The sequence below is a fragment of the Coptis chinensis genome, chromosome 8 (assembly GCF_015680905.1).
Source record: "Coptis chinensis isolate HL-2020 chromosome 8, ASM1568090v1, whole genome shotgun sequence".
In the NCBI taxonomy this organism is placed as follows: domain Eukaryota; kingdom Viridiplantae; phylum Streptophyta; class Magnoliopsida; order Ranunculales; family Ranunculaceae; genus Coptis; species Coptis chinensis.
The window spans coordinates 89,219,503-89,290,270 of record NC_141463.1 but is presented as its reverse complement, the minus strand read 5'-3'; the positions used below and the strand labels follow the sequence as shown (position 1 = coordinate 89,290,270).

Below are 70,768 nucleotides of genomic sequence, written 5' to 3'. Positions count from 1 at the left end.
CTACATACCTTGATTCATAGCTCATATTTTTCTTATATAAAACGTGACCGTCCTTAACGCGTGTACGAGACAATCAACTAAGGCTCTTTCCTAATTAACCAACTCACTTCTCGACAAAAACTCAGCTCTTATTATCCATGGGTTGCAGCCACGGGTTGGAACCTTATCAAGTTGCTAGGGTTCAACAAAAGGGTGTTATTGTTGGTATACGGTTACCCACAGTTACCAAATTCATATTGGTTTTGGTTTTGGTTTCCTATTCTAAATAGGATTCTAATTTGATACCCACCTTTATAAATACAAGACCAGTTGGTGGGATTTGTAAGGCTAAAAATTTGTGAGAGATTGTACTCTATTTGTTTATCTCTTGATTAGTAAAATTCTTCTCTTTTGCTTGGTGGATTAGGCTAACGCCAAACCACGTAAATCTCGTCTCCACTTCTATTGGTTATTCGCTTTGCATTGGTAAGTGTTTTAATTGATTTGTTTTTTTTTTTGTCGATTTCTATCACTACATTCAATCTTCTTTGTCCAATTGTCACGCTTCCGCATTCGTTTACGTAACAAATTGGTATCGGAGCCAAGGTTCTACCTAGGGCTTCTTTTGTTGGTTTATTGATTGTTTTGTGGTATATGAAAATTTGAGAAAGTATGGCGACGGATCCTCCATCGGGTACTACTTCTACGACGTCTAAGAAGAAATCACCTCCTACGACTTTGAATATTAACCATGCAAGGATTGATGTGGAGAAATTCGATGGATCTAACAATTTTAGTATGTGGCGTTGTGAAGTTATAGATGCACTATACCAACAAGACTTGGATGATGTGTTAGACGAAAAACCATCGGATATAGAGGAGAGTGTTTGGGTTAAGAAAAATAGGCGAGCTTGTGGTATCATAAGATCGTGTTTGGCTAGGGATATGAAGTACCTTGTTCTCAATGAGACTTCGGCCAAGGAAATCTGGAGAATCCTTGAAGAGAAGTACTTAGATAAGACAATAGAAGGTCGTGTCTTTATGAAATCAAAGTTGTATGATATGAGAAAGAAAGAAGGTATTTCATTGTCCCAGCATATGAACGAGTTTAACAAGTTACTTACCGACTTGTTGAACATTGAAGAAGAAACGAAGGATGAAGACAAAGCTAGCTTTCCATTTGTTGAGATCTCTTCCCAAGGAGGAGTATGGGCATATAAAAACCACCATTATGTTCGGGAAGAAAGCTTTGAACTATTAGAGGTGCGATCTGCGTTGACAAGTTGGGATATGATGAACAACAATGAAAAGGAGTCAAGAGAGTCGCCGAAAGAACCGCTTTTGTGGTAAGAGGGAGGTCTAATGACCGCCCAAACTCTGGTGGTGGAAGAAGTAAATCTCGTTCCAAGTCGAGAGGGCGAAATCTAGCCCGTGATGAGTGTGCTTTTTGTCATGAGGTTGGACATTGGAAGAAGGACTGCAAGAAGTTGAAACACAAGCAGAAAGATACTGAGCAGAAACAGTCTAATGTCAACATTGCTCAAGGAGGTAATGATTCTGATAGTTCAAATTTCTCTTTTCCTGTTACATCGAGTATTTGTTTCATTGATTCCAATCATTGGATTTTGGATACGGGTGCTACCTATCATGTTTGTCCCATAAGGGAGTGGTTTACAAGTTTCAAAGGAGCTTGAAAGTGGTGATGTGTTGATGGGGAATGATCAACCCCAATCGCATTATGAGGATGGGGTAATATTAGATCTCAAGATGTATGATGAAACGGTTAAGGAAATCAAGGATGTTAAGCTATGTTCCCGCTTTGAAGAAGAATCTTATCTCTGTTGGTACTTTAGAAGCTAAGGGCTACAAGGTAGTCATTGACGGTGGTGTTCTAAAGATAGTTTAAGGAGCAATGGTTATCATGAAAGGCATCGTCGTCGAATAACTTGTACTATTTGAAGGGTGGTACAGTTAGTGTGGAGAAGTAGTCAAGCATTCGAGCATTCGAGAGACAGGTTGCTAAGGAGGCCACCGAGATTATGGCATATCGTCTTGCACATGCGGTGAGAAGTCCATGCAAACGTTAATAAAGCAAGGATTGTTGAAAGGTGCTAAGACCTGTAAGTTGGATTTTTGTGAGCATTGTGTTCGGGCAAAGCGGATAAAGGGTAAAGTTTGGCACCGCTATCCACCGTCTGACGTGGAACCCTTGATTATGTTCATTCGGATGTTTGGGGTCCTTCTAGGAATGCATCTCTTAGAGGGAACAAACATTATTATGTGACCTTTGTTGATGATTACTCTAGGCGTTTGTGGGTATATACCATGAGAAACAAGGATGAAGTCCTAGATATCTTTGTGAAGTGGAAGAAGTTGATTGAAACTCGACCGGCGAAAAGATCAAAAGACTCGAACCGATAATGGTGGTGAATATCACAGTGATCCATTCTTGCAAGTATGTCGAATGAGGGAATAGAGAGGCACTTCACTGCAATGAAAGGCACGCAGCAACGTAATGGGGTAGCCGAGCGTATGAATCGTACTCTAATGGAGAAAGTCGCGGTGTATGTTGTCCAATCTTTGGATTGGGCAAAGCGTTTTGGCCGAGGTTTGTGAGTTATGCATGCTACCTTGTTAACAGGTTGCCTTCGGCCGCAATTGGAGGTAAAACTCCTATGGAGGTTTGGTCCAGTAAACCCGCCGGGATTATGATTCCCTTCGTGTGTTTGGGTGTCCTGCTTACTTTCATGTCAAAGATGGTAAGTTGGATCCTAGAGCAAAGAAAGCTATCTTTGTGGGTCTGAAAAGTGGAGTTAAAGGTTATAAGCTATGGGATCCGAAAGATAAGAAATTCATTTTGAAAGCGAGAGATGACATTTTGATGAGGCTTCTATGTTGAAGTCTGGCGACTCTCGCCCAGTGGAGAGTATGGCCAAAGAGGTATTGCAGCAGGTGGAGATTGATGCGTCTTCACCTAGTCCAGATAGTTCTGTATCTAGTAGATTGGCAACCATGGATAGTCAGTCAGTTGATGTTCCATTTGAAGACACAGAAATAGTGATTACAGGTGATGGAACAAATGATGATGCAGAGGATATGGCTCCATTAGAGGAGCATATGAATGTTGGTCCTTTGGCTCCGATTCATGAGCCTATTGCAACTGGTAAATCTAATGTAAATGTTCCCCATTGTATTGGCTAAACGATTCGTTACCTATGCACTTCCTGTTATTGAAAGTCTTGATGAAGATGCTCCTTCCTCATATTATGGAGCAATTCGATTAACTCCAAGTCGAAAAGGTGGAAGACAGCTATGGATGAGGAGATGCAATCTCTTCATAAGAATGATACACAGGTGCTTGTAAAGTTACCTAAGGGCAAGAAGGCGACATGGAAATGGGTGTTTGCATTGAAAGAAGGATCTCTAAGTAATGAGTTACGTTACAAGGCAAGATGGGTAGCTAAAGGCTACGCTCAGAGGGAGGGGATTGACTATAATGAGGTGTTTTCTCCGGTTGTAAAGCACTCCTCCATACGCATCCTTTTGGCCTTGGTAGCTCAGTATGATTTGGAGCTAGCCCAGCTCGATGTAAAAACTGCTTTTTTACATGGTGATTTAGAAGAGGAGATCTATATGACTCAGCCAAGTGGGTTTAAAGTTGCAAGCAAAGAGGATTTGGTGTGTAAACTGAAAAAATCGCTATATGGTTTGAAACAGTCTCCCAGGCAGTGGTACAAGCGGTTTGATCGGTTTATGCTAGGGCTCAAGTACACAAGAAGTCACTATGATCATTGTGTCTATTTTCGCAAACTACATGATGGTTCTTTCATCTACTTGCTCTTGTATGTTGATGACATGCTTATAGCCTCAAGAAGCAAGACTGTGATTGATAAGCTTAAACGACTTTTCCCTCGAATTTGAGATGAAGGACTTGGGTGAAGCTAAGAAGATTCTTGGCATGGAGATTCAGAGAGATAGAGCAAAAGGCATAGTTTGTTTGTCTCAAAAGACATATTTGAAGAAGGTACTACAGAAGTTTGGTATTGATGGGAACACTAAGTCTGTAAGTACACCTCTTGCCCCTCATTTTAAACTTAGTGCTACTATGTCTCCGAGTTCCAATGAGGAGCGTGAGTACATGACTCATGTTCCATATGCAAGTGTTGTTGGTAGTTTGATGTATGCGATGGTGTGTACTAGGCCAGACATTTCACAGGCTGTTAGTAGATATATGCATAACCCTGGGAAGAAACATTGGCAAGCTATGAAATGGATTCTACGGTACATTCTTGGTACTGTAGATGTTGGTTTGATGTTTGAAAGGGATACTAGTAAGCTTTGTGTGGGTTATGTGGACTCTGACTATGCAGGTGATTTGGATAAGCGTCGGTCCACTACTGGGTATGTATTTACTTTAACTGGTGCTCCGGTAAGTTGGAGGTCTATTTTGCAGTCTACAGTTGCATTGTCTATGACAGAGGCAGAATATATGGCGGTGACTGAGGCTATGAAAGAGGCTATTTGGTTGCAGGGTTTGTTAGATGACTTGGGTATTGTGCAGGGTCAGCTTGAGATTCACTGTGATAGCATGAGTGCTATATATTTGGCCAAGAACCAAGTTCATCATGCCCATACGAAGCACATTGATGTGCGTTTTCACTTTGTCAGAGAAATTTTAGAGGAGGGTGATATCTTACTCACTAAGATAGACACCAAGGAGAACCCAGCTGATATGTTAACCAAAGTGGTTTCTGGAATCAAGTTTCAACATTGTTTGAATTTGATTCATATCCTTCATTTGAGATGATTTGGCTGTTAAGGGCATTGGTGAACTACGGTTGAAGCGATCCTTTAATAAGGGCACGAGGCGCCTACTATGTGCTACTGATCGTGTTTTGTCCTCCCGACATTTTGTTATTTGTTTGGTCCTTCTGGACATTTGTGCTTTGAAGAGGGATTTGCTATTCGTTGATCGGCTCAGATTTGGATAAATCTTCACCGAGGTGGAGAATTGTCGGTATACGGTTACCCACAGTTACCAAATTCATATTGGTTTTGGTTTTGGTTTCCTATTCTAAATAGGATTCTAATTTGATATCCACCTCTATAAATACAAGACCAGTTGGTGGGATTTGTAAGGCTAAAAATTTGTGAGAGATTGTACTCTATTTGTTTATCTCTTGATTAGTAAAATTCTTCTCTTTTGCTTGGTGGATTAGGCTAACGCCAAACCACGTAAATCTCGTCTCCACTTCTATTGGTTATTCGCTTTGCATTGGTAAGTGTTTTAATTGATTTTTTTTTTTTTTTTTTTTCGATTTCTATCACTACATTCAATCTTCTTTGTCCAATTGTCACGCTTCCGCATTCGTTTACGTAACAGTTATTAGGTTGGCTTTGAGGTGTGGCTTGTGTCAAGAACAGTGAGCATTTGTGTTGAGACGTTTAGCCCAACATGGCACTACTACAGTACTACATAAATTAAAATAAAGCGCGCAAGAATAATTGGGATCACACTTTATTTAGAATGGTGATCTATCTGATAAATATATTTTGCTGACCCTGAACTTATATTGAAATTTAGCATTTAAACCATACCACACCACTTTTGTAAGTGTGTTTCATTCAACAATAAACCACACCCTTCTTTTAAAATGTAGTCCATTATATTAAGCAAATTCAAACCTAAAATTAGAAAAGAGAATACACCACTAATTTCTAGCCTTTTTGTTAAAAATGTGGTCCATTAATATAAAAATGTGTTATGTAGATTCAGCCCGTTTTTCTGAAAACCATAGAGCACATTTTCTATTAGAAACTGTGAACTAAATCTAAAATATCCCAGGTTCGAACCTCACGGACAGCCCCAAAATGTTTATTTTCCTTTGTTTTTTTTTTGATCTCTAACTCAATATGTAACCAGTTTTTGGATGAATGTGATATCTGCTAGTTCACATATGTTGTAGTCACACTATATAGTGACATCGAACACTCCTTATAGCGCAAGACATTACAATACAAGCTCCAATATATGATCAGAGAATGATCTGTACTAGAAATATACTTTATATTCTCCTTTGAAAGAGTGGATGAAATAATAGTGTTTCTAAATAATTCAACACGAATTGGGCTATATGTCTATATGCTTAACAAATGTCGTGCGACGTGGACAAATATTTGGAGTTACTCACTCAATATCTAAATCGGCTCACTAGTTTTGAATGTATATCTGTTTTGCATGAGTGTGCCATCCACGACATGCGAAGGTGGTTATATAATTATATATATGTTACTCACTAAATTGCGTATGTTGAAGTTAGCTGTGGTTTTTTTTATCCTAGCTAATTTGATTATTTGATTCTTATTAGTGGACTATATATGATACAAATTTTATGCTTTGAGTTTGATACAAAATGAAAATAATGCCAATTAGTTCAATATGGTTTGAGTATACACTTGGGCATGTTGATGCTAACTTAGAGATGGTATCATAGTATTCTGTGCTGGATTCTTGTTGATGCAGAATCAGTAAATTAGCCAACATATGTAACTTAGCTAGTGGTAATTCCACTAGCTAAACAATAATATATTTATAATAGTTTTCACTTACATTCCACTAGAACAGATATGAGATAAGTTAAACCATAGTCAACTAATAATAAGAGATGAGGCAGTGCAAGCCTACCCATCAATTAGATCTGTAGTTGTAGTTCTCGAGACCTTTCTTTGCTAATTACTTGGCCATTTTTTTACGTTTGAGCATTTTCTTTAATTAATATTTATGCTAGCTGATTTGAATATGCTCTGTTTTGCAGGAATTTTGAATGTACTATCAACAATTATTGCAGTCTAAAGTCTCATTAGAAGAAGCAGTTGAAAGTAAATTTCTTTAGATAATTATAAGAGTGAAACTTACATGCGTGAACTATGTAAAGATTCATTACTTGGAAATAGATATTAGGATTGTCAAATGATATCCCATTGTTACTATCTAAAATTTTATGGATTTGCATGAAGTAGGGATTACTTGGCTTTTCACTGAGGTGTTTATTTAAGCTAAATTTCTTGCTTGTTCACATGCTTCTTAATTTCAGCAACAGATGCCAGAAACCAGTGCATTCTGGTTTGGACATGTAAGTAACTCCACAGTTTCTAGGCACTTTGATGTATAGTGTACGGAATTATTAGTGTCTAAAGGGTTTATAAAAACACTACTGTGCTTATAAACACTAATGGCTCCTCAATTCATTACTTTGTGCCTAGCTAGTACCAATTTTTGTTTAGACTGCTAGGTGTGTATCCTGCTGATTGATAAATTGTTTTTGCAGTTGGTAAGCTAATTCTTCCAGCACCAAAGCTAGGACTTGCAATAACTTATAATTCATTTCTAGGAGCAAATTCCTTGTGTTTAAAACTGGCACTTGGTGAGAATTTCTATCTGTTGGAGCAATTTTTAGTCTATTATTATGTTTTTAATTAATTATAGGATTCTGTTGTTGTTTATTATGTTGGACAATGTCTTCAATTGGCCACAATTCCTTCTAATTAAAGAGGCTTTTGTTTTGGCAGGGTGAAGGTAAGGAGCAGGACTTTACACAGATGGCAGATGACATTGTTTTGGATTTATAGTGCATAGATGGTCTCATTTTGTTCCGTTTCTTTTCCCCAATATGTAAACTCGTTTAGACTGTTAGTTGACAACTTAACATGTAATTTCTTTTTAATAAGTTCAAAAAAAAAAAAAAAATCCTTGTGTTGCAATTTGGATGATGTTCAAAAAAATGTTAGCATGTTTCATTCAATTTTTAAATAGGAAAAGCTAGTAGTAGCTAGTATTAATAATAATTTTTTTTTAAAAAAAAAGAAAAGGAAAAGCGCACGATTTTAAGAATGAGGTACAAGGAGAAGATCACATTTCTTAATAGAAACTATGAACTATCTATCAAAGAGATAGACCGCCTTTTTCACTACCAATTGAAATAGAGCACAATTTTTCTACAAAATCATGGTCTAATCATTGTCTAATGGCTTAATAGAGCACGATTTTTAAGTACTAAAAACGTGTTCTTATGCCTCAAGTAAAAGACCACGCCATGGTAGAACACAGTCCTAAACTGACTTCAAAAGTGTGTTCTATTACATTTGATCACAGTTAAAAAATGTGATCTATTGGCTTTAATGTGGTAGTGGGGATATGTTAAGCCTTGCATTAAAATATATAAGTTCGTGGTGTTGACATATATGAGTGTTCCTGAGCCTCTTTTAATATATTAATAGAATTTACCCTCTACATAAGTTCGAAGTTATTGAGAAATTAACAATTTAATATGGTATCAAAGCCTCTGGTGGGTATTTCTCTATGGAGGAATATTGACATATATGAGTCTCTAATATATTTAAGGCAAATGATAAAGAGAGATCATTCTCTCTAAATTTTGGAGAGATCAAGGCAAATAGCTGTTGGATGGAGAAATTTCTTCTCAAGATCGAAGTTGTTGCATGGCCCACAACTGACAAACCATACCAAACCGTATGATCATATCATCCAACGGCCGATATGAAGTGCACACTAAATTTAGAGAGAATGATCTCTCCTTATCGGATCTCTATATTTAATAGAATTGACCTTTCACATAAATTCAGTTTATGGAGAAATTGACAATTTAACACTTGGGGTCTCTCCACTTATCACCAATTGGTATGGAGAAATTGACAATTTAACACTTGTGGTCTCTCCACTTATCACCGATTAGTTTTAAGTTAGGAAGCTTATATTCAATAATATTCTTGTTCCAGACCTCACTTGTATTTTGGCATGGCGCACGTAGCACCAGCGAGTATTTTGAAATAACAAACATATAATCTGGTAGAGTAACACTGTGAATACTCGACAGTTATGTTATTTCTGTAGAGATTGCACACTGAATACTCCTAGTACGAGAGTGAGTCAGATTTGCACATTAGAAACATCATCTTACATTATTGATTGTTGTGATCTTGTCCACCAAATTAGCTGATCCTAGAACCATTTACCATTTTATAGTTGTTTATCTGTTTGCTCTAACAACTGAGATCGTTAGGGGACGTAAGGCCTTGGAAGATCGGAGAACTATTTGTTCCGAAAACAGTAAAAACATAGATAAAAAAAAAAAAAAATATAATTATATCATTTTAGCTGTTTCTCATTTACAACCTACAATTAGTTCAACGAACAATAAATACACAATATTTAAACGTATCCATATCATCCCTTTATCCTATTTTGAACAACTCGCATCGCCTTGCATCTACCAAATCTGAATGTTTAATCTCCTGAGCCATATAGAATGCAATATCATGTGAAACACATCGAACCTCTTTGGTGGTTGGTTCAAAACAAAATGTCTCTTAACTGCCTTCCCTCCGTCCTTCAACATCATATACTCTTCTTCTGGTATTGCCTTCAATATCTGTTTCAAATTCGGTATGTCGGATACCTTGACCTGAACCGAAAATGTTTCCCACTTTAGGACATCACTAAATGGTAGAACATAGTGTTCTGATATAACAACTGGTACACACTCAGCGTAGATGGCCTCAACTATTCTTGGGCTAGCTACTTCATATCCACTTGGACATAAGCAAAATTTTGATTTGAGCATTATGGAATAGTAATTCATGTCCTTTGGGAGGTACTCGTATACGCGAAGATCTGGGTCCCGGTTCTTCCAATGTTGAAACAGGATGGGTCTTATTGGACCATGAAGGCCACCGGCAAAAAATCCAAGATGTGGTCGTGGAACATCATCCGAAGGGATTGAAATGAGGTCAGGCGACATGTTACCATCGTAGAGGTAGATTTCAGGTAGTGTCACATCTTTTCTTGGGTTAAACCCTTCAGAAGTGTTGGCATTGCATAACACCCTGATTGAGTTGTTGTAGAGCAAAGTGTTTCCTGCAGAGGCCTCCGGACCCTGTGGTAACATTCAGGATCAATTGGTTATGTAACTAGCTAAGACCCAGACTATAATTTAAATAACATTTTGAGGAAAAACATTCACATTTAAACCATGGACAAATGACAATCAGTAAACTACTCATACTTGGGTCCTTTCCTACACTATATAGGGTCCGAGTAGACTAGGCCCATATGAATCAAGAATATAACTAGCTTAGCCATGCCATTTGTGGTGAATTGCATACATACCACAGCACTAGAGGACACAAAATTTATGTGTCTCATTTATAACTATTTAAGGTACGGTGAAACTTATGCAACTCATCTCTGGCTTGATTTAGCAAGCAATACTTCATTAAGGCGTAACGAAAGTTATATGGGAGAGAGGGGGGCAAGAAAACTCACCCAATCATGGCAAGAGAGCATGAAGTGATCAGCACCTTGTGTTCTATTCCAGAAGGGGTACTTCGTAGAAATAACTCTAACATAATCAGAAACAAATTGTAGCAAAGAAGATTTATCCATGGAGTTAGGTTGGTACATGAACTGGACCATCATAGAAACACTGAATGGCATGAAATGAACGTGTGCACGCCGTGCATCTTTTGTTGTAAACCTAGTGTTTCTCAACTCCATTTCATGTATGAACCTTCCTTCTGATGTGTAGATATCCTTGCATGGTCCACCGTGAACAATGGGCCTGTTCCCTTCTTCGTACACATACACTTTAAATCGCTTCTCCATCTCCAAATAACTCCTGCAAGGAGAGATTCAACATTATAGTTTATCCAATTTAAGCATTGGGTTAAACACACAGACCCACAATTACACTGCACTGGACGAGTTTTATTAACAATGCTTAATTGATCAGAAATAACTTATTTAACTCAACAACCTTTTATCTGTTCCAAGTTAGCACCAATTACAGATGGTCCCTAATTAATTGACCACTCCAGAAATGTTAGGTGGTGCACACCGGTTTTTTGTAATAATAAGATTGATAGAGAAAGGCTTGTGCTGATCGGTTCTATAATCGAGTGCCCACTTCATACATGAGCACAAATATTGGAGATGTTACATGTGATCATGATACTATATGGCAACGAATGATGGTGAACAGAGGCATATTGTGGCTTAGAAGCCAAGAATAGAAGCCTAAAAGTTGCACAAGATAAAAGAACACATTCTCTTTATCTTTTTCTTGTGGAACTTTCTCCTATTTTACATATTCCGACTTACCTCCCTTGCCGAACAGTTTTATTCTTTACCCCCTCAATGATTTATAAATTTCTCATTTTCGATATGCTTGGTCTAAAGCAAAAAAATTCAGTCACTCGATGCTAGACAAAGGCCTAATCATCTTTGATCCTAACATCAGTTGTCCCAGTTCCCATCCTTATTTTTGACATGGACATTATTAAGTCAAACACAATAATGTGAGCAAGTTAATTTAGCTGTGTAATGATGAAAGCTAGGCTCATACCATACAACCATTATTAAGGCAACCAAAATGCTGTGAGCCAGTCTAGCTTGCTGCGGGCAAAGGCTATAAATTCATGGGATGCAGAGTATTTCAGGATCAAAGCCTCCAAAGCACTAGTCATCTAAAGGAGGCGTATTAAGTATGCTCTCATTATTTAGGGAGGCGAGTCACAAAATGGAAAGCCACATAACCGTGACCTATATAGGTCACAATTGCCGACTTTACTGTACACTAGAATTGATTATGGAACTAATTATTTGGAGGTTCCCATCGATAATGCAGCTCAATGTATAGCCAATGGTATGTACAGTCGCCCTTAACAAAATAAATTACATACCGAATAAATGATATACCAATGTTTACCTGGAAATTAAATCGAACCCGGAACTTTTGGCAGCAACCACAGGGAGGTCTGACCAGCTAAACTGCTGGCGGAACACCCTCAACGTGGCTGCCACCAAGGGGCAAATATAGATTATGATGAAAATCAGTATTTACGTACATTGATATCAGTTATCTTAACTTCTACTATATCGGCATGTTGTTGTTATTTTCAGAAACTAGAAGGCATATTTTCTGCTATTGCTGTCATAGTCGAAATTAAGTTCAGCAAGAGTTTATCCTTGTATGCGTTTTAGATTAAAGAACTTACTGATAAAAAGCGCCAGGGTTACGGTACACAGCGCCACTTGGTGCATCTTTATCAACTGAATCCGAAACATTGAGTTTCATTGCATGTCTAATTGCAACTCTGGCTCGAACAAGTCCAAATTCAAGCTTTTCTACTTCACTGAGATTCCCAACCGATCTTCTCTGTAAAGAACAAACAAAAAACAACTTCATGAGAATTTAAAGAATATATACCAATTGTTCATTACATTCAGAAAAACAAAGCAATGTATAACTTACAATGAGAGTAGAACTTCTAGACCGATTCACAACTGGCGAGACATCATCAGAACTTGTAACAAACTGAGTTTGCAACAACTCGGACTTGGAAATTCTGAGTTTGCTAAAAGAGAATACTGAGAAGGGATAGTAACAGAAGAGTGAGATAGACAAAAATAAGAACAAGAAGAGAGCAAAAACTCTCATTGCATGACTACTACACATCTCCGTGACTTCTCAATGCAAGTTCCGTTCGTTGGTTATAGTGCAAATAATTGTAAGGATGTAAGAGCATAGATTATAGAAGTGAGACCGAAAGGCTAAAACGGAAAAGGTTTGGAAACGTACATATGCAGCGAGAATGTAGTCGTTTCCAGTTTTAGACCAATGCAATCACTTCAGTTTCTACGCGTACTTTATGGAAAGGTGGTGGCCGTGTATAGAAAGTTGCATATTTATGTAGTGAACAAAATATTTGGTTTGGTTGCAGTACGTCATATATATACTTAGCAATTTCTTTCTATTTTTTCATTAAAAAAGAATTACAAAAATGTGTGTTTGTTGTGAAGGAAAACCTTTTTGACATGCTGACAATCCTGACATGCCCTACTATGTGCATCTCAAGGTGTATCGTGTGTGTTGTATCTGTTTTTTGAAGGAGAATATTATGATTTTAGAAAGTAGAAGTTGATTTGGAAGATTTCTTATTTAGGTGAAGAGTGGTTCTTAAGAATTCCAATTAACTTTTCAGTTTTAAACCTGCTCAACATAGAAATACGTGTATTATAATTAAGGAAGGTCGCATGTAGTGCCAATCATAATCCCTTCATTCCATATGCATGATTAGAGTACTAGTAATAATCAGAGTACTAGTAAGATGTTGGGAAATCAATTAGCTAACTTTGAAAATAATCCTATATTAAGCTTTACGAACCCAACGCCTTCAACCGTTCAACCACACGAAATGGTTGTCGTGGTCATAGTATAAAATATCGGGATATGGGTATTTATCGATACTCAATTTCTTGATATGTATTGTAGATATATCTTCTTTTTTAGAAATATTTTATATTGTTTTATATGCAAATATTGTAGATATATCTAAAATATCGACAAATATCGTAGATATTGTGGATATTTATTGATATATCATTTATATTTATTTGAAATATAATGATAAATATTAAATAAAATTGTTACATACACAAAATATAGCTAAATATTCTCATCGCTATATATATTCAAATATCGTAAATATCGTTGAAATATCACCAATATTTATAATCTTATATATTTCTAAATATATCGTGATATTTATATATAATTTACTGGAATCTCAATATTTATCGCAATATATCGCGATATTTTTGTACTATGGTTGTGGTCTTGTGGACAGTTGACATGTTTGTCATAGGGATGTAAATGGGGCGGGTTTGTCATCCCCATCTTCATCCCTGGCTTCGATTTTATTCCCCATACCCGCCCAATCTCCACTTGAGAGTAGTCGGGGATTTTCCATCCCTACTCAGTATGGGTACCGGGTCCCATACCCACCCCATTCCCCATTAACCAACTTTGAAACAAACAAAAAATATCATAGCTTTTACTCATCATACTGACTTAACTAACTAAGTGTATTCAAAACTTTTAATAAAAATTAATAAGACTTCACAGTAGTCTAGGTAGTAAATTAAATTTGCAAATACAAAAACTATAGTCTAGCTCAATAATATCTAAGTCTAAGTATCTAACAAATAATATCCTTCATATAGTATAAAGTGGCTTCGTTCTAGTGGTTTGAGGGTTACCTTTTCATGAGGGGTCTTGTGTTTGACTTGTATACAAGTGAAAAATCTTTAAAAGAAATAAATAAATAAAATTACATACATACATAATTGTGCCCCATACCCATTTAGTGCCCTCCGTACCCACACCCATACCCATTTAGTGCCCCCATACCCACCCCATGGAGCCTCGTACCCATAGGTAATATGTACATCAGTACATCCCTAGTTTGTCATGTTCATAGGTAAAAGAGCACACTAAAAAAAAGTAAACAAATTCTTGGTCCACAATATATCGATGTAAGGAACCAGATTCAGCCATTCAGGGGATCTAGCCATCTATGGTTTAGGGGTGTATCAAATGGGCCGGGCCGTCCTAGCCCAGTCCTCAAGTTCTTGTTTCGGTTGGTAAGGTTTGGGAAGAAATGATCGACCTTCTCATGCTGTCCATAATCTATTGTTTTTTTTTTTGATGACACCATAATCCATTATTTGTCTTTTCCAAGTCTCCTATCTTTTTGAACCACAATTAATGGAAGATTGTAATGCTAAGTCTAATTGTGTGGCAAAACACCATACCAAATCAGGAATTTGTAATCCAATAGTACGTCAAAACGCTAATCGGTATAAGTTTACATATCTATATTCTATACCGCCAGTTTTAACGATATAGCGTATGATATGCATGCTAATAGGAACGATGCCTAGAAAGAAAATTTGTTTGACCAAATTTATTTTCAAAATCTTTAGTTTTGATGAATTACTTTTGTATCCCTATTATTTTGTATTTGTACAATAAAGAAAAAGGGTAAAATGGGAAATAAATAAAAAATTATTTCCCATACACTTTTGGGAGTAGACTAGGACTAGGGAGTTGTGATTTTTATTTATTTATTTATTTTATTTTTACACCATGGTCAAAAACAGCTGGGGAGTTGTCATTACGTACAAAAAACCATTAGGTCTTCAAACACTATCCCACTAAACCTTATATGCTATTCTATTGTGGCATCGCACCAAACCATTGAACTTAGCCTAACCCCTTCTATGCAGTTGAAAATTCTAGTCTCGGAAAAGCTTGTCACAAAGAAAATAGGTAAGTGTGTGGTTTAGAGTTTAGACAAATTTGTAAACAAGAGTGTTGTAGCATACATACAATAAGAAATTGGTCTCAAGGCGCATTTCCGAGTGAAAATAACTCTCACAACCAGTGTTTTTTTTAATCACTCTCAAGAACAATATTCAGGTGAAAATAACCCTAAAACCAATTTTCAAGTGAAAATAACCTATAAGAACAAATAACCTGGATTTAAAATAAATATTTTTCGATTTTACTCTTTCTGTCATTTTACTATGAACAACAAGTGTTCATACTTTATGTTGATGTATAAACAATAATTGTTCATATCCAAATAGGTGAACGTGCCTCAGACAATATATATATTAATGTATGAACAATGATTGTTCATAACTCATGTTGAGGTATAAACAATGATTGTTTATATTCCAATTGGTGTTCTTACTAATCATACATTAATATTGAGGTATGAACATTGATTGTTTATATGAACAATAATTGTTCATAGCTCATGTTGAGGTATAAACAGTGTTCATACCCCAAATAGGTATGAATAATGATTGTTCCATATAAACAATGAGTGTTTATAGCTCATGTTAAGGTATGAACAACCCAAATAGATATGAACAATGATTGTTCATACTCCAATAAATATTATTATTGATCATATATATATTGAGGTATGAATATTGATTGTTCATACGAACAATGATTGTTCATAGCTTATGTTTAGGTATGAATAATGATTTGGGTACACTAGGTCGTTTTGGTTGGGTCAGGCCGTTTATTATTTCGCTCTAGGAGTATATTTGATTTTTCATCTACCCGAGCCATTTTTAATTTGGGACAACTACTTAATGAATAATGAAGTTATATGTATGCACATTAGTACATACATCTTATACTAGTATGCCTCCAACACATTTTCTTTGGTTAATAGGTCCACGGAAATTTTTGTTGTATAATCTTTGAAATTTGTTTGGACTGTGGATCATAACAAAATGAAGGGAGCAAATGCAGATTCGATTCTCATTGGGAGTTCTAGGCTGGTAATTGAGTGTAGTTACTCGAGCTCGGCGCAGGCTCCCACCTTTTATGCTCCATGGAAAATTAGCGTCTATCTATCATTGGCATGATCTACTAACCTAGGTCTGCTTGATCCTTACAAAACATCAGTCACCATGATACATATTGAATTGCATAACCTGATACGACTCTGTCGTCAAAAGCATGTTTACTCTCCAATGTGTACTAGCTTCGTGAAGAAAAAAACAAGAGAAAAAAATAAAAGACTAAGAATAATAAATCCGAAAAAGGTTCTTGTTTATTGAATCAAATTCGATTGCATATTAATAGAACAATAGGATTTGTTCCAGACCCACTTGATACATAAAGTCACATTTCTTCAGCAAGGCTATTACACTTATCCATGAAGTTGATAGTTGAGATAATTGGCCTATCTAATCCATATGTCCTGCCCAACCCAATGGATCTTCGGCGCTACTGCACTGAAATAATCAGAGAGTAGTACTCATATCTAGTCAACCCAGGAGTTCCGCAGAGTAGCTAGCACTGAATATTCCATTTTCAATAGAAAGAGCCCCATATTTGCTTATACTTGGATATCTATGGGCCATCTATACATCTCTTCTTCCGGAACTGGAATGGTGAAGGTCAGTAAGCCATTGGCAGAGTCATAATTGAAGTCTGTCATAGTTCCCCCAACAGTACATTTTAGAGGTGGCTGGGATGAATAGGCACCAAATCGGCCACATCCACGGACTTCTAGGAATATGGTTGCAGTTGGTGACCGACTCTTGCCGAGGGAACCTGTTAATTCTGATGAAACTTCGCCATCAAAGACTTCAGGCTTCTCCAAAGCAAGTTGGATGTCAAACCGCTCCACTGCACCGCTGGTGTTGAACATATCAAGCAGACCTATTGGTGCAAACGAGATATTGGATGCTATCTCCTGGAGCATAAGAAAAAGAAAAGTTAGCTCAAGTGCTCAACATGAAATATGACAATAGTTGGTGAATTATTTCCTTCCCTTTTGTGTGGCATGTGTGTGTGTGGTGAAGGTTGGGGGAAGAATCACTCTGGCAAATTGCAGACATTTAAGAAACAAATACTGAATTTTGGAGTTGCCAAAAAAATAAAAATAAAAAATATATGTACAATATAAGTCTATAAGTGCATAGCATTCAGGGTCTGCCCTGATAAACTGGCAATAAATTCCTAGTTAGGATTCCGCATCGTCTACATGTTGAACACTTCGTAATTTTCTTTAACAAAATATACTACACATGTTAAGGTCTCACCTTGAGAGGACAAAAGTGGAAAAGTTCGTACTGCAAAACTTTAAGGGTGATTGGCAGCGAAGCGCCCTTTGGTAGCCGAATAACCTCTCCTGCAAATTTCAAGTAGTGAGAAACCTAATGACAGGTTTGAACCTTCAAACTACAAGGTTCTCTTTTACGAGAAACTACCAAACCAAATTAGCAAGCTCACCTGATCTATGGGCATAAACGACAACTTCACCATTCCAGTCAGCTCCAGCAACTTGATCCATAAGATCAACATCAGTTGCACGGACGGAACCAGTAAGGGTGCCTGGCAAGGTATCATGTATTAGTGTCTTCTTGGCGACCTTGCACCACCCAGCACCTTGGCAGTTAAATACGCCCACCACACCAGAACATCTATTCGTATTCCATACTTTGAGCAAGCTGCACATTCGAAATATATTTGGCTTTAGTTAACTGCTATCAGGAAGAAATCTTCATAGATGTCTTGGAGCAGAATTAATCACTAGAAAGTAGAAGCTAAATGCCTAGACCGGAAAAATGAGTAAACGAACCTGGTTCCATCTCTAGCAGGATCAGCAAAGAGGCAATCACGTGTAGGTCTGCCAGGAAGTTTAGCACGGAGCACTGAACCGTCAGGAAGGACCAATTTCTTCAAGAGCTCAAAATTGTGGTTACCTGGCTTGTCACTAACAAAAGCAAAGAGATTGTGACTATTAATCACAAGGCATAAACATAAACAATACAAAATCCAATAAAAAATAAATACTTTGGCCCTTAAATGTTGCAATACCTGACATAAATAGGACATCCACCGACAGCTCGAGCGGCAGCATGATAATCAGCGGCTGGGTGTAGGCTCTACACAATAAACATTTTTCCATCAATATGTGATCTTCTAACAGTTTAAGGAAGACTATATTCTAACAGTTTACTGGATATAGAGTCTATATTCTTTTTGTTTTACGATAAATATCATCTGATGTATCGAAGAATACTTAAGCCATCTTGTTAGCTAGTACTACTTACGTGGAACATATCCCAGTCAGGTTGCATGAATTCACCAAGGAAAAGGGTGTTGTATGCCACAGACGATATGTGGATCGTATGTGAAGCTGGGTCACGAGGGTAGAAATCATCTGATGCTCTCACCACAGCAGTCTGCTTAGCACTGTACATTCCGTCTGTGTTGTGGCACATGCAGGCAATGCAACCATTGTCCGGGAAATTGCGAGAGATGGAGGCTTCAAGGGCCTGGTGGTAGCTCCGCGTAAGGGCGACGCGCCCACCATGGCCTTCACCAAGGGTCTCAATGATGTTCTGTACATCAACTTTTACCCCATCTACGCCACAAGAGGAGAGGTATGCATGGAGTTCGTTGTAGAAGTCAAATACTTTCTTAGGATGCACCAAACCAAGACCATGAACTGAAAGGCTGTCCATAACAATGTCTGGTTGGTTTCCCTTCACACCTGGTGACTGAACTGGGTACGCCAGTGCACTGTCGTAATGTTCCATGCCAGTAGCTGCGGGCTTTACACCTCCCCAATAACCGGCAAGAGCATGCCATACGTAAACAAACCTGCATCATGTATTGAAGATTATAACGCACTTCAAACAGTTCACTAGCACTTTCTCTCCCCTTGCAATAAGATCATAACACACTCCACTACCCTAAATTCTTGCAGAAGTACTACTATGTGGTAAGTAAATGTATATGATAACTTTCACTGTTGGGACGTAAGGCATCCCAGATCTTATAGAGCTCAACTCCAAATACAAGTTAATGACCGTTCAAATTTCCATTATACAGATTATCACCAACATTGAATTTCCAAATTTAACAGATTATCAAGGCTGTTTAGTTGCATCAGTTATTATTCTCACATCCCAGACTAAAAAAGGGAATTTTGAGGCGGTCAACAGCATTGTTAATTTGGCATTGCACCAGCTCACACCACTCAAATTCAGCAACAAAGGATATCTTGTGGATCTAATGTCTCATACAGCAGGTTGTTTCACACGCACACCATTCATGTGAAACCACCTATGGGAAAATTTTGTGAAAGGAAACAAAGAGAACTGAGAAGGTTGATGTATGATGACACCACTAATACTTACTTGACGTTATGATTCTGCTTGGCTTCTTCCACAACATGCTTTAACCCTGGGGCCTGATCATTATTCTTGCCATTCTTTTGGAACTTCTCATTTTCTCTTATTCCTGTAAGTCTGCTAGCGAATCTGGCGATAGATTACCAAAAAGATGCCATGTAAGTCCCAATAAAAAATTTTAAAAAAAAAAAAAGGGCCTCTCAATGGGATTCTAACAGGAACACATTGGGGAGGAAAGAGGGAACACTTATGTGCAATCAGTATTATATTCATGAATATTTAGTTCAGAGAAAGAATGGGCTTACTGTGCTCCTTCTTGAACAAGGCATTCCTCAGGCTCCTTGTTAGCTTCAACACCAATTTGTTGCCACCCATCATCAATGATCAAGAAGCGTGGTGGAGTGCCTCCCTCTGACAAGCTGGATCACCAGCAGACATATGTTTAGCTTAGAAAAATTACTATCCAGTATGTTTTGCTCTGACTACCAATATAAACTGTAGATCAAAAAATCCCCCCCCAAGTGAAACTTTTACCCACATCAGTAAATGCTCAAACTATTAAAAACTAAGTGTCAGGCCTACTTGCCTATTCTCACCTTTGGAGGCCTTCATCAACACCCTCGGCCGTGACGTCAGTATAAAAAGCATCCCATGTACACCAACCAAACCAGTCGAGAAATTGAGGCAACTGTAATTGAAATTGGAAGAACAACTTTCAGTAGAGTTTCTCAAAAGTAGGTAAGATTTTAGTTTATTTCCTTAAATGTAAAGAAAAAAGATGAGGCCTTTTACTCACTTTTTTCTTCTCCCGATGGTGGAATGTCTTCATGTGTTTTTCTACCCCCCTGTTTCACATGAAACAAATTTTATATCAATCTTCTTCATTACACTGTCTTGTCCTGAATTTAATTTAACAAAGAGTAAGCTACTGGAAAATAGTAGTATGGGAAATCATACTTCACAGCCTGGTTAATGACTTCAAAAGGATTGGTGCCAGCATGCATGTAGACCAGGTGAAGCCCTTGGTTGGTCTCAACAGCATTGTCGCCTGCAAAATAAATGAGCAAGACACACAAACACCAGTCATTTATATTTTTGCCAACTTGATGGCTTTTATATCATAAACTACATACATTTGATTTCACACCTCCAAATTCGAGATACTGTTTACAGAATAACAGTAATAAATTTCTCTTCCCAAGTTTGGCAGTTCGCCATTTGGGTGGAGCAATGTCTAGCTGTAAACAGCACAGGATTGAGGAGGTTTCATGGCAGTCGTGTGAATACAATTACTCACCGCTCTCAAGACATATCTCAACTTCATTCTTATTGTTTCCTTGAAGAACAGCACGAAACTGTCCCTCAAGGAGAGGAAGGAAGACGGTATAGATGGTTGAATCTTCTTCAGAACTATCATCTTTGCTCTCTACAAGCATAAATTGAGTCTCCAATGGAATGTCTTTCCCATACATCCCCATCCTTTGTGTCATCCACCACAACTTGAAGCGGAAGCAGCACATGAACCGCAAACCACTGTAACAAACCAAAATTTAGACCAGTCAAGAATTCAAGATCTCAACATTCCTTATCAAACGGATTAAAAAATACATGTATTTCAAATAAATACTTCCTATAAACTTCAAGAAGGTTCTAGGGATGCTATCATAGTAAACTAAGTCCATAACAGTTTGACATCAAATGTTCCTTAGTCAAACAATGTAGCAGCAGTTCCGTCTCTAAAAAGCAATCAAGTACTGTTAAGATATCAGCATATATTTAGTTTAAATCTTTTTCATCATTGCATAAATGTTGCATCAACATCTTGTAAATCACTTTCAAAAACAATCAATGTCATTGACACGCAATATAAATCTAAATTTTTATTTTCGATAAACAATTCTATTATAATTTGTTGCATAAAGTGCATTAAAAAATACTATGCTCTTAATAGGTGAAACAAAAGAACAAAAAGAAGAGTAACTTACTCCAGGGTGCCCACAGGAAATACATGGAGACTCTTGCTATCAGATGCTGTAGCACCAATGAACGCGCCAGCGTCAAGTCCTACTCCAGATCCCGGAGTCAAAACAATATTGTCAGGTACACCAGTCAATATAGTCTTCCCATGAACCACAAGATTTCCCTCATTAATCGAGATTTTTGGAGTAACTGTCATCTTTGATTCCTTCTACTGCCCTGCATAGAGTTCAGTTTAAGTCTCATTTTTAACATAAACATTTGTCACAAACAAATAACTCCATTCATACACTTCTATCATATATCATGGTTCATCATCAAAAGACAGTTTTTTTTTTCAAATTTTTTCTTTGTCCTGAGTCCTGAGTCCTTGCTTATTATGTTCAACTATATATATTCAGTAATTGAGGTCCTTAACAATTTCAAACCTTCAATAATATCAAGATCTCCATTTTTTAACATTTTTTCTTCCTGATCCACCAAATAATCAACATCAATCACATAACAAGGTGAAAAAAAACTCACATTTTCACAACAAGATATAATAACCTTCAAATTCTTGCAAAGACCAAACATTTTAACAAATTTCAAAAGAAATTTTACCTTTAAACTCTGAAAATGAAGCTCTGTATCACAAGAAAAAAAAAATAAAGAAAAATGAGGACACGACTAGACAAGAGACACAGTTTTCACTTGAGACTTTATTTAGTACAATAGCGCGGGACCAAAGGTTTATATACTACGTAACTCGTTAAAGGTCGAACAACTTTTGTTGAAAATCTAATTAGATGTTGACACGTGTGATTGAATTATTTCTTAGTCCATGTGGTCATAGTCACTATTGTCGTTAACTTCCAAAGTGTCATTTTTGTTTTTTTATGCAAAGTTACCTTGATCTGCTCTCCATTTTGTTAAAACTTTAAACAACTCTGTACACCTGTTTTTTTTTTTTTTTTTTTTTTTTTGAGTTTCGTGTACACGAGGATATCCTCGTAGAGACGAGATCTGAAACTGTTGGGTGTGTGTAATCCAACGGTTTGAAAATCAAAAACAAAAAAATATGAGAGAATATGATCGAGTTTGTTTTTGATTTTTAGACCGTTGGATCATATATCCAATAGTTTCGGATCTCGTCTATATGAGGATATTCTCAGAGTAGACAAACTCCAACCAAACTCACATTATATGTGATTGCTTTTATGTTTATCACATAAATCATGTGTATGACTGTAGAAGTACAAGAGTTGGCTTGAAACTATTTGTTTATGGCAAAAAAATCATTTTCATTTCGTGTAAGGAATAAAACTTTGATAAATAAATTGGGTTCATTTTGCGGCTCTGACGCAGCTACTCTCATAATTAACTGCCCAATTTAAGCATTGAATGACAAACACTGAAGACTCTGGCAAGAAAACCAGGGAGCAAAAACTCTTCCTGGTACCTTTAGAGCACAGGGTCTTCTGTTTGAAGTCTTCAATTTCAGCGGTTTAGCAAGTAATTTAGAGTTTAGACCCAAGTAAGAACTTAAGAAGTACCCTACGAGCATAAGATATGGACCTTGGTTGAGGCTTAATTACCACGTAAGTTGGTATGCATGCAACTTTCTACTCAATGATATCTCTTTGTTATACGTTTTAATCAAAACTTAATTTTAATAAATCTTTTGTTGTACATGAATTTCTGAAGAGCTCTCTTTAAACTTTTGGTGTCTGACGTATGCTCAAAAAGAGCACCATATTAAATGAAAATGAAATCGTATTCAAATTGATGATGTTATGTAACTTAGTGATATCCTATAATATTAAAAAAATATTATATATCACCATTGTATGAAATTTGATAATACGACTAGTCACTTAGAGATTATCGGAAAAAACAAAGATAATACGACTAGAGCTGACTGTAGTACACGTAGATGTCTCGACTCCCAACACCTTTCTCTATCAAGGTTCCCATAATTGAAGTTCAATTATAAGTATTTACCAAAAAAACAATACTTCAATCATGAGTAGATATTTTGGTTGCCTATTTTGGTTAACAGGTCATCATTTATCAGATTTACATCAGAAGGCAATCAGTTTCGTGACATTGATGATCATCTTTTGAGTGCTTACACAGGACACGGTGTATTGTAAGTGAATTTAGAGGGTTTCCCACCACCCATTGGGTATATATTATAGCATCGTCAAAGCGTTGGTATAATTTTTTGTGACACGTTAGAGCAACGCGTTGTTATAATTTTTTGTGACACGTTAGTTTTTTTTCGTTGATCAAAATTGTTAAAAAAATGTGTCAAGTACCAATGCATTTATATAAAATTTTGGGTTTCTATTTTGGATGGGAATAGTTGTCCCATTTCAATTTGGGTGAACTAGTGTTACCCTCCTATTAGATTAGCCAATTAGGATTTTCCCCCACTAGATGGGAAATTAGGGTCTCCCCCCTAAACACACGGTCAATTTGGTTTGACCATTAATTTTCAAGTCAAACAACTGAAAATGACATAAATGTCTCCACCTAATTAAAATTGAATATTTTCTTTTTGAAAACAATGAGGACATTTGTGTAATTTTTAATTATTTGACTTAAAAATTAATAGTCAAACTAAGTTAACCGTATGTTTAGGGGGGAGACCCTAATTTCCCATCTAGTGGGGGGAAAATCCTAATTAGCTCATCTAGTTGGGGGTAATACTAGTTAACCCTTCTTATTTTAGCGAGCCGTTTTAATTTGTTATTTTAATTTTTTATTAAAAAAAATTAAAAAAGTTTTGATGACAAAAATTGTCCCGTTTTCAATTTATTGGGCCCCACATCCAGAATCGAGTTGTCTTAATTTTTCAATAAAAAAAAAAAAAAAAAATACTGGACTGCAAAACTTGTCCCATCTCACTTTTGGACGGGACAACTTGTTCCGTGCGAGTCATTTCTATATTTCTGACAAATTTAGTTTCGGATTTGACAATTGTTAAATTAAAAACGATGTTTTGACAACACGTTGGTGACGAAAATTGCCAAATAAATTATCAACTATCACATTAGAAATCGATTATTGGACGGGACAACTTGTTCCGTGCGAGTCATTTCTATATTTCTGACGAATTTGGTTTGAGATTTGACAATTGTTAAATTAAAAACGATGTTTTGACAACACGTTGGTGACGAAAATTGCCAAATAAATTATCAACTATCACATTAGAAATCAATTATAGCAGCGTTGATGCTATTATTGTAGTCGAAATCAAATCTGATTTTAACAAAGTCACTTACAATACGAAGACATTGTGTTTTGTATGCTAGACCAGATCACTAGACTAGAAAGTTATCCACGTACTTCGTGAATTTACTAGTGAATTCTCACACTGGTAAGCGTATTAGATTGACTGCGCCATTTGTAAGTATGGGTAACTATCAGTGATTCAGAGATAGATAGAGGACCGTATAGAGTTATTTGACCAAGTTTCCTAGAATTCTAACACTGATGTCACTCTAAACGTAGTCATACTTGATCATGTGGCTTAGGAGATAAAGACCAAAAAATATCCAATACATATATAACCCTATTGGCCATGGAGGTGCTACTGGAACCATAAAATCAGGTTTCAACTTGGACTGATCAGACTCCAAATGATGGTGCACTGATTTTGTTCAAGATTGCTTTGTTTAGGTCAACAAAGTCGGATTCCACATGAACAAAAGGTTTACCATAAAAAAAAACACGTGAACAAAAGGTTGTGCGCAACTTTTAATGTGTAAGTTACACATTAAAACAGTGTAAGGCAACTTTTTATGTGTAGAAAACAGTTCGGCGCAAACTACATTAGTGATCCAGAAGGATTTGGTATGTTTGAACTTATTATTATGTGATAATAATCACGTGGTTATATCAATGTTATCTCGGTGGATAAAATATCATCATCAATTAGAATAGGACCATTAACAAGTGATTCGGACCTCTGCTATCCACCGACACTCTTTACGTGGGTATTTGAGAAACTTTTGTCTCTAACTTTTGATTTGGTGCCTAAATTTTCCTTTAGTTCTTTTTCTTAAAAAACAAAGAAATGCTTAAATAGCATCTGCTGCAAGCATCAAGTGTCATATTTGAGGCAACTATATGCAAACCATGACCAATTATAGATGGATGCAAAACGTATAGGAAATTTATTTTAAAAATATATTTATTGTTAATTAAATAATAAATCAAATTGATATATATTATAATAAAATAAAATGAGTAGACAAAGAGTGGTCGAGATTGTGTGGGATCTGAATTAGATGTGTGTAGGAATTTGCATAAAGAAGAGTTTTTAAATACAAATTCAATATATATATTAGATGCCTAATGTAATCAATATTTCAATTAATTAAAAATAATTTGTGTTCAATGCATACATTAAATTCCTAACCGTAATTAATAAAAATTTAATATAGAAAAAATATTTTGTGTTCAATTCATAGTTTCATACATTGAATGTTTTTTGACACCTATGGGATAATGTGGACATTTGAAAGGTCTCCTAAATAACATTTAAAGTATTTACTTAACATATTAAATACACTTTTGACAAGTCTTCATCTATATTATATATGATTTTGAAATATATCAAATTCCGATATGTAAATTTGAAATACACTCGAGTATTAACCAATTTAAGATTGGCAGTTTGTAACCATAGTGTGTAAAGTCTACTAAATTAGACTGCTGCCAATCTAATTTGTAAAGTCTACTAATATGAATTTTTATTTAAGAGATTCTAAGGTAACCACTACAACTTTATTACACATGTTCACATGATGTTCATATGAATTCTACTTAATCATTCTTTGTAATACGCATCAACAGGGTACTCACATCTACGTAATGCTGCTTAAACCGAAATTGAAAATAAAAACTAGGGCCTTACATCTCCCTCAACCCCAAAGGCCTTCCACCTTCATCTCTTTAGTTAAATTTATGCATAACAACCAGGGGCGGAACTAAGATCTTGTATAAGGGGGGCTACTTTGAAGTTAAACTTCAAGGATTTTTTTTTCTTTTAAAAAAAACCAAGCAATATTTATTGCACACAAACAAACAAGATGTTTTTTTTTTTAAGTTTTAATTTTTTTAATTTCCATTTTTGATATTTGAGAATGAATTTGGAGAATAAGAGAGTAAAAGAGATACTGGACTGTTAAATATATATTTACCGTGTGAGAATGTTATTCTTTTTTTTCCACTCTTGGAAAAAGTCAAGTTAGGAAAAATGAGACATACTAGCATATAAAGGTTTTTTGGTTTTTTCACTAGAAAACTGCCCATGTATTTTATTAGTACATACTACATAGGATATAGTATATATATTTCACAAACCCGAGGGGGCTGTTGGGCTATGGAAACACAAGAGGGCGGATGCACGTTGGGTTTGGCGCGCATATCTGTGCTGTACTTCAGTGGATGCGCGTCGGGAGCGCCAAAGGCGTATGTATTTGTGCCATACGGGGGGATGCCCCCGAAAGCGCACATATTTGTGCGGTAGGGGGGTGGATGCGTTTGGGGGCACCGAAGGCGCGCATATATGTGTGGGCAAATACTAGTATCTAGATAAATCAAAGTTAGAAACATTTAACTAGATATAACCAAGTACAGTAAACATTTTGATCCCAAATAGTTTCTTAGAAAAATGGGCAATATGAAGCGATTCTAGAATTTACAACTATATAACAACAACCTTCCATATTAAGCTCTCTGACCTGCTCTCTTCTGACCTCTCTTGTTATGGAAGTGCTATGTATGTATATAATCCATTCAACAGACACATTTGGTCCGTAATACAATCTTAAACTAGATCCTGACGGAAGATTGTGGGGAAGAAAAAAGAAGGAAAGAATTTTGTAAAACACAACAAAAGTAAGGGATTTTCTTCATATTCTAATTTCTTGATTTTTAGCGTTTCATCTTCCCTCATTGTTTAGCGTCAAAGATCCATCCTTCATCAATTTTAAACTGAGATTATTAAACCGGTCTCTTGAATACTGCCTTGATGCTTTTCTCCAATCTGTTCCTGCCTTCATCATTATGGTGAACTCCTCATAGCTTATTCGTCCATCCTGCAAGTTATGAAAATGGAGTCACTTTTACAAGGGTTTCAGTGGCTTTTGTCTGTTTTTCTTTTTACTTTGTTTTTTTTTCCTCTTCTTTTCGTCTTTTAATTACTAAAAGTGTATTTAGTTGATATCATGCTAGATGCTAGAACTGCAGACCAAGTTATTCCTCATCTATCCAAATATCACCTGTAACTAACTCGTTCCAACATTACTAAATACTAATAGTTAATTAGGCTGCTGCAGAGTTGATGTGAACTATGCATTTGGTTAGCAATGTGGAAAGGGCCAACAACAGGGGGTCCTCAAAGTGACGATGATTTCATTTAGTGAGTAAGCACGTCTTACTATCAGTGCATGCAATATAGAACACTAACCTTGTCGGTATCCACATCGTGAAGAATGGCATTAATAACTTCCTCATTGGTGGGCTCCACCTCATCATGCAAAGCATCACGTAACTCTTCAATTTCTATGTAACCACTCTTGTTCTTATCAAAATATGCGAAAGGCCTTGCGCAGATGCTCATCATTGCCCATTTTCCTAAGATGAACTGCAACTGCCACAAACTCTCCGTAGTCCAGAGTCCCATTACCGTCAACATCAGCCTGATAAAAATGTAAATTAGTATTTGATCCATGATAATTATACAAATAATTTAGTTAGAATAACATACCAAATAGTTATTAAAAGATTATATAGAAGTTACTTAAAAAGAGTGTCTAGGAATAAAAAGGCAATTAGTTTTAATAAATCTACCCATACATAATAGAAAATCATTCTAATCTAGTATCTAGATAGTCCCTCCCGTGGTCCAAACCTTGGATGTGGGATTGGCTCTATCTCCAAATCTCAAGTAACCAGCCAAATGCTCTCCTCGAAAGCCTGAGCTGTCAAGGAGCTAAATGCTACATTACTTGATCTAGATCTAGATCCTAATACAATGACAGGCTTGGCTAATGTATAAAGGAAGGGACTTGGTTGATATGTTCAAACATTTTTTTTAAAAAAAACAAACAGATAAACAGATATCTAAGGTCGTAAAAGAGCATCAAACATATACCTAATGCAGTCTTCAATGGGTTTTTTGTCCTGTCAAACACACAAACAAACACATGCAAAAAAACAGAGATTGCAACTTACAGCTTCCATTAGCATCTGGACGTCTGCATCAGCAATCTGCTGACCAATCTTATGAAGTCCAACTTTGAGCTCTGCAAGAGTAATTTTTCCATTGTTATTGATGTCCATCATCTGAAATGTATCCTTTATGCCAGCTACTTCCTCCACAGACAAATGGTCAGCCATCACCTGTTTAAAATTACATAACACAACCAGTTTAGTTGATTCTGCCGAAGGGGAACAAATTGTAATACATAATTCACAACGAACAGAACCATCGGGTTCTTTTATATTGACCATAACTAACAAGAAGTCCATATATTAAATTGCACATAATGCTTAGCATATACCCTCAAAGCTCTCTTTTTTAACTTGTTCATCACAGAGAACTGTTTGAGCCTTGCTTTCACAGTTTCACCAAGAGAAACATTTGGAGCTTTCTTAGCATTCTGTAACCAAGGATGATCTACATTGAAACAGTTAAAAAAATGGTCAGGATCTTTTGCTTTACTTCTCTTATAAGTTGTTTTTGATTGAATATAAATGTTTCATTCGCACTTTTGGTTGTGGATATGGTATTCAAATATTTCAGCTTTAGGGTTGAGCCCAGGCCCAGTTGGTCTGGTTCTCAGATTCTTGGCACATAGCCACTTCTCATTTGGCATCCTACTTGCTAAACACATTTTGTACCATAAAAACGCACCTAAAAGGTGGCAAACTGGCAACCAGTACAACTAAACAAAAATCACCAATTAAATAAATACAAACAAATATTACCAATGACTTCCTGAGCCGTCAGCCGCCTTTTTGGGTCTGGATCAAGCATCCTCCTTACAAGATCCTTGGCATTATCAGAAACTTTTGGCCACGGGTCTCTCTTAAAATCTATTATTGACCGAATAATTGCCTGTGCCACTCCTTGTTCAGTTTCTGCATTGAATATTACAGGATCAATTAATAAAAATAAACAAATAATAAAAAATGGAGGACATGCAGTCATCCAGAACATAAAACAACTCCGTCATGCACTTCTATCATTCTCAGTGAATATCTCTCAGAAAACAAGCAATGAACACCAGGTTCCCTTTGCAAATTCTACCGAAGGAAATTCTGAGCATTGTCAAATCCTCCTTTGGATTCTCCAAAAGCCCCAAAAGAGATTAGGTGGCACCATTATCTAGATCACATGCACAATAGAAAATTCTGAAATATAAGGCCAACAATAGTATAACAGCCAACCTGCCCAAAATGGTGGAACCCCACATAGAAGGATGTACAGAATGACCCCAGCACTCCAGACGTCAACCTCTGGGCCATAATTTCGTTTTAGCACTTCAGGAGCCATGTAGTAAGGACTCCCAACTATCTCAGTAAACCTCTCATCTGTACAAAAAGCCAAACCTTAAGATAGATACAAGAATAAAATGAAGATTATAAGTCAACGTAATTATAGTGACTTCTTGGAACACATGATAACAAAATTGGTAAAAAACAAATTGCACCAGGCATTACCAGGTTTGAAGAACACGGACAATCCAAAATCGATTGCTTTAAGGGGGGCTGTTTCCTTCTTGTTTGCAAACAAGAAATTCTCTGGTTTGAGGTCCCGATGCATAACCCCATGCTTGTGACACACCTGAAATGCAATAATATCAGGTTTAAATTTTTTTTGAACCATACGTCCAGCATGTACATGCAGATAGACAGTTGGCAGAAATAAGTACACGATTTTAGACTCAGGGTTAAGCAGTGGAAACTCAAAATACCCTTAATAGAAACTAACAAACTTCACTTGAGAATTGTGAGGATAGCCTTCTCACTATTTTACAAAGGATTAAGCGATATCACTTGGTAACTTTACAAGCTCTGATACTGCTCAAAACAGAAATAGAAATAACCAGATCTAGTGACTAGACCAAAAACTATGATAGCACACAGAAGTGACGCCCAAAAAACCTCTCAAAAGTATGTTGACAGACAGAGAAAAGGGAAGACATATTCTAAATCTTACACCGCCAATCAAGGATAATAAGGGAATATTAAATTACTAAAAATATAACACCAGATTACTAAAACTACAATACTATTACTACATGATATACAACAGATATTCTATGATAACTAATCATGCAGAATAGAAATTGATGTCTAGCGTGCATACACACTAGACTCGGAGTGTATCATCTGACACACTCTCCTATATGAGACAATAAACAGTAGATCTAACAATACTAGTGGATGCCCTGGTGGCTTCCACTTGAAAAAGATTTTGGTGGCTTCTGGCTCCTTGAGAGCTGTCCAAATCTTGGATAGAAAGGATAAACCTCCATGGTCCTGCCTAATTATCTCAATAGAGATAGCTAGTACCTTCACTTTTGTACGTTTTATACATGTCTATAGCGAATGTAACAAGGCAGCTGACTACTTGGCTAGTATAGACATGGATAACTATTTTGTACCTTCTCATGATGAGAAACTTAAGAAGATTGTAGAGAAGGACAAAGATGGTAAAGTTTATCTAAGGATCTAAGATACGTCGGGGTCTCTTTAAAAAAAATCCTTCTTTCTGAAAATAAATTACCAACGATAAAATTTCATCTCAAGTTCTCAAACCAGTAAGGCAATATTTATCAAATCCTCACCAAAAGTTCGAAGTAACTTTCTGGACTCAATAGTAACCAACCTTCATCTTAACATTTTAATTTTCCATCTAGGTTTTCAGTGCGCCTTAGCTTTTATCAAACAAATTGGACTGCAGTGAGATTATTAGAACAAGACCAACATCGGATATAATGCATGGACATAATTATTACAACTAGTTAGAGATTCTTTAGGTCATATTTCTTTTTATTTAGAGATAGAAGAAGACGGACTGCAGTGAGATCATTAGAACAAAACCAACATCGGTTATAATGCATGGACATACTTATTACAACTAGTTACAAATTCTTTAGGTCATAGTATCTAATCTGAATAGGATCCCATGATAATTTTATTTTTGTCTTCCCCATCTCAACTAGTATTATAATGCCTTAATGGTAATCAGACTACGACGCAGTTATTCCTAGCTATATTTCTGTCGTAATTTTCAAGTATGATGATGATAATGGGTATTTATTAGCAACACCTCAAAAGATATCCAGTTTATGTAACTACACTTCTGGTCGATACACATTTACATGCATTTCCGTAACAATAATAAATTGGTCAACAAACACTCAAGTATCTCTGCCCATTCACTACTATATTTATACTTTGTGATATGTCAAATACGAAAACAATAATACACAACACTTGCATGAGTCGAAAACCTTGAAAAGGATGCATTTGATTCATAAGCTAAAGGCCATCAAGATTCCAAGTTTATTACTCAATAACAAAGAAACATGATAATTTACGTAGGCATTTGATATGTGTGAGAAAGTAAAATTTCATTCGGCACACCAGGAAAGTAAGTTTTATATACTAGAAGGTGATGACATTTAAAATAAACAACTAAATAAATAGATATTAAAGGATCACATAATATTACTCAAAAAACAATATAGTTGGCAATTAAACTAAATCATCAAGATCCAAAATAACCTTATCAAGCAACAAATTAGCCAAACTTCAATTCAAAATCAATTAATATAGAAATGATCACATTCAATATTACGATTCAAGGCATTGACTAGTTATCCATTTAATGCAATAAGGGATCAAGTTATAACCTGAACAACATCGACAATAGTACGAGTAACAAACGCAGCAGCACGTTCCGTATAATGCCCCCTCGCAACAATCCGATCAAATAACTCACCACCTTCACACAATTCCATTACCAAATGAACAGCATTGTCATCTTCATAAGTATCTTTCAAGCTAACAATGTTTGGATGTTTAGGCATATGTCTCATTATAGCTACTTCTCTCCTTACATCTTCAATATCAATAGAAGTCCTTAATTTCTTCTTCGAAATCGACTTACAAGCAAAATTATCACCTGTTGATTTATCAATACACAAATATGTAACACCAAATTCTCCTCTACCTAATTCACGACCCAGCTCATAAGCAATCTCAATGTCGGTCCCAGTGGGATCGTTTAAGACCCTTAGCTTATAATTGCTTCCACCTGATCCTTGATTCACAGCATAATCAATTGAAAATGGGTTTGGTTTCTTTTTACCTCTTTTCTTCTCCACAGGTGACCCTGGTGGCCTTGCACAACAATTCCCCATACCTTAAACACCTTCAATTTGGATAAAAAACCAATCTTTTTGCAATATTTAAACGGTCAAATTCTTCAAAGTTACGAATCTTTTTATAAAATGAAGAAAAGGTGTGTTAGAATTGAGGTTAAATAATAAGAAAAGTGAATCAAAATATAAAATTTGTGAAGATTACAGAATCTGAACCAAGATTTGAGTTGTTAAAAATAGGAAAAAAAAAAAAAAAAAAAAAAAAAAAAAAAATCTTAAAGGGGAACACAAAGATTGTAATCTTTGGTGTGAATGTTAGTTACAAAACATTTTGATTATGATTGATGAAAAGTAGGAAGGGTCAAAACCCCCCTGCCTTTGCAAATTCTTTTCCTTTTTTTTTTCTCCTGTATTTGTTTTTATTTTATTTTCTTAATGTGGAGAGAGAGAGAGAAACAAGGAAAAGTTCATTTTTTATTTTTTTTTTAAATATTCTCTTATTAAACAAATATTATTTTCCCTGTAATAAAAGTCAAAAAAGTGGTATCTTGTTGCCATATATATGAGTGTCCCATATTGTTTCTTTTCTAGAAGGATAAATGCCCATTCCAAGCCACGCGTTTTGATCTTCATAATTTCATATGGTATATTGGTATGATGACATTGAGATTTTACCAATTTTATTGGTATTGAGACTTTACCAATTTTATGGAGATCTACTCGTAATAAAGATTTAGTCAAGTGAGCGGAGGTAACGATTTGGACAGAAAGGGTTATACCGACAAAAACTAAATTGGTTGGTTTCTGTCAGTCCTCACCTCTCTCTCTCTCTTTCTCTTTCTCTCTCAACCAAACCCTAACTCTCTCTCTCTCCACCCACAAACCCATCTCCACTCTCCGCTCACGCCCCCACTGCTTAGCAGTTATCTAGTTATATAGGACAGATCAATGATCAAAATATTGAATTCGGTGAATATATCGGTGTACCCAAAAACTGATATATATCGATATATCTAGTTTTTTTGTGACTAGTTTAAATTTTGTTTTGTATGTCGATATATCAAAAATATCATCAATTATATCAGAAATATCGTCAATTATATCATAAATATCGATAATATATTGGTCAAAATCAACAATATCGGTCAAAATAAACAATTTATATCGTATATATCGGTCGATATATATCGTTATATCATAAATTCTGATATATATCGAAAAAAAAATTCAATATTCAGTAGATATATATCGATATATCAATATCGGTGTACCAAAAAAATAATATATATCGGTGATATATCAAATATATCGGTGATATTTTGTTCCTTGGGACAGATGCATTGATGATATAGGGCACAATAACAAGTCAGTGATACATTACAGATATCTATGTACAACATGAATAGCAAAATGTTTGGGAATGCGCAAAATTACTTTAATGCATAAATTCCGAATAGCTAGCTACCTAGGAACTGAAAAGCCTTCCGTTTTGTTAAGCCGACTCTGTACCATATGCAAACGTTTCTTAAATCCGTCAAGAGCATTGTGATATTTCCCTGCTCGATAATATGCCAGAGCAAGGGCACTGTACGTATGCATTGCTGTTAGATTTTTTTACAGTCTTGATGCAATTGCTCCCAATTTTGAGGAAAGAGGCAAAAGTCACTGCCCTGGTCGACATGCAAAATAATAAATCGAAATAGTGACGGCGAAAGTGTAGGTTATAGAAGTGATAAATCGATAACTACTTATCAATCACATGTTACATGTGAGTAATCCAAACTTAAAACTAATCTGTTGTGGTACAACACATGATTGTTTTTACAAAACTCAATGGCACAGGTATACGTACAGCTCAATCGCATCAGAGTACAACCTTGATTGCACATCATTGTCACCCAGAGAAAGAACAACGACCTTTAATTGCATGTCTCCAACAGTTTCTTTGTATAGTTGATTTCAATCAAATTGGCGGACAATATAGCATAAGTACAACACCCGATATACTTACGAGCTTCCAAGTGTGCAATTACCCTACAGAATGAACAGGCTGAATTAGAATACCTTGTCATTCAACTATTTAAGCATATCCCAGCCAGGTCCAAAGTTAGAGGACTATAGCAGAACACGTCCCAAAGTAGTACTATCAATAAAATTATTGAACTAATACATACCTGGATTCCTGATACATAAATAAAATCCATTAATCCTTTTAGTCTCCGTAAACTAGGAAAATTTGAATGAAATTAGTTTGTAACACCAGTTAGAGTTGTGCCTTTGGAAGTGTGCTATATGCCTATATTTGAGACATAATGTCCTGATGAGTGATGATACTGCATTTAGCAGCAGTATTGCAGTAGTAGTAGTAATGGTAGCAGGTTGCCTTGCTTGTGCATCACTGATACTGCTAAGTGCGGTATTGAATAAGTGCGGACGCATTTATGCAACTTAACACTTTGCATAACTACATATTGAATAAGTGCGGACGCATCGTGCCTGTTCTAGTTGACATTCGATCAATCAGCGATACAAAAGTCACGCACATTTCCCTGTTCAAATTACCATGTTATGTCAGCAGTGCAATACTGATATTTTCAGCTAGTTAATTTGTCATAAACCAACAAAAGTTTGTGGTTTAATGGTAGCTCTAACTCTACTAATCTATCCAGAGACGAAGTAATTCAGTTTATAATTCGACCAGAAGAGATGGTTGGTGTAGTTGACAATATGAATGGCAATAAACAAGTACCAATGAACCAAAGATGAAATAGTCCCAGTTTTTAAGCAGCAATATATGTAGACACGCATCATTCTGCTAATTCCAAATTAAGCATTTTGCGTTAACCAAACTGGCATATCAGTTGCTTCAGTGTTTGAGCATTTCATGACCAGGGATATACTTCAGATGGTTTATGTGTGGTGCACTAGCGCTGGCGCAAAAATGCATATAACCTGTCCATAAATATTAAATGATCTTAATCTAAGAGATACACTTGTTAACTTGAAACTTGTACAGAATAGACGATTTTCTGTTGCTCGATAACAGGCATTCGTAGAACAATCTTCGCTTTAGTATTATACCTTATTGACCATCAATCGCTGGTTTTATTACAGTTAAGAACAATACGTTGTAAAAAACAGTCAAGGCAAGAAGCACCGCTGCAAAATAAGGCTCCGAAAATTCTGGCATATCCTCCTTCATTGTGGCCCTTGTGTCATCTGCCTCAGGTACTGTAGTCAGTTCAAAAATACTGCATGCATTAGTTCAAAAGTTATCTACACAAGTATCTTAGCTAGCTGAACTGCTGAACTCTTAAAAATCTACACTACAATGAAAGTTTATTGTGTTAGGCACATAGATGATAGATATAGTGTGAGTGTTTATTTCATCTACACTTCTACAACAATTGAAAACAAAATCAGTGGTACATGAAAATAACTAAAATGTATTCTAGATGGGCGCAATCTAGTGGTCATGGACTCATGGCATGTCTAAATAGTCGTCAAAAGATTGTTATTTGTGTGTTCGGGAGAGAGGAGTACCCATGTTGGAAGAAGCAACCTTTTTTCTTGGTTCAGTGACTTCTTTCTTGGATAGGGACTGAAGCTGTTGGTCTAGCTGTTGCAAGGCTTCTCTAGCCTTATCTCGATCAAGTTCAAAATCTGATTCTTTCTCAACAGCACAAAGGATAGAGTAATTATGTGTTACATTTCTCTTAAATTTGATGCCATTAAACAACGCAGAGATGGTTCTTTGTTTGATCTGAGGAAGAGAAATTAATGGAAGTTTTGAATAAGCATGACCACTCAATGTAACAAAATTATTGTGCAGTTCTTATCTACAAAATCTCAATTCGTTGCCTTGTTTTTCAATGAGCATGACTTTATATGACATACTAGCCCACCTATACATGGGCCGATACCAGGCCAGGGGTGGTTTTAATGGGTAAATTTGGAAAGGAAAAGCCCAAATAATGTTTGAATTCCGACATGAAAAAAATGTGAAATAAACCAAATTTCATACTGAAAATCAATTGAGTAAACTACGACTAATTTTTTTAATAGAACCAGTATCAATTGATCTATGTTTAATAAAATCAGTGAGAAAAAAATAATTGGATAATAATTGTCTTAGTTGCAAGTTGCAACCAAACATGGCCTTAGTGTAATGCTCCGACAGGTGACAACCAGCTCAACAACTTCTGTAATAACAAATTAAACTAGTTAAGCCATGCAATTCAACTTTCTGCTGACCTGGGAATTAAGAAAGCTTCACTGTGAAAATGATTATGTTAGTTAAAAGACTAGGGGATTTGACTAGGCATGAGATTAAGACGCCTAATCCTCTTTTTTGATATGGACACCTTACCTCAAATTTACTCTAGTCTAAAAGGATCAGGGATAAATCAATCAAAATCAAAATTAAAATGAAAGCACAAACACTTTTGCTTGCACTCACATTTTTATTTGAGATTCATATATACTTGCTTGATCTAACTACTCTAAAGAGAATTGTTCGGTGAATAGTAGATTTTTCTAATTATATTCCTATCCGGTTTCAATTATTACGATCATGGTCATAAAAACATTTTGTAATAATATAGATGAGGGATGGGTAAAACTATCATATAAAATTCAGACGCTTCTCCAATTCTCTCTATGTTTTACAAACATGTGTGATATTACTACTGATCGAAATTTAGATTTTTGTGTTGTCCGGCCCAAACCAACTTACTGCCTCTCCCTATTTTACGATACTGCTCTCTGTTTTACTGATGGAAAGTTAGATTTTTGTGTTGCCCGACCCAAAACAACTGACCGCACACATGGCGTAGATACGTGCCAGGAAACTAGTACCAAATAGTCACAAACGAAATTTCGCCGACACATTTGAGATATGGAAGGCCGACACACTGATCCCACTTTTCCTTCTAACACACAGTAGAGTGACAAAAGCACTGTTTAATATTTAATCAGCTCACTAAACTAAAACTAAACAGTATCACCAGTAGTAAATATAAATAAATAACTTTTATTTTTTCCGTTAATGAAAAAGAAAGATCTGAAAAATCAAACTCCAGCAACTACTACACTCATACACTCTTCATTTCCAGCCTTTTAATATATATATAATATATATAATATATAAACTTTAAAAAAATATAAAAAAAGCTGATTGATTGGGATTGGATTATTGTTATTAAACTTATAATTAGTTTTTTTTGTCTCTTTTCTTGTCATGTGTCGGTGAGATTAAAAAACTTCTCTCCTATTAAAACTTTTCATTTCCTTGTTTTTCAAAACAGACAGACAGACAGACAGAGAGAAATATTTTCCCTTTCCTCAAATCTTGATCGTGTTGATCATACATTCACTGTAATTGATCATTGTTTTGTGAAATTCATGTTCAAAGATTAAATCTTTGAGCTGTTTGGACTCAATAAGGTCGGGCAATGAGAGAAAGTTTAGTCAAAAAGGAGTAAAAGCTTTGCTTTCTGGAGGTAACTAGATCTGAATGTTTATTTTTAAAGTGATTCTGTAGCACGTTATGCATGTGGTGGAATAGAGTGACACTGATGTTAGTTTTTGTTAACTGTAGTTGTCACTGTGATTGAATTGGTATCTGGATCTGGTGTGATTGAACATTTGATTGGAAATGGAAGGGGAAGGAGAAGCTGGGGTTAGTAATACTGTTTTAAAGACACTTCATTTTTGAGTCAAATTTTATATATGTCGATTTTTGTGGAGTCAATTTTGTTTTTATTTGATTTTGTAGACCAAGTCATTGAAAGCATTTAGGAAGTCAGGTTTGCCAGATCTGTGGTGATAATGTCGGCACCACGGCGGATGGTGAACTGTTTGTTGCCTGTGATATTTGTCGATTTCCGGTTTGTAGACCTTGTTATGAGTATGAGAGGAAAGATGGGAATCAGACTTGCCCTCAATGCAAGACCAGATATAAGCGTCATAAAGGTTTGTAGGATTCGATTGTGGTGTTTTTTTTTTAGTGTAGTTTTGGAAGTTGGGTTCATTGAATGTTTTTTTTGTGTATTGTTGAATTGCAGGAAGCCCTCCGATTCATGACTATGAAGTGGAGGATACTGATGCTGATGATGTTGCCAGTGATTTCAATTATTCTTCTGGAAATCAAGACCAGAAGCAGAAGATCGCTGAGCGGATGCTGAGCTGGCACATGACTTATGGACGAGGGGAAGATGTCAGTGCACCTAACTTTGATAAGGAGGTTTCTCACAATCATCTTCCTTTGTTGACCAATGGACAGGCAGTATGTCATTTCTATTGCTTATTGATCTACTTTGTTATTCATCTTTTGTAATTGTTCAATGGAGTTAGTATTTCTTTGTCATGATGTTGTGCAGGTATCTGGTGAGTTCTCGTCAGCATCTCCTGAGCATATTTCCATGGCATCTCCTGAAGCTGGCCTTGGGAAGCGTGTGCATCCACTCCCATATGTGCCTAATACCAATCAATCGCGAAGTATGTTGTCCTTGAATCTTCCTCCTTTTCAATGTTTCTTATATCCTGCGCTCTTTTTAGTCAAATAAATGCAGATCTGCGGAAAATGTTACTTTGAATCTAATAATAGTTTTTCTAATCAAGGTCGGGAGTTTGGTTCGCCTGGATTGGGCAATGTAGCTTGGAAAGAAAGGGTTGAAGGATGGAAGGTGAAGCCAGAGAAAATTGTCGTTCCTATGAGCACCAGCCATGCACCTTCAGAAGGCAGGGGCGGTGTTGATATTGATGCCAGCACCGATGTGCTCATTGATGATTCTTTGTTGTATGTTTGCTCTGTGACTTACTTCAAAATGTTTTTGATACCCTGTTTCTGTAGTTTTTAATTAGGAACTACATTGATAACTTAATCTTATTTGCAGAAATGATGAAGCCCGGCAGCCTCTTTCAAGAAAAGTATCCATTCCTTCATCTAGGATAAACCCTTATAGGATGGTTATTGTAATCCGACTTGTTATTCTCTGCATTTTCTTGCACTACCGTATAACAAATCCAGTGCGCAATGCATATCCGCTGTGGTTGACATCTGTGATATGCGAGATATGGTTTGCAATATCCTGGATACTAGATCAGTTCCCGAAATGGCTTCCTGTAAACCGGGAGACCTATCTTGACAGACTTGCTTTAAGGTAAGAAGCACCGTTTGTTGTTTCTAGAGAGCATCAGTTGTACTTTACATCCTCAAGTTTCTTACACACTATACAGAGTTCAGTTCTAAAGCTTATATGGATAACAGATACGACCGGGAAGGAGAGCCATCACAACTCGCTGCTATTGACATCTTTGTCAGTACGGTTGATCCTTTAAAAGAGCCTCCTATTGTTACGGCCAATACTGTGCTATCTATTCTTGCTGTGGACTACCCAGTTGACAAAGTTTCATGCTATGTCTCTGATGATGGGGCGTCCATGTTGACATTTGAAGCTCTGTCTGAAACGTCTGAATTTGCTAGGAAGTGGGTCCCTTTTTGCAAGAAATATAGCATTGAACCCCGCGCTCCAGAATGGTACTTTGCGCAAAAAATTGACTATTTGAAAGATAAAGTGCAGCCATCTTTTGTCAAAGATCGCAGAGCAATGAAGGTTAGACTATATTTTATCTTCAGTTCAGCTGGTTAGTCCTCCATATTCTCATATTTCTACTGTCGTATAACACACTTTAACGTTGCAGAGAGAGTATGAAGAGTTTAAAATCCGCATCAACGTGCTTGTTGCAAAAGCAACAAAGGTTCCGGATGAAGGGTGGATCATGCAAGATGGTACACCATGGCCGGGAAACAACACCAGAGATCATCCTGGAATGATCCAGGTCGGTATATATGTTCTTTCAGCTGGGGAGGATAAATTTAGCTTTGTATGTTGTAGCTTGGATCCTATGTAATCTTATATTAGGGTTATGTACGTATATATGTAATATATATGCCTATTGCCCCTCCTTTCTTTTTTTGTGGGGTGTGTTCCTGTGAGTCTGCGCTTCTGGTTTTCATGTTTTATCCTTTCCCATGCAAGTTAGTCCCTTTCTTTACTATCGGTTTTTCCTTGTTTTTTCGTTTTTAACTCCCACCTCTTATATTCTTTCATTTACACCCATTAAATAGATTATAGTATTATACTGATTATGAGTCGGTTTCCAAAGCAGACCTGATTAGTATGAGTTTGTTGAAGTAATGTCTCTGTGCAATTTTGAACATATCTTCATGATTTACAGGTTTTTCTGGGCCATAGTGGTGGACTTGATACGGACGGAAACGAACTAGCACGTTTAGTATATGTGTCCCGTGAGAAGCGTCCTGGCTTCCAACATCACAAGAAGGCTGGTGCTATGAACGCACTTGTAAGTACTTGAGCAAGCACAATTGTGAAACTTATTCGTGTTTAGTCTATACTTGCTATAGAAGTCATACGAGTCTTTTTTTGGCAGGTTCGTGTTTCAGCAGTTCTTACAAATGGCCCCTTTATGTTGAATCTTGATTGTGATCACTACATAAACAATAGCAAGGCTTTGAGAGAAGCTATGTGTTTTTTGATGGATCCAAATCTCGGAAAATCTGTTTGTTATGTTCAGTTTCCTCAGAGGTTTGATGGTATTGATAGGAACGATCGTTATGCGAACCGCAATACTGTATTTTTTGATGTAAGTATTGCTTCTGTTTTAAAACTATTGATAGTTGTGTTTATGTTCGTCATGTGTTTTCGTGTGTAAAGTTTATGTTTTTCATCTTTTTCTTTTTTCTTTGTATTTTAGATTAATTTAAGAGGCTTAGATGGGATTCAAGGTCCTGTTTACGTGGGAACAGGATGTGTCTTCAACAGAACGGCTTTATATGGTTATGATCCCCCTCTCAAGCTTAAACATTCAAAAGCAGGTTTTATGTCCAAATGGTTTGGCGGGTCACAGAAGAAGAGTTCAAAGTCTAGTAAGAAGTCCTCAGACAAGAAAAGATCCAACAAGCACGTAGATTCAACTGTACCAATATTCAATCTAGAAGATATTGAAGAAGGAGTCGAAGGTACGGTTGTTATTGTCTGTCCATATTATTCCCCAAAAGTAGATTTCTTTTCGTCAGCACATTTAAAGCTGGTAACTTATTGTTAGTTCTGGATTTCTGGTGTAGTCATGTAGTAAATTCTGTGAAATTGATTGCCGCACCATAAAATGGCAATGAACATGATAGTTGTGTCTTTGACCCTCATCTTTTCACTATATTATGTCATTTAAATCTCAGTGGATTTGACCTCAATGGCTCAGAGAGGGGCAAAAATTAGTTTTTGTAGCATTAAAGATCTGAACTAATCATCCCCTGCATGTTATTTATTTTTTTATATTTTTTGCAATTGCTCACATTTCGAATCCTTAGCTTGTTTGCTTTTCTACATAGCTTTTTCAATAATACTGAGATGCTGAATGGATAGTCTTCTCTGCTATCATAATCAGGTGCTGGATTTGATGATGAGAAGTCACTGCTCATGTCACAGATGAGCCTGGAGAAAAGATTTGGCCAGTCTACTGTTTTTGTTGCATCGACACTTATGGAACATGGTGGTGTTCCTCAGTCAGCATCTCCTGAGACTCTCCTTAAAGAAGCTATCCATGTTATCAGCTGTGGTTATGAGGACAAGTCGGACTGGGGAAGGGAGGTATGCTGGCTTCAATGGCTTCATGTTTGGAGTTGATCTTGCTTAGTTCTTTCTTCATATGGAATATAAATTTATCCATGCTAAAAACATTTTGGTTCTCTATGTTCACTTAAATAGTTCTACTTTTAAAGTTTCTGATAACTTCTGGACTCTGCAGATTGGATGGATCTATGGTTCTGTTACAGAAGATATTCTAACAGGATTCAAAATGCATGCCCGTGGTTGGCGATCAATATACTGCATGCCTCATCCCCCAGCCTTTAAAGGGTCTGCTCCTATTAATCTTTCAGATCGTCTGAATCAAGTGCTTCGGTGGGCTCTGGGTTCTGTTGAAATTCTCCTCAGTCGACATTGCCCCATATGGTATGGTTATGGTGGAAGGTTGAAATGGCTCGAGAGATTTGCATATATCAACACCACCATTTACCCTATCACAGCCATTCCTCTACTTGCTTATTGTACTTTGCCAGCTGTGTGTCTGCTCACTGGGAAGTTCATCATTCCACAGGTAATGACGATTGTCCTCCCATATGATGTCTAGGGTCACCAGCAAGATGAATACCCTGTTTGAATACTTAAATGCTGAGTGTAGGAACTGGTATTCATTTCCAGCTGAATTCAGATTTTTTAAAGATTTTTGTCCCACAACAGTTTGTAAAAAGTTGGAGGTCTACCTCCATGATTTTGTAGGATTTGCAAAAGTGCGTAGTTTCATACCATGGAGTTGAAAGACATTTTTGCAGGACATGAAATGAAAAGAAAAGCTAAAATTTTGAAGACAGTCCCAATTGTTGACTGTTGGTTTTAAACACAGCCTTAGTTATTTATTGTTTGTCAGCTTCTGATTAATATGGCCATACAGCTGAATGCCCCTTTATTTATCCTTTGCTTTAAGCTATACCATAGGACGAGCTGTTTGACTGCTTTGACTTGAGTGGTACATGGTCTTAATATCTGATGATTTTTCCTCTTTGCAGATCAGTAACATTGCTAGCATTTGGTTTCTATCCCTCTTTTTGTCTATCTTTGCCACTGGTATTTTGGAGATGAGATGGAGCGGTGTAGGGATTGATGAGTGGTGGAGAAATGAACAGTTTTGGGTTATTGGAGGTGTTTCAGCCCATCTCTTTGCTGTCTTTCAAGGGCTGCTCAAAGTTCTTGCCGGGATTGACACTAATTTCACTGTCACCTCCAAGTCTTCTGATGAGGATGGAGATTATGCGGAGCTCTACATGTTCAAATGGACAACACTGTTGATACCACCGACAACGATCCTCATAATTAACTTAGTAGGAGTGGTTGCTGGAATCTCTTATGCCATTAACAGTGGATATGCTTCTTGGGGTCCCCTATTTGGGAAGCTATTCTTTGCTTTCTGGGTTATTGTTCACCTGTATCCCTTCCTTAAGGGTCTGATGGGACGCCAGAACCGGACACCTACCATTGTGGTTGTTTGGGCAATTCTCCTTGCTTCTATCTTTTCCCTGTTATGGGTCCGGGTTGATCCTTTCACTACCAGGGTTACTGGACCAGATATTCAAACGTGCGGTATCAACTGCTAGAAGCTGTTGGCAAAAGGAGATCAACACTAACACGGATGAAAACTGGACAAATTAATTCGGATGTCTTCATCAACTTGAGCGTAAGTTACGTGATTTTTTATTTGTTAAAATGTTTGTTGTTATGGAGATTGGGGATTTTACATAAATTATGATGTATAGTCAATATAATAGATGCTGTGTAATAGATTGTTTTATTCTTTTTTTGTTGAACTATTGTGTTAAATTCTGTTATTGGAGCTGAAGTTGTATTCTTCCAGTTGGCTATCTGAAGAAGCAAGAATTGAATCGCCTCTTTTGTTGTTGGTTATTTCTATTTTATTTGACCAAAGTGGAGAACTCGACAGTAAATGAGTAGGAGAAATACTAGGATGTTTATTCTAGTTATAGTTACTAGAAAATAGGCATGTGAATAAGCATTGGCTTTTTTGAAATTTACATTTTATTTAGAAAAAAAAAAGTCCGTTTTCAGCCAAAACTCGTTTGAATTTCATTCCTTTTGTTTTAATTTAGTTTTGAAATCCGTTTTAATTTCTTAATTGTGTTTTTAATGGATCCCGTTTTAATAATTTACTTAATTTAGAAATGTGATTTCCGTTTTAAAAAGAGAAAGATTCTTGTTTTAAATAAAAGTGCTAAAAATTCCTTTTTCAATAGGGAGAGGAGATGATGTGGAATTTTAATAGAACTCGAAAAATATATTGTGTGAATTTTAATATTAAGATTAGAAAATAGACTCGTACACCGACTCTTTTAAAAATTTGCTCAACAATTATAACTAGAACTATAAATTATACATATATAAATTTACCATCAAATTGTGAATTGTAATTAAGTTTTAAAAACCCGTTTTTTAAATTGGAAGAGAGATCACGTTTTAATAGTTGACTTAATTTAGAAGTATGATTTTCGTTTTAATAGGAGAAATATTTCTGTTTTAATTAGATATGCTATATTTTTTCTTTTTAATTGGGAGAATTCCAGTTTTGATTAGAAGTGATTTATTTTTTAATAAGAGAGGAATTCCTATTTTAATAAAAGATGATGATCTTGATTTTTTTGTTTTTTCGATAATCCCTATGATATGGAATTTTAATAGATATAGTTATAAATATAAATATAAATATATAGATAGCTTAGTCAATTGCTTTTAGGCAATAAAACTTGTATGTATATCGTAAACTATGCTAAAAAGAAAAATCTCGTGAATACTTCAATTAGTAAGTATGCACTTATCTTTACCAAAAAAAAATAATAATTGAAGTGCATACTTCACATCCAGTTAATAAATGTTATTATACAGCGTAACTTTCTCTATAAAGAGAATAAATTAATTATTTTGGATAGTAAACTTTCCAATCACAAGTGGATGAAGGCAATACCACTCGGAAGGCATAATTTGACTTCCTTTTGCAACAATTGTTGGTTTTCCATGTAATTCCTTTGTATCAAAACTCAAGTGCACAAAATTGGTCACGTTGAATCTGCAAATTGAACTGTTATAGAATTATGGGGAATATTATTCGGCCGTCTCGTAAGCACATCATCACAATTATAAAGAACAGTGAGCCATTGAGGTATAACTCACGCTAATAATCTTGATTGTTTACCTGAGTGTAATGTGTCTGCCTTTCGAAAAAAAAAAGAGTGTAATGTGTCTATGTGACCAACTGACCATATACTCAAATCTACAATCAATCCATCATATGCAACTCACCTGACACCTGAACCAGCATATCCATCATCGTATGCATGATGCATCTTACTATTAGGGAGACAATCAATAGGGCTTCTGATCCATTTCAGAGCAAATAAGTTTAAAACTAAAGACTACAAGGAGACGTGCAATAGCTTTCTACATTTTACAGAACAGGTAAGTCATAACTCGATCCTAACGACATATTGTTGCAGTGAATGAAACTTAAAAATAGACTCGTCTTTGCGTTAGGACTTGGGACTAAACAAACTAAAGTAGTGACAGATCTATAGTTCTATACATTCCCTACTATGATTCTTATACTTTTGATGCTTCAGTCGATGGCTTTGATACTTCTGAGGGGTGCGGTGCAGCCGGAACGCCAGCGTCGATACAACTGCGGCATTTCCTCTCTACCCATCCTTCAATATCATGCTCTCCACTTCCACCGAAATGCCGTCCACCACAAATACGAGCAATGATCCCCGCCACAACCGCAACAAGTGTAATCACTGCAAGAACAACCACCAATGTCTCAATGGATCGATCCGTGGAATGACTTGAGCTCATCGCCATTGGTGGCGCCTCTACTAGTGGTGGCAACTCACCATCCACTCTTGCAACCATAATGCACAAGGACACGACCATGATTTGCAACATGACAATGCTCTTGCTTTTAAACTGTACGTGCTCTCACTACTTCACTCTACAGTCACGTACTATTGATACATGTGAAACCATATGAGGCTGAAACCTGTAACACGGATATAGAGAGTACACAGAGAAAGACAACATTGGGAGTAGAATCTCTTTTGGACAAAGGCGATGATGGATTAAAATACTTAGAAAAGATGTGGTTAACTTTGAACTTTAGGTGCATTGGATTTCATGTGAGTGATTATTTCCCTGCCTTTGTTACTTTATTATCAAATTCGTATCTTTGTGTTATCGGATTTTGTGTCATCTTAATTAGGCTCGAGGCCTAACTTCCAAATCAGTATAGCCCATTATACCTTTTAAGTCCATACAGCATCCAGGCCCTTGGGATTTAACCCTTTGCATGTTAAATCTAAACCAATGCTAACGTGTCCCAAGTCCCAACAAATTAACTCACTATTATCATATTATGTGCGTACATTCGAGTCCGAATTTGTTCACCAGCCGTGTTTGATGGTGAAATCTATGAACACTATAAAGAGACCACTTGAAAACTAAAAAGAATGCTAATATTTTCTCCCAAAATAATATGTGTATTTCTCTCTCTACTTTTCTTCAACAAGTTTTTTCTTCTTCTATCCCTTGTAGTTCTTAAATGCTTATTGTATAAATTTTCAGCATGCCACACAAATATAAATGTTTATTATATCTCGTTTCCAAACCATTCAAATGTTCAATTAAACCAAATTAAAATAATTAAAATAAAACTAATTATAACTATTGTAATTTGATAATACAATAAAAATTTTCTATTTAATTTTGATTATAGTATTTTTTGGTATCATATCTAAATAAGATTTTTAAAAAAGATAAAAGAGTATAGAAGACGGATGGAAGAACGAAAGTTGGAGGGAAGTGGAGAGAGTAGCATAATACAAAATATCACTATATATCATGATATTTGTCGATATCTATTGAGATTTTAGAAAAAGATATATAAATATCATGATATGTTCAGAGATATATACGACTGCAAATATAAGTGATATTTCAATGATATTTACAATATTTACAATATTTTGTGATATTTGAGAATATTTAGCGATATTTTGTATATATAACAATTTTATTTAATATTTACCATTATATTTCAAATAAATATAAATAATGTATCATGATATATCAAAAATATCTATGTATCTATGATATTTATCGATATTTTGGATATATCTACGATATTTATATGTGAAATAATGTCAAATTTTCCCAAAAAGAGAGATATATCCACGATATATATCGAAAAATTGAGAATCGATAAATACTCATATCCTAATATTTTGTACTAAGACACAGTGAAGAGGAGGATTTTTTGCGTTCTTGCCTCCAAGGGCTCCAAGATATTTGGACACGATCACTAGTTCCACAAAAAAGGAAGCTACATTTCGTATAAGATTCTCAAAAGTTCTAATTTACATGTTTGTCCCTCCTCCTAACTTTACATGTATTCATATTTTATCAAATCCTAATCATCTTTGATAATCAAATATGCATTGTTACTATGTCAAACAACTAAGGAACAATATTTTGAAAAATGATGTTATTAATTACTATCAATAGGAAATTTGTAGGATCATTGTTTCTCATTCAAATACTAACTTTAAACCTTGACAAACTTTGGGTATATGTTTGTTTCACCTAAATAATACTCATGCATAGGAAGTTTTTTATGAGAGAGAAGTGTTAGTTTTGGATTGGATTAGAGAACTGGGAAATATGTATGGGAAAAAGATGAAGAGGTTCGATCTTTTTATCTTTTTGTTCAAATTCTTTAGATCGCCCCGTTTATTTTGTTTTCCTTTTTTTTTTTTTTAAGAAGGACAAATCAGTAAAACTGAAATTTTGATAATCTTAACTTCCCCTTTTTTTTGGAACTGGTGATACGTGTGTGGCTTGTAATTCGCTTGGAGCTCTTGGAGGCACGAACGCTGGGAGCAAAAAATCACTCAGTGAAGAGTAGCATGTTTTGGGTTTTCTGAATATATTATTTATTTAGTTTCTCTAAAAAAAAAAAAAATAAATTGGAGAGTTTTAGTAATTCACACCTTTACCTTTATAGTGTTGGTAGATGCTGGTGAACAAATTCGTACATTCCTCATACATGACATTTTATTTGCCGTAATGCCCATGCAAATAACGTAGCGGGTTTTATGGTCACATGGTCTCTGCCGGTATTTCCAACTCGAATTGATTCTCTCCATTTCTGTCGCCTGGTTTCTTTTGGTAGTAAAGAAGATACGGCAGGTATAAGTACGTGTGTATGAGTGATAGGTTTTTGATATAGGTGTGTTTTTTCAAATGGAGAATGCTGAAGCACCATTGTTGAAGAAGAACAAAGTGTACTATGAAAACTGTCCAGTTTGTAAGGTTGATCAACGTAAAGATTCCCTTGAAGGAATTCCAGTCAAAGAGTTGTTGTGTTGTCAAAGAATGGTATGCTCTTCTATACACTCTGAGTCTCTGACCATTATATTGGTTTATGAAATTGTTGTTCGTGTTTTTATGTATTACGTAAGTTACACTCTTTCCGTTTCTCTACTTCATATATGGTAAGCATAGTACAAACTTAAGCTTCAATTAAATGTTATTATCTGCCTATTTGTTTTCATTGAAAATAATCCTCTTTGTATCTGCGTGTCGTATGGTAATCTTTGTTTGTTGCTTTTATGTACACTAAAGATGGTTGATGGATTGGACTGGAAACTTTTGATTGTATAAAAGTGACATCTAACCCGAATTAGAATAGAAGTCATCACTTATATATGCAGCAAGGCTTTATTCAAAACCTTTTTCCAATGACAGAAATTTTCCTTGTAGGAAACGTTGCACATGAACCATAATGGAGAAGGTAACGACTCGTATGACGCATTGGAGGCGGCGTCAAATGGATGTAACCTGAAAGCAGATATACAAGAGAACGGCAAAGCCATCCAGATTCTAAGAAAAGTTTGTTAAAGAATTGGCCTTTAATGTCAGCAATAATTGTATACAGTGTTTTCTCACTTCATGATATGGCGTATTCAGATGCAGGTTCGTGTTGCTCAACACTGGTCTAGCTCAACTGCCCTTCTTTTTTTCTATATGTACTCCAATTGATAGTAACTTTTCACCCAATATTCTGTAACTTTTCACTTCTGTAGGCTTTTTCAAACTTAATACCAACGGATCTTCGTATAGTGAGAGATCATCATGGAGTTTTTCGTTTTGCATTTTCTTCTTTCTTTGGACGTGGTTCCAACACTAAGGCGGAGTTACTAGCTGTTTATGAAGGTTTGTAATTCTGTTTGGAGAAGAACTTCAAACTTCTCATTGTTGAGATTGACTCGCAAATCATCTTGGGTTGGTTCTATGGAGATTAACTCTTATCTTTTAAGATTTGTAGTGCTTTAAATGAGAAAATTCCGCAATCTCTGTTCAAAATTTTCTGTAAAATATTGCATCAAAATTCTCTGTTTAACTGAATTTAATGAACTATTGCATCGCTACATCTCTGTGAATACTATCACTGTGAAAGTGTGAAGTTTATTAATAGTGGCTTTTGTAGCTATATGTAGTTTTGTACATCTTGAATCCTTGAATCACAATTGTCTTTGTTACAAAAGCAATGCTAGAAGTTTATATAATATATGAGCAATTATATCTGCTTTTGAATACCAGTACTTAAATTCATCTATTCTACTTTGTATGTCTACATAGAGCACAATTGAGCAGTTGTACAATTTCTTTGTTCTTGAGGTCAATTTATTAACTTAATCAAGCATTAGGTGCGGGCCTTTTAGTCCTTCAAACTTCTCTATATCCATTGGTAGAGAAAATTATTGGTCCAGTCATGGTTTCTCACATTGCAGCGGTAGGGTATCAAGATTATGTTTCCATAATTTGATTTTATCTTTGACTTTCTTCTGTGATACTTGATTCAATTACCCCTTTATGTTTATATTTGAAGGGTTTAACTGTACCGGTGCTATCAAGTTACCCCTTGATAGCTCTGCTATCTGGGTTCAGCCTTTCACTTTTACAAACCTGTGTGTCTATGCTGATGAATTTCTTAACTGTAAGTATGAACTTAATGACGACGTCTTGGCCTTCCAGAAATCTTTCATGATCATCATCATCAATATTGCCAAGCCTTCCATCTTATGTTTTTTAAAGATGGAAAATGTTGTTGCCCCTAACAGGGCGTTTATCTCATTTTAATTTCTTCATCCAATTTATGATTGCCATATTGTTTTCCAGAAGTAGGGTCTATACAATGGTATATGTAAACTTGACGTTTGGTTTTGCAGAATTGCATCTGACTGATTTTGTTTTTCTCTTTAACCAGATAGTGATTGCTACTGGACTAACCGTACTACAGAATAATGCCGTGGTAATTTTTTCCTTTCATATTTGGATTGATTTCTGTTGGTTCTTGTGCACCATTTTACCAGTTAAGGATGCTTATTAATTACCATATGAACAGGACCAGCACCAAAGAGGAGCTGCAAATGGCATTGCTCTTACTGGAATGTCTCTCTTTAGAGGCTTTGGTCCAGCCATAGGAGGTGTTCTGTAAGTAATCCTGAGAAATGTTCTCTTACAGCGATGACATGTACTAATGTACTTGCACAGGAACACAATTTTCACTAATCATTCATCATATTATCAATTGTTTCATCTTCCATCTTCAAAAACAATCGTTGTCCTTGATGATGATGTCTCATACTCTCATTCATGCCATCATTTCTTTGTTTCCAAACCATTCAGTATTTTGTTGATTATCTTAAGGTGATTTGGTAGATAGAGAAATGAAATTTGGATGCATGTCTTCCAAATGTGCAGGATTTCTTGGGCACAAAAGCGCCAGGATACTTCTTTCCTCCCAGGTACGCAGCACTATTCTCTCAATAGACTGTCCTGTTCATAACCTGTTACTGATTCATAAGCATCTTAATCATTATCTGGCCAAGTCAGGTTTCATTGTAAATCAACAACACTTGGTATCTATCTCATAAAGTTCGAAAATATAGGGTAGGTTGATAGTTATTTATGATAATGATGGGGCAAAGTCTAGCTCTTTGATGTATTCATTTTTAGTTTGTGTTCACCTTTTTTGTAACGATTGATAGTTTGATACCAATTGACTTGTCCAATATCTCCGGGTCCCATATGATGTTCTTCATCCTAAATGTGATTCAGGTGATTGCACTGACAATGACCTTTAAACCATTTCTAGCAACACCCTCTCGTAGACAGCCATTACAATGACGACGTCGAGATAAATCACCTGTTATTGGTGCTATAAATAGTTATTCTTGTAATCTTCAATATAATTGTGCACTGAGATTTTTATATGTAACTTTGAACATGACATTCAATTACAGAAATCTACCAAGTTTTACGAGCAGGTTGATTATTTGTACTGCACTGTTATAACGCGTATGGGTCGGCCGTGTCGCACTGTCGCTTCATTTTAATTTAACAGTATGTGATCCGCAATGTGCAGTTTTTGTTTTTCAGTAGAAATGTAGAATGCAGTCAGATTTAAGCACTTACAGAAAAAACATAGTTTCCTTGACCACTTCATACGTAATTCACTAATCAGCTGCGATGTTACCGTATAGATGTTACAAAATGACAATCAGGTTACAAAAACACCATCTACTACTGAGTTAATGTTGTGAATAAATAACTTTAGAAATAACGTGCCCAAATGTAAATAGAGCGCGGGTCGCACCTTTCACACAAAAATGAGAAAACATCATTTTTCTCTACAGTTAATGACTGAAATACAGGCCGTCAGAGAGCATTTGACCCATAGGCATCACACGACAGTAGCAGAATGTTAAAACAACTAAAATGTTAACAAGCTGCTTTACTACCGATTCATTCAAATTATTCACGACTCATTCATTAGAATAGTGTCGGTAGTGCAAAAGTTAAATTTTAACTTTTATGGCAAACACTAAAATCATAGCAAATCACAATTCCCCGATTAAATGGAAGTGTCACTTCATTCTTTTTCTTTGGTAACTATCACGAATTATATATCATGTAGTCTCCTACTACATGAGGTGTATTTAAAACAATAAAAATCTTATTTCACACTCTCCTAGTCAGCTAGTCTCCTGTGGCAAAGATTGACGTGGACTAATCACTACCCACTAGTCTAACAATCTGTAATTTAATATATATATATATATATGAACGGTGTACTGCTAGTTTAGTCGTCAAAGATATAAATGTTGCAACTTGCATGTACATTCTGGCAATGTTAGATAAATTAATAAATGCAGCTACCAAAAACAATGTACATAAGGAGAAAGACCGAGAGATTTTGATAGAGGTGTTAGGTGTGTGTGTGTTTGTAATGGAGAATGCTAATAAAGGACCATTGTTGAAGAAAGTGTACTATGAAAACTGCCCAGGTTGTAAGGTTGATCAACGTAAGGATACTTTTAAAGGAGTTCCAATCAAAGAGCTATTCTATGCATGGGTTGTGGCTTTGTGTTCTTGTAAGCTCTAAACACTCTTACCATTGTTTTTAGACTTCAGGATTTTATTTAGTTTTTAAGCTCAACACTTGAATGAGCTATGGAACACATATTACATACTGCTGTTAGATGCTGTAGCGTTGTTGTCGATTTTTTTGTTTGTTATATATATATATATTATTTTCTCTTTGTGGTACATATATATAGCTGTAGATTCACGTTCACCTCTTTTTTTTTTTTTTCGATAAACATATTCCTTAAAGCCATAACGGTACAAAGTTTGCCTCTGTCATGCACCTTGGTAGATTTGACATAGGTAGCTGGTGGATTCCACTGAGCTAACTTATGAGCATCCATATTTACAGTCCGACTCACCCAACCCGAACATTACAGATTCTAGATTACTAAAAAAAGTTTTTCAAAAAGAAGTGCACTTAGATGCCATTTGCACCCTCCTCCATTGAGGGTGATCTTGTCCCTTTGGATCACATATTCATATTTTCCCGTAAAGGATCAAATCTCTATAAAATCAGTCCAAGCCATGCATCCAAAGACTTTCGCATCTTCAAAGTGGATCTTATTAGCTATTTATTACAAAAAAACCATTAATATGATTAATAAGGAGCTTCTCTGAAGGCCTTGTACTTTTCTTTTCCCTCGGGAGCCTTGCTGTTAAAACTTCACTTTTTCGAACTTCCCGGACTATAAAGTTGCAACTATATACTCCTCGCTTGAGTGATATGCTCCTCTCCACTAGAGCACCATATCAAAATTTATCACCTGCTTTACCACTATCTTAGTCCCAAGTTGTGAACCAAACATTTCCGGTCCACATCCAAAGAAAAGATTACATTTCTATGGTGCTCCAATGAAAACTCCCCATGCATATTTCAAAAGATTTAAGACGACTTTCTGAACAGGTTGTATATGGGGCTGGTAGCCTTGTTTTCCACGATAGAGATGGTTCTTTGGCTTAGAGTTTTATTTTGTGTTAAAAACTTATAGGTAGTCCTCAACATTTCTTATCTTTTTCGGATGGTCAACTACTTCTTGGATTTGTTGGCGATTAAATAGATGATTGAGCTTTACAATATCCCACCCATTGCCACGGAAGGAACAAATCATCTACATGAGCATTTTCAAGATCTTATCAACTCATTCTTGGAGGGTGATAGGTCTACCCTTGCAAAGCCGATCATATGCAGGTTAGGCCATTCCCATCCCAAATAAGACCCCCACTTATAAGGTTAAACACCTTATGAACTCCTTTCCGTACCTTTTTCAGAGGTTTGAGCACATCCCCAATCCAGTTTTTATCAGAATATCATCCCTCTAGTCCACAAGGACTCGTTTCTAACTTAGCAAGCATTGCTATGTTCATATCTCTAGCTTTTTGAAACCCTTTTACAGTTTAGGTTTACACAAGCTTCACCCAATAGTTAAGAAATATAGGACCCATTCGGAAGAAATCTCTACATGCTTTATCAATCTTGTCACATTAGAAAGAAGGTAAGAAGACATGGCATACAAAGGGTTGCACGGGCAACAAATTTTGTATAAGGGTTGCTCCCCTGCACTGGGGAAAGCACCTTAGCTTTTCAGCCCTTAATCTTGCCATGCACCTTATCCACAAGATAATCAAAATTTTCAGATTTTTTTCCTAGACAAAGATGATTGGGACCCCAAGATACTTATCCTTAGTCTCAAACATCTTCATTCTCCGACCTTTGTTGTTTAAACTTAAAAATCTAAATTTCTGCTAAAGAAAATGCTTGATTTGTCATAGTTAATCCCGTACGCTTGAGTCAATATTCAAGATAGTCTTGAGGTGGTTGTATCTTCGTAGTAGCTTTAGATAAAATAATCAAATCATCTCAAATAATATATGATAAGAGTTCCTTTTGATCTTAATCCCTTGGATCTTCCTCTTTCCTCGGCCCATCCTTGATAAGGCCTCGAAATAAAATGAAAGGGGATAAAGGATCTCCCTATCTAAGACCCCTTTCAGGAACAATTTTTTCAATGGGGGAACCATTCAAAAGAACCTTGAAGGAGACAGTTGTAAGGCATTGGAGTATCAAGTTCCTCCAAGGTTCACTAAACCCTAGTTTAGTAAAGATGTCATCAAGGAAAGACCACTCCACCCTATCATAGGCTTTCTTATAGAGCTATAAGTAATTGTTGTGACTAAAAAGTTATACCGTAGGTCTGTAGTACGTTTTTGTTTTTGTCACAGGAGTTGTAGTAGTGTTGTAGGTACTACATACCATAAGTGGATCAAATATAAAACTTCTATCTTCAGTGGATCATTAGCATTTATACGAAAAAAAAAATTAATAACAACTGTTCTTTGCTGTAAATGTTTTATCACTAAGTTGCACTAGTACAGCCTTTCTGAAAATCAAATTATCACCTGCTTCACTATTTAGTTTTTAGAATAAGTTTGTGGACATACTGCTATTTTTGATTGGTGGAGAGACTGCCCAGAAAAACTATTTATCTGGCCACTAAGTGTTTAGACTAATAAGAAACTACTGTTTGTGGACAAGTCTGTCCACAAATTTGCTCTTTTTAGTTTTTCCACATTTTAAAGTTCTTGAAAAACCTTGGCTCAAATTTACGTTTTGTACTGTTTTCAATTTCTTAGAGTTTACGCTGCAACATTTACTTGGATGCAATCTATAGTTGCTTAAAATTTGCTAGAACGCATTAATGTCAGTCTTACACTATTAATCTATTGTGAGACATATGCAGTCCAACTAACATCCTCTTATATTTGATCACCTTTTCAGCTTTGCCCGTATCATCCCTCTATCCGTTTCTTTACTTCATGGTGAGAATTTTACATAGCTGAAGCTTCATTTTAATGCTATTCTCTGCCAATTTTTTTCATCCCAATTTTATTTGTACGTACCTAATATTCGCAAACTACTAGTGCATAACTATTAAAAAACTGACCTGCAAAATCTAAATAGTCAATAGTGCTTGAGTGAATCTCCAATGTGGGGTGTAAGTGTGTAACCCGTATATATAAGATGTAAAGTTTACACCCCATACAAAAATACCCTCCCAATGGCGTAGATAATAATAGCTAACAAATAATAGACCGAATTGTGAATTCCCCATCACTGGATACAAGTTGGTAAAAGACCGGTGTTCAAACTTCAAAATAAGCTCGGGCCATCTGTCATCGCCCCAAATTTCATAATAACTGAATACCAAATACACGTGACATCTACAATCATTACGAAACTTGGGACGTGATATATACTAACCAAACAAAACCCAAACTATATAAAGACAGAAAAATCCTACAAAAATTTCGGCCGAGCTTTCTCTGTATTTTCAACATTTCATAAACTTAAATCCTGTCGCGCGTAACCTGGAAATCATAACAATATATATATATATATATATATATATATGGCTACTTAACTGTCTTGACGAATGCCAGAACAATTAAGTAACTCTTACGCCTCGAGACAATTTAGTTCCTTTCCACAAAAAACATTAGTTTTCCTAACGCGTCTAAAATATACTAAAAACATTATATAATTTACATTAGGACTGTTAGTTCATCTATAAGCGTCATTTTATCAAAATTAACCAACAAATAAAATAGATTTACATTGTTTAAAAAAAAATTATGGTAATCCACCCCTACAAGAAAGTTAGCATACTTACCATCCTGCAAATCATATTTTAAACGAGTGAAACTAATTAACATTTATAATAATTCAAATTTAACTACATATCTGAATTTATTATAATATTACACACAAATATCCCTAGCCACAACCACAACAGTCACTTCTACAACTGCCCACAAATATCCATTTGTGTCTCCTCGCATAACCAACACCCACTCTCAGTAACAGGTAACCATTTTAGTCGGGATATCGACTCAGGCTCACAGAACGTTGAGAGAGCTGGATCTATGCGTTCGTGCGCGCTATATATCATATCTCTCGCCTACTCTTGAAGTTGAGAATTAAAATAGCCACTCTTGGGCTAATGGGTTATACCTATCCACCTTGGTGATCAGTCAAGGAATTTTTCTAACATCTTGAATTTAACAAAGAATTTTCAACATGCATTCTCATTAATGCCAAGCCCAATAAAAAATATCATATCAAAACCAAGAGTCGTAGTGGACTAAGGACAACACACAACATACAATTTCTCATAAGTTATATAAAAAAAAGTTTACGTAAGAAAAATTATTCAACTTAAACAATACATTAAGTATGGGTCGCGGTATTAACACCCCCATAAATAGGACTAGCACCATTTTGACCAATTCAAAGGTACTAGCACCCTTCCATTAAATACACAAAAAACACTAACGACAAGCAGCCGCCGGATCACCATCCTATCCCACGGAAAGTGGTTGCCGTGGGGGTTTTTTTTTTTTTTTTTTAATTTTTTTTTAATAGCCACTGTAAAGAAAGTTAATTAGTTACCGCGAGATGATTTTGTTTACTAAAATGGAGTCTTTGCTTGTGTTAATTATCAAAACTCTTCTTCATTAATTTGATCACAAAATTTTCTTATAACATATAAAAATATTTGCCGTGAGATAACAAAATTATGGCTCAATTGTACATTTTTTTTGTCATGGTTTTGGTGTTGTTCTTGGAGTGTATAAATAAACTTTAAAGAAGAAAATGAGGTATCCATATGTTGTATGTGTTTAATACGGAAAATTTGAAGTGAAAAAAAACAAAAAACACAAAAAAAATATGTCGCGGCACCAGCAACCCGATGCCGTGGATTGTGCGATTTTCGGCAAAAGCTGCCGCCGTAGGATATGAGAGATCTCGATATATGTGCAAGTGTTTATGACATATAAGGAATAACCATTATTGTTTTACTTTTTGTCTAAAGGGTGCTAGTCCCATTTATGGGGTGCCAATACCGCGCCCCTTAAGTAAACCATCTATATCTTACAACACCAATGAACCAAATAATCAAATCATAACACAACTAGCTAGAAAGAATTCAAAACCAATACAATTACCGGCATCTTCAGGGCATATCTTACAATATCTATTTACCAATAACAAATTCAAGCTTCATCAAGCTTCCTCAGCTGGGCATACATTTCAATACCCATTGGTTAAATATACATATAAGCTTTATCCTTTTCAATTTGATATCAACTTTGGAACCCCTAGGTTCCCGAGGGTAACACCACCACCCAACACATATTCAATTTCCATTAAATTCGAATGTGATCACAATCACATATAAATATAATGCAACATGACCACCGTCTAGTTTAAACAATTCAAAAGAAAACAACAATACTATTTAACCCATACATACATCAAGACAAGTAGTTCCTCTTATTTTCCGAGACTCACAGGATAGTTTCTCGTTTAAGTAGAGACATATAGTTTTTTGACTTATACGTAAAACACAAATTCAATTACGGATACATCCATTGCACATATATATCGGCTACAAAAAGTAAATATATATAATATGTCTATAGTGGTTGCACCTTTATATAAGGTTGCCTACGCATCTAATCTTTCCATATTAGAATCAAGTCTTACGTAGCTCTTAACCAAAAACATAATTTCTATACAAAGTCGTGCTCAAAATAATCATTATTCTCACTTTATATACCCAGGGCATATCCAACACTAGCACAATGAAAACATTACCAATAAGTTCCATCAATAAGAGAACTTATCTAGAGCTCACCTTGGAACTCTAGGAGTACAAAACAGTCTCCATCCAATCATAAAATTTCTCTAGTAATAAAGCGAATCCGAAAGCAATATGTATAATTCTCATTATATTTACGAATAAGAAAAACAACGACTTAGATCATCTAGAAATAGGTATAACAAGTTTTAAATACTCCCACAATAATATATATAAAGTTTCAGCCCTAGTGATGCATAATGAACCTATTAATTCAAAATTGCTCAAAAACAAATTTTACTATACTTTTGGGTCTCCAAAAATTATCTTAAAATTCATGTCAGTTCCAAACAAAACAACCATTTAAAAGTATACTACAAACATTATACAAAACACTTAAGAAAAGTTTAAGAAACTCTTTGTTCATTACTAGAATATTTTTCCAAAATATGTTCATGCACATAAAAATAGAACACGGTAGGTTTTCTAGCCAACATACCAATATAATAATTTTTCCTATAGTCATCCAAATAATACACCACTTGATTATTTGAAAACTAGGATATATACACTTATTTTTTTCATGTAGAATTTGAAATCCCAATACCAGCCTATTGAGGATTAATTATAGCACGAACTTGGTAAAAATCATAATTTTCAGGAACTTAGAATTCTGATAGACTATTTTTGAGATAGCACAACTTTTTCCACAGGTATCCAAAACCAAGGGCTTTTTGCGTTGAAAAGCTAACACATAGAACTTACTTTCTTATGTTTTACAAAAATTCTCCATCTCATTCTAAATATGCAAAAACTGAATTTGAACATAGTGCGCATAAACTAATTTCCGACGCACTGTTTTCTGCCATCCAACTTCTAGACATCATAATTAATTCCATGGGCCTCGGAATGTGATAATGCCAATTGGAACCGAACACCTAACTCTCATCCCAACCATATAAAAACTTGACCTGCCAATACAGTGCACAAAAACTTTTCCTGAAGCGCAGACTTGTGGAGCTCATATTTTTCTCCACACACGCACCCAAATTGATTAAGGTTGCTACGTTGGATAGAAGACTCCCTAAGAGCATTTCCAATGCAAGCGAGAATTTTCACCTCCACGTAGGCTCAATTTTCTTTGTTTCCTACCATTTTGGTGAAAAGCAAGGTGAGGCTGTCCAATGCAAAGGTGAGTTTGAATTTCGAACGAAATGTTTGATTCCGTCTAGATGCATTTTGTTCAAAATGGAATGTAACATCCCGTCTAATATTTTGCCCAAAACGGAATGAAACATCTCGTCTGGTAAGTCTAATATAACAGACGCAAAACAACCCACTTTTAATTTCTTCCATTACGCTTCCATTACGATTTTCAGTCCTCCATTGCGATTTTTTTCAATTTCTTGAATTCCTAATGACTTCTCCACCCCCCAATTATTTCATTATTTTTGCGACCTTTTTCCTTTGTGGGGCGGCTTGACCTTGTATCAAAAATGCTACTCCACTTTGAATTATCCTTGAGTATAACATAGCAATGATCAAGTGAAAAATACGTTTTTCCTTGTTGTTGGTACGTCATCTTTGCCTCGGGCAACTAAAAAAAAAACAAGAATTAGACTAAGATAATCATAAATGAAATTTATAAATTGACAAATTGACGAAAATTGTAATTACTCGGCTTTGTATTGTAGTACCACTTGCATTTTGAGCCTCCACCACATTCATAATTGCAACAAACTTGTTCATCATTTTCGAAATATATTTTCATTTATTGCAAATTGAATCGGAAGACCCATCCGACCCACATGTTTGATTGAACTCGTTTGTTACACGATTCTAAAATCTTTTTGCATTTTGGAAAGCACCAATAACGGAGTCTTCACTAATTTTTATCCAAGCAAGACATAGAGCTTGATTTTTGGACATGCTAAAGTGAGTCGATGTCTTATTTGGTTTTGATTGAGTGCTACCACTTCCTTGAGTTGCTTGAGATGCTTGAGATGTCATTTGAAAATAATTCAAGTAATTCAACTGATTTTGAAGATTTTTTTTTTTTTTTTTTTTTTGAAGAATTGATTTTAAAGAAGAATAAATATGATTGTTGGAAGTGTAAGTTGAAATGGAACAAATATTGTATATATACTAAAGTTTTAATTTTTGATCGTTCTAACTTTCTGACCGTTGTTGGATATAGCCGTTAGGACTCCAGACTGGATGTTTGATTCCATCTGGAAAAAAAGAAATATATCGAGACGGGTTGTTCAATTCCGTTTGACGTGTTTTGTAATCCAGACGAAATCAAACATCCCGTCCGAAGTTCACAACTCAGCTATTTTGTCACCCAACTTTACTCTCGGTTTCATTGGTCAAATGTTTTTCAAAAAAAAAAATTGGGAATGCAAATGTTTTTTCTCAAAAAATGGTGAAAATTGTCAATTTCCCTCCATAGTGATGGTCATTGGGAATGCTCTAAGCTTTCATTCAGAGTTGGATTCAATAAAAAACAACAAATTCTCGATTTTATAAGGCAAAGGCAGTAACAGTTTTTGCACGATCCATCTTTTAACACCAAACCATGGCAACTCTCATTCAATTTGAATTCACAACGAAATAAATATGATTTTAAACAAGCTCAAACAGTTCATAAACTAATAAACCTAAGTCAATGAATTTACTCACTTGAAATATTGATTACTCTTTGATGGAATCGAATCCGAGCTTCATTGCCTCAATTCTTCCTGTCAATTTAGTTCTTTAATGGCCTAGCAGCGGCCTGGTTATAGTAACTCCATTTCAATACAAGGCCAAACCATAACCCACAACCCCAAAACCAACAGCAAGAATAGCGGGCCTAGAAATCAATCTTTCCCTTCCAAAACATGTAAGTACACCATCACTCCAAGTGACACCACTTATCAATGTGTGGATATCTTAACTCTATACATGCATTAGTGTATAGTGAGAGTTGTAAAACCTTAATGGCACCTATGTAATCCTAATGGCACATATGCCATTGGAGATTCCCAATTTTGGGAACCTTTATTGCCTGTTCACTATAGGTGGTTGAATAGTTGGCTTGTAAAAGAAATAAAGAGGACATCACCACTTAAGAGCGCTAGAATAAACTTGTAAACCTATTTTTAATCATACAAAAAAATTCCTTGAGTCCGGCCTTTTTGTGAAATATATATATGCATTGTGTTATTTTATCTTTGGGAGGTGATTGTGCTGTACATTACTATATATGAAGTCTATGATGCATTGCTGCTGTATATATTTTGTAGGTACGAGACTCCCATATTGCAAAAAGGGAAGAAGATATTGGATACTTTGCAGGTTTTGTGGGTAGGCATACTTATCCTCAGCCTGCTAGCTGCAACTCCAAAATAAGTGCACTTAATAATAATTCTCGTAGTAATGAACTTATGAGCTATGATGCAGTGTTTAAAATAAGTTTGATATGTTGAAGGTGCTGCATATATGTTTGGAAGGGCATTGACTTCTATTATGTGGGGAGTTATAGCTGATCGATATGGTCGGAAACCTGTGATATTGATCAGCGCTGCTTCAGTGTTAGTATTTCTAGGCATTATTTACTGTATGGCCTCACTTTCCAATTGTGAAAAAATAAAGTTCAGCTTGGAGCTTGGGGGCAATTTCCAATGCTCACTTTTATATTAGTTTGTTTCTATACTTTTCTGTTTCAGGGTCCTGTTCAACACTTTATTTGGCCTCAGTACAAGCTTTTGGATGGCAATTGTTACAAGGTTTCTTCTTGGAAGCATGAACGGACTTCTTGGAACAATTGTGGTATAATCTTGTTTGTGTGAGTGTGTGTTGAATTTTAAACTAAAATGCAGCATGCCCTTTCCTATTTCTTGCTGCTTTTGTCCACAATGTTTCCTACTTACACTCTGAACTTGTTATTCCTCTGGATTAAAAGGCATATGCTTCTGAAGTTTGTCGAGAAGAACATGAAGGTCTTGGACTGTCACTTGTAAGAAACGTTTCTGTATTTTTTGTCACAGATGTAGTTATTACCGCAACTCCGCTGTATCATTTGGTGTGAAAACTTCCAACCTAGCTAGCATTTTGTTTCAGGTGAGTATGGCGTGGGGTATAGCAATTATTATTGGTCCAGCTATTGGAGGTTTGCTTGCTCAGGTACTTTCAGACTATTAGATTTGTTTTTTCGTTTTCAAGAATTAACAGAAGGATGTGACAATAAAAAATGTAGGAAGATTGGACATTTTATTAAGAAAGTGAAATGTTGATCGGAAACAGCCAATGAACATCTTTTAGCTGCTGGTCTCCTATCTACTGTATCACAAATTTCAAGTGAACACACAGGAAAGCGTACTATGATTCAATCTTCTAATGACTTTTTTTTGGTAATTTAATTGAATCTTCTAATTACTTGGTGTCTGTTTTGGAGGCAATTCCTCCTCATGTAACTGAATTTTCTCTGAAACATTGGTCATGAACTTTCTCAAGAACAAATAAATTGTATACTCTCAAGAGAAAGTTGAAGAAACCAATGAATGCCTTACTCATGAGTTCAAAAATCACCTCAACGAGGTAATATTCTTGATGAGTATTAAGAGTATAATGAAATGAACCTTTGAGGAGTGCGGATGAAGTTGAAGAGACTTAACAAGTTAGCATGGTGGTCTGAGTATGTTCTTTGACATAAACGGTACAGTGAAGCTGTCACAGATTCACAGCGACATCCCCCCCCCCACACACACACACATAGACACACCACATAAAAAAGAAAAGAAAAAGAATTATGTCTGTCTTCTGCTCCCTCAAGCAGTCCTTGGATGTCTGAAGAAACTACCCCAGTGAAGGGGCATTGCAGATCTTATGATCCCAATAGTAGTAGTTGTTTTCCTTGTCCTGCTTAATAATTGTTAGAGTTCTTTGTGAGTCATTAGAGCGGTGGGACACTTCGCCCACCTGAAGGCTCTCCCCCGGGTTGTGGGGGCACCTTAATCCCCACGACCTGGCATTGTTTGAGGTTTTCCATATTGTAAACATTCTTTTTTGCTATATAAGAAGTATGAGAGAAGGCCAAATCTAATTAAGACGTAGTCTCTCTTCTTTCTCATTCTTCTCTAAATTTTCTTCTTCATTAGCAATAATATAATTTCACTATAATGCGTCCTCAGTTTTCTTTATTTGAATGACTTTTCTTTGACTGAAAAACATTGTTTGCAATTTGATGGTGGGAACTGTTGTATTCAATGAAGGGAGACCTTTTAGTCAAATTTAAAAAATTATTTTGTTGTTTAGCTACATGGGCTAGGAGGTTGAAATTCTGCATGAGTTTGAGGACTCCTAAAGGTTACTGTAACCATTTACTCTCAAACAATGCCTTATCTTTGATCCACAATACTGTAGAGCTCATGACTTTAATGTATTTATTTTTTTAGCCAGCAGAGAAATTTCCAGATTTGTTTTCTCAAGATTCTGTATTTGGGAGGTGAGCAATACCATGTGCACTATCATTTATTTGTGTCATTTGATCATATTCATCTATTGTTAACCATGTGATACAAATGTTTCTACTGTAGGTATCCATACTTCTTGCCCTGCCTTTGCATATCAATCCTGATGGCAGCTGTGTTTGTTGCTTGTTTCTGGCTTCCAGTATGTTTCTTAAACATTTTCCAATTTATTTCCTTACTCTATTCTTTGAAAACCTGAATCCACTTTTGCCTTAATTTTTGTTTTGAATATACCACACCTAAACCGTTCGTATGATCAACTCTAACTAGGCTTATGCCTTGAAAGTTCAGTGGAACTTTACCTAAAATCCTAAATACATTGATATCTGAATACTTTTATTCAAAAGATGAGTCTTGTATAATCAGCATTATTGTCACTTATGCAGTTTACTTTTATACATAATTTAATTTTGAAGTCTAATCACTTTTACTTAATAGATGAGACTGGTAGAATAAAACCTATTATTATATTAGTTTTGCAATTTACACGTTGAAATCACTTGAATATTCTTGTTAATTGTTACTAAGGATTTCGATTGGATTGTCTATTCTCATAAAATATGAAGAATTTGGGTGGCAAGTAAACTTTTATGTGTTAAAATTTTGATCTTTCAACTTGTAACTTAGTCAGCCATATATGATACACCAAATTGTCTATGTACCAAAACTTTAGGTCTTCCATTTCTTGGATTGTAGGAAACCTTGCACATGAATCATCGAAACAATGGAGAAGGAGATGACAAAAGGCATTCAAAATCGAAGAAAAGTTTGTTAAAGAATTGGCCTTTAATGTCAGCAGTAATGGTGTATTCTGTCTTCTTATTTGGAGAGATGGCCTACTCAGAGGTACTCTTATTTTTATCTTGTGGTTTCTAGTTTCTACCTTAAGCTATGTGTGATTTCATTTATCTTATTTCATCTACTTACTTGTGCGATTCAACACACTAAAGAAAACTGATTCCTTGTCAAAGGTCTTAAACTGTTCTAGGCCAAACCTAAAGCACAGGCAAAAAGACTAAGGAGTGATCTAACTAATTACTCGGACCACACTTCAAGAAACTCTACGGTTGATTCCAGCAAAAAAAAAAGAAACTCTACAGTTGAGGTGAGACTACCGGTGGACAAAAAGTTTCATCATGAGAAGAGCTATCAAGCCTCAAACTTATGTGAGATTGACAGCCACCATCTCTACACCTGAACTTCCACCTTATATACATAAAAGTTTGCCCTTTCTACAAGTTTGACCTTTTAGAATAATCGGTGATATGACAAAGACTTAACACTGATGTAGGCAAAATGCCGTTCCCTGTGCATATTCGTTTTGTATGTTTTTTATTTGAAATCACTGCTCACCCAATAATATTATAACATGCAAATTTTACAGATATTTTTATTTGAAGTCACTATCTATATGATGGCTGAATTTTACAGATATTTTCTTTATGGGCTCTTAGTCCTAGAAAGTTTTGGGGATTGAACTTTTCAACTGATGAGGTTGGTGTTGTTCTTGCAATCTCAGGTATGTGGATACATACTTGTATTAACCGTTTTATTTTTACAATGATCTCCTAGAAATGCAATCTCGGGTGTTTTTCTTTCACTAGAAATGCATGTTTCAGCTAACTGGAAAAAGTAAAAATAAAACAAGTGCAGTCCAGCTTCTTGACAGCCCAACCTATTATACTGTTCTTCCACCTTAAGGACGAGTCTACCTGAAAAGGTGTCGGTGCTAAGTTTGAGTCCAGCACATCACTTATGAAACCCAGGTCTTGTGAAAGTACATTATGACTAAATTTCTTTCAAGATGTAAATTTATGAACTTCTATGGAACTTGACATTTTGTTTCTTTAGAAAATGCAATAAGTGTTTGGAATTTATGAGAATTTATGTTTGTCCAAATGCCATATATGTGCATAGACTCACACGATTAAGCGAACTTCTTGATAATCTCTTTTTGTGAGGTAAAGTTACTAACTCATTCAACAATTAGGTGTGGGCGTTTTAATCTTTCAAACCTTTCTATATCCATTGGCCGAGAGAACTCTTGGTCTAATCATGGTTACTCGGATTTCAATGGTAGGCTATCGGGATATTTTCTGCTCTTTCCTGATTTGGAGTTTATTTTTGAGTTACCTGGTGATACTTGATTGAATTACCTACTTTTATGCTTATATGTGGAGGTTTTGTCTGTACCGGTGCTGTCAAGTTACCCCTTCATAGCTATGCTATCTGGGACCGGGCTTTCTCTTTTACTAAATTGTGCATCTATTGCAAAGAATGTCTTATCAGTAAGTACAATCTTAATAATTAATGTTCTTTTTTGTATTTTCTGTTATCCTTCATGAAATTTAATGTATGGCTGAATTCAACCATACTGTTTTTAAGCTTGGACCCTTTAAGCTTCTCTGTTTTCCTGAGTTACTTTAAACTGAAGCATAAAGTATGTATTTTGTTGGAAGCACTGTGGTGCTCTCACAACATGGTACTCTCATGCTGTCAGTTATGACCTATGAGTTTTCCTGACAATTAGATGGCTTCGATGTATGTAAGTGTTGGAATGTCGAACAAAGAATATGTGCAAACTCATAGACATAATCTATAGATAGAATGAAGGTAAATTTTGGAGGCTATTGTTAATCTCTGGTTGAATACGCAGTCTCCTGACAATTTTTCTCTCTATCTTTAACCAGATATCAATTATTGCTGGACTACTCGTACTTCAGAACAATGCTGTGGTTAGTTTTCCCTCTCATGTGTGGTTTGAAATCTGTTGGTGCATATACGTATATGTATGCATGTATATCGACCATCAGAACTACTAATGGTTGGATGCTTATTTATTACATACGAACAGGAACAGCATGAAAGAGGAGCTGCAAATGGCATTTCTATGACTGGAATGTCTCTTTTTCAAGCTTTTGGTCCAGCCATAGGAGGTGTTTTGTAAGTAGTCCTGGCATGTCCTTGTACAGGATTCAATTTCCATCTTCAACAACAAGAAAATTTTAATTATTTACTGCATGGATCTTTGTGTCCGTCTGTCAGATCAATGTTTCTTCTCTTTAGTGCTACAGTCTATTAAACTATCCTGTACATAAGACCAATGTAAAATTCATGGAGGCTTCTTCTCAGAATAAATTTCACTGTGGAGTGATGTTTAGTGTGGGCCGTGCAGATAGCTTAGATCTGCAACTGCTTGGAATTAGATTAAATTTGATGACATTAGAATCATATGTGTACATCCTCGGCCTAATAGTAGAATGTGATGCAACCTAGCGTGTTCCATAGTCACATCAGTCATATGTTGTGATATGGATGGAACATTCAAAACTGGTGATACTCATACATTATCACACCTTATACTAACGGAAAGGCAGGTCGTTTGATCGCAATCACATTTTCAAGCTTGATTTAGTGCACTTGATGCTATCTTGGGAGTTCTCTGTCTCCGACTTCCCTTCGAAAGTTGGCTCTTTTGGATTAGCATTTCTAGAATAAGGATGTTTCCTATATGATCATTCTCCTTATATGTTAGTTATACCTTTATTTATTTGCTTCCCAAGCCAACCAATATTTCATTGAATATTTTGGTGATTTGGTGACATAAAATAAAGAATTGCAATTGCAAATCTTTTCTTGGTTACTCATGTCTTTATATATACAGATTTTCCTGGGCAGAAAAGCGTCAGGACACTTCTTTCCTCCCTGGTACGTAATACTCTACTCTAAATTGATGGTTCTGTTAACAATTTGTAACAACAATTATGGTTCAATGTCTCTAGCTGTCAGAGAATAGGTATGAACATCTTAACAATTACCAGGCCTAGTCTGATTCACATCAAGTCACCTACTTGGTGTTCATCTAATGTTAGGCTTCCTTTTAAATGCCTTCTCCAACACCAAAGACATAACACTGGAATCTGGAATGCCTTTATGCCAATGATGAAACTAATGACTTATTCATCTCTAAAATTTAACTGAATACTGGGTTCTCTTGTTTTTCGTCATAATCATTGTAAATATCTTTAGAGTTGACGTTAATCCAAACCATGTATCAACATTCTCTTTCCCACAGATAGAACTGTTAAGATGATAATCGCATCAAACCAAATTTACTAGATTCTAAGCATAACATAGTGCAGAGTGGGCTGTACAGAAATTGGAGTTGTTAGCCTGTGATAGGACCTCGCACACTTGCCAGGCTTGGAATAACTAGTACCGATATTGTCCCCCACTTAACTACCCATTGGGCTTGGGCCACATCTTGGCTATGGGTGTGGGGTTTTATCCGAAAAGGCCTCGATACTAGTTAGTGATCTTCCCACTTTATCAACCCACGGTGAACTAATTTCTTCTCCCATGTTCTCCCGTATGGGACTAGATTTCAGGTTCACAATACCCAACAGCCAACTGTAGTGAGCTTTCGATCTCTTGCTATAGTCTAGCTCTTTCTCAGATATTCCTATTGAAACCAGATATTACTTGCAGCTAATTAGCTTTTCGGAATGCAGGGTCTCATATGATCTTCTTCCTCCTTAATGTGATTCAAGTGATTGTGTTGATAATGACCTTTAAGCCATTTCTAGGTATGCCCCGACGTTGATGACAAGTGCATAAATTATTTGTTCATTTGAATAATTATAGAGGCATAAGAGCTACAAGATGTTACATCATGTTCAACTACTACACATTTATTGGTCTTATGAGCAGTTTCGATCCTTTGTAACTTGTAAGTGAAGCACAACTAATACAATCTTGGTTATATTGAGCATTATGGGATGACTCCTTTTATTCCTTTAAATTTGACAAAATTATTGACCATCTGCAGAAAAAACTTCTTTGTATCAAATGATCCTAGATTATATTGAAGGACGGTCATTACGAAATTTCGTATTTTGGATTCTCTTGTTGCAATGGATATAAATCACCAAGCATTTTCTCTGTTGGCAAAGTGATCCAAGTGATGGACACACTTTCTTTTTTTTTTCCCAAGAAAATTGTATCTTTTTTAAATCTATTATTTGTTATATTCAATCTTGGTCTTCTTCGTCTAATCAATATGAATTTCGATATAGGATTAAAACTCGGTATGTTTATCACAATCATAATTCCATTAAACATAGATGTTTAGTGGAATAAGCACATTTCTGCAAAATAAATATGCTAAAATAATATACAGGGATGGAAATGCCATGTGAAGTTGACGAAAAGGGCATGTAAGTTATGCCTTGCTTTTGAAATTGATCTTTCTAAGGCTAAGTCCAATGGTGCTGCAAATCATCAAATTTAACGTAAAATGTGATCCAATGGTACGTTAAAACGTTATACCGCCAACGATCTTCATAAATTTCTCTATTTTTGCATCAATTTTAACGTTATAGATAATTATCTCGGCTACTTGCAATCAAAAAATTTATTGGTCTTATGAGCAGTTTTAATTCAAATAATAAGTTACAAATAAGTTACACGCCACTCACAATGGCGTACAGAATTCATTTATGATTTTCCACCCGCCACTCACAATGGCGGTTAGAATTGATTCTTTTTTTTTTTTTTTTTAATAATTTAATTTGTGCAATTACCATTCTATCCTACTCTTTTAAATTTTTTTGATTTATTTGTATCTCTTTGTTATAATTTCAATTCAATGAGACATGGTCCAACCGTCCAACAGATGAGAAACTCTGATGGAACACGTATTTGCATCATTCGTGCACTGTGACGATTGTACCTGTTTCTTTCTGCTAACTTTCAAAGTTAATCTCTAATGGAGGGAAGATTCCTTTTTGTAGCGAATCAGAGTTATCTAGATCAAGATTTGAACCTTTGTCCTTTATATCAATCCAGCTCTTACCGGCAATCTTCTTGACCCCTCTATCTTTCATTAGCTTCAGTAAAGCTTCGGCATCATCCCATTGATTAAAAACTTTATAAACATTAGCCAAAAGAACATAACTTAAATGGTTTTCTGGTTCCAACTCCATCATTTTCTTAGCAACACGCCCAGCGACATTCAAGTTTGAATAGGATGTGCAAGCACCAAGAAGAGCTGCCAACAGCGACAGATCGTCTTTGAAAACCGACTTTTTTAGTAAGTCATCAGCTTCTTCTAGAAGCCCGGCTCGCCCAAGAAGGTCAACCATGCAGTTAACATGCTTGATTCCAGCATTTATCCTATAGAATTCACCCATCAGTTTAAAATACTCCCTCCCTTGATCAACTAATCGTGCATGGCTACAGGCAAAAAGCACTCCGATGAAAGTAATATAATCTGGCAAAGGTGATGGCGTACAAAAACTTGGTTTTTTGGTTTTTTTTTTTTTTTTTACACGCCACTGGTGATGGCGTACAAGGTTTTTTGGGGTTTTTTTTTAATTGGCATTAAAAAAACTATTTTTGGGTTTTTTTTTTTTTTTTTTTTTTTGTGTTATGGGTTTTTTTTTTAAAGGCAATATAGGAAGATAAATAACTACACGCCACTGGTGATGGCGCATAAAAAAGTGGTTTTTTTTTATTTCTTGCCCGCCATGGTGAAATAATATAAAAA

The 70,768-nt window shown here is 35.8% G+C and overlaps 7 protein-coding genes across 10 annotated transcripts; 3 read left to right on the top strand and 4 right to left on the bottom strand.

Moving 5' to 3' along the window:
• Window positions 1-9,123: 9,123 nt before the first annotated feature.
• LOC147484104 (Exostosin family protein) lies at window positions 9,124-12,592 on the bottom strand. The gene is made up of 4 exons (XM_086577876.1): window positions 12,309-12,592; window positions 12,052-12,212; window positions 10,322-10,673; window positions 9,124-9,932 (listed from the first exon to the last, which is right to left on the bottom strand). The coding sequence occupies exons 1-4, from the start codon at window positions 12,510-12,512 to the stop codon at window positions 9,267-9,269; spliced, it is 1,383 nt and encodes a 460-aa protein (XP_086434002.1). The 5' UTR covers window positions 12,513-12,592; the 3' UTR covers window positions 9,124-9,266.
• A 3,859-nt stretch (window positions 12,593-16,451) lies between these two features.
• SIP2 (seed imbibition 2) lies at window positions 16,452-22,257 on the bottom strand. 2 transcript variants are annotated; one of them, XM_086576313.1, is made up of 14 exons: window positions 22,151-22,257; window positions 21,556-21,766; window positions 20,868-21,103; window positions 20,528-20,618; window positions 20,367-20,415; window positions 20,167-20,258; window positions 19,876-19,989; window positions 19,577-19,699; window positions 18,485-19,037; window positions 18,249-18,316; window positions 18,010-18,144; window positions 17,661-17,878; window positions 17,471-17,559; window positions 16,452-17,121 (listed from the first exon to the last, which is right to left on the bottom strand). In XM_086576313.1, the coding sequence occupies exons 2-14, from the start codon at window positions 21,744-21,746 to the stop codon at window positions 16,762-16,764; spliced, it is 2,319 nt and encodes a 772-aa protein (XP_086432439.1). In that variant the 5' UTR covers window positions 21,747-21,766; window positions 22,151-22,257; the 3' UTR covers window positions 16,452-16,761. The 2 variants fall into 2 exon arrangements, with proteins under 2 accessions (XP_086432439.1, XP_086432440.1); XM_086576314.1 differs by having other exon boundaries at window positions 20,868-21,442; window positions 21,508-21,766; window positions 22,151-22,253.
• A 4,927-nt stretch (window positions 22,258-27,184) lies between these two features.
• LOC147484102 (calcium-dependent protein kinase 7-like) lies at window positions 27,185-33,117 on the bottom strand. Its single transcript, XM_086575651.1, is given in 9 exon segments — window positions 27,185-27,639; window positions 28,011-28,133; window positions 28,135-28,242; window positions 28,778-28,945; window positions 29,107-29,222; window positions 29,534-29,686; window positions 29,996-30,139; window positions 30,269-30,392; window positions 32,470-33,117. Coding segments are annotated over 9 exon segments (1,602 nt in total). The 5' UTR covers window positions 32,980-33,117; the 3' UTR covers window positions 27,185-27,483.
• Window positions 33,118-35,989: 2,872 nt separating this feature from the next.
• Window positions 35,990-36,853, bottom strand: LOC147484101 (uncharacterized). The gene is made up of 3 exons (XM_086579702.1): window positions 36,838-36,853; window positions 36,484-36,774; window positions 35,990-36,171 (listed from the first exon to the last, which is right to left on the bottom strand). The coding sequence occupies exons 1-3, from the start codon at window positions 36,851-36,853 to the stop codon at window positions 36,023-36,025; spliced, it is 456 nt and encodes a 151-aa protein (XP_086435828.1). The 3' UTR covers window positions 35,990-36,022.
• A 1,326-nt stretch (window positions 36,854-38,179) lies between these two features.
• CEV1 (Cellulose synthase family protein) lies at window positions 38,180-44,463 on the top strand. The gene is made up of 15 exons (XM_086575650.1): window positions 38,180-38,441; window positions 38,540-38,620; window positions 38,717-38,913; window positions 39,006-39,226; window positions 39,321-39,438; window positions 39,562-39,739; window positions 39,837-40,103; window positions 40,211-40,556; window positions 40,645-40,782; window positions 41,182-41,307; window positions 41,395-41,607; window positions 41,719-41,983; window positions 42,409-42,611; window positions 42,769-43,119; window positions 43,589-44,463. Exons 4-15 carry the CDS (start codon window positions 39,119-39,121, stop codon window positions 44,171-44,173), a joined length of 2,898 nt encoding a protein of 965 aa, XP_086431776.1. The 5' UTR covers window positions 38,180-38,441; window positions 38,540-38,620; window positions 38,717-38,913; window positions 39,006-39,118; the 3' UTR covers window positions 44,174-44,463.
• Window positions 44,464-49,141: 4,678 nt separating this feature from the next.
• Window positions 49,142-51,966, top strand: LOC147484099 (protein ZINC INDUCED FACILITATOR 1-like). The gene is made up of 7 exons (XM_086577813.1): window positions 49,142-49,610; window positions 50,345-50,430; window positions 50,527-50,634; window positions 50,905-50,949; window positions 51,043-51,131; window positions 51,402-51,446; window positions 51,722-51,966. The coding sequence occupies exons 1-7, from the start codon at window positions 49,550-49,552 to the stop codon at window positions 51,825-51,827; spliced, it is 540 nt and encodes a 179-aa protein (XP_086433939.1). The 5' UTR covers window positions 49,142-49,549; the 3' UTR covers window positions 51,828-51,966.
• A 920-nt stretch (window positions 51,967-52,886) lies between these two features.
• LOC147484098 (protein ZINC INDUCED FACILITATOR 1-like) lies at window positions 52,887-68,995 on the top strand. Of its 3 annotated transcripts, XM_086577810.1 has the most exons (17): window positions 52,887-53,074; window positions 55,846-55,886; window positions 61,996-62,056; window positions 62,181-62,283; window positions 62,419-62,521; window positions 62,655-62,708; window positions 62,813-62,875; window positions 64,147-64,196; window positions 64,288-64,363; window positions 64,918-65,067; window positions 65,653-65,740; window positions 66,212-66,297; window positions 66,402-66,509; window positions 66,912-66,956; window positions 67,076-67,164; window positions 67,886-67,929; window positions 68,733-68,995. In XM_086577810.1, the coding sequence occupies exons 1-17, from the start codon at window positions 52,930-52,932 to the stop codon at window positions 68,822-68,824; spliced, it is 1,398 nt and encodes a 465-aa protein (XP_086433936.1). In that variant the 5' UTR covers window positions 52,887-52,929; the 3' UTR covers window positions 68,825-68,995. The 3 variants fall into 3 exon arrangements, with proteins under 3 accessions (XP_086433936.1, XP_086433937.1, XP_086433938.1); XM_086577811.1 differs by lacking the exons at window positions 52,887-53,074; window positions 55,846-55,886 and adding an exon at window positions 61,358-61,372; XM_086577812.1 differs by lacking the exons at window positions 52,887-53,074; window positions 55,846-55,886 and adding an exon at window positions 61,412-61,592.
• The last annotated feature ends 1,773 nt before the right edge of the window (window positions 68,996-70,768 follow it).

Bases quoted from the DNA above. Each gene is read 5' to 3' on its own strand.
- LOC147484104 (XM_086577876.1), bottom strand. From the start codon at position 12,512: ATGTGTAGTAGTCATGCAATGAGAGTTTTTGCTCTCTTCTTGTTCTTA. The intron at 10,674-12,051 runs GTAAGTTCTTTA...CTCTCCTTGCAG, and splicing joins AACCCTGGCGCTTTTTATCA to GAGTTATTTGGAGATGGAGA. The intron at 9,933-10,321 runs GTGAGTTTTCTT...ATGTTACCACAG, and splicing joins TGCTCTCTTGCCATGATTGG to GGTCCGGAGGCCTCTGCAGG.
- SIP2 (XM_086576313.1), bottom strand. From the start codon at position 21,746: ATGACAGTTACTCCAAAAATCTCGATTAATGAGGGAAATCTTGTGGTT. The intron at 20,259-20,366 runs GTGAGTAAAAGG...TTTCAATTACAG, and splicing joins ACCATCGGGAGAAGAAAAAA to TTGCCTCAATTTCTCGACTG. The intron at 19,038-19,576 runs GTAAGTATTAGT...TACATGATGCAG, and splicing joins AAGCAGAATCATAACGTCAA to GTTTGTTTACGTATGGCATG.
- LOC147484101 (XM_086579702.1), bottom strand. The intron at 36,172-36,483 runs GTACTCCTCTCT...AACTGACTACAG, and splicing joins GGTTGCTTCTTCCAACATGG to TACCTGAGGCAGATGACACA.
- CEV1 (XM_086575650.1), top strand. From the start codon at position 39,119: ATGCTGAGCTGGCACATGACTTATGGACGAGGGGAAGATGTCAGTGCA. The intron at 40,557-40,644 runs GTTAGACTATAT...TTAACGTTGCAG, and splicing joins AAGATCGCAGAGCAATGAAG to AGAGAGTATGAAGAGTTTAA. The intron at 41,308-41,394 runs GTAAGTACTTGA...TTTTTTTGGCAG, and splicing joins CTGGTGCTATGAACGCACTT to GTTCGTGTTTCAGCAGTTCT.
- LOC147484099 (XM_086577813.1), top strand. From the start codon at position 49,550: ATGTCAGCAATAATTGTATACAGTGTTTTCTCACTTCATGATATGGCG. The intron at 50,431-50,526 runs GTAGGGTATCAA...TTATATTTGAAG, and splicing joins TGGTTTCTCACATTGCAGCG to GGTTTAACTGTACCGGTGCT. The intron at 50,635-50,904 runs GTAAGTATGAAC...CTCTTTAACCAG, and splicing joins TGCTGATGAATTTCTTAACT to ATAGTGATTGCTACTGGACT.
- LOC147484098 (XM_086577810.1), top strand. From the start codon at position 52,930: ATGGAGAATGCTAATAAAGGACCATTGTTGAAGAAAGTGTACTATGAA. The intron at 65,741-66,211 runs GTATGTGGATAC...TTCAACAATTAG, and splicing joins TGTTGTTCTTGCAATCTCAG to GTGTGGGCGTTTTAATCTTT. The intron at 67,930-68,732 runs GTACGTAATACT...TTCGGAATGCAG, and splicing joins GGACACTTCTTTCCTCCCTG to GGTCTCATATGATCTTCTTC.